This window comes from Glycine soja, chromosome 11 (genome assembly GCF_004193775.1).
Source record: "Glycine soja cultivar W05 chromosome 11, ASM419377v2, whole genome shotgun sequence".
Taxonomy (NCBI): domain Eukaryota; kingdom Viridiplantae; phylum Streptophyta; class Magnoliopsida; order Fabales; family Fabaceae; genus Glycine; species Glycine soja.
Genome location: NC_041012.1, coordinates 15552249 through 15611019, shown reverse-complemented (window position 1 = coordinate 15611019; position 58771 = coordinate 15552249). Strand labels below are relative to the sequence as shown.

Here is a 58771-nt window from a genome sequence, read left to right as displayed (position 1 = left end):
AGCAATTATCTCATCAGTCATTCTTGATTTCCTTGATTTGTGTAGCAGGGCAAGGACTTCATCTAGAGAATGTCCAAAAGTTGCATTCAACTGAATTGGACCTTTGGTATTAAATTCTGAATAGATGAAAAATATTTTTCTCACATCATCATATTCAACACAACTATCACCAACGTAGATTGGTTAACAGTAAAAAAAAGTTTATTAAAATTTTGCAAGCTTCATTGGCATTAAAAATTGTTTTCTTTAAAGCAGCAAGCGACATGTCCTCATTTATTGTGATGACTTTTGGATCAGTAGGATATTCAAATGTTATCCCTTCATATGATGAAATCATGTCACCAATGCAATACACAATAATGGATGCACTCTTCATGTTTCAAGCAATATGGTAAATATCAGACAAAGGTGTTGAGTTGCATCTAACCCTTACTACTATATATATTAGGTGATCAAGTGTTCTCTCGTGACTCATACCAACGACTGAGATCACACCGACAATATAAACAATTTAGATTGAGTTCGAGTGTTAATTAATTACGTTTGGTTTGTGCAATTTGAAAAAATAGTGTTCAGTCACATTGTCTTGAAACAAGCAATGTGAGGTCAAATCATATGGGAAAAAGCAATGGTTGGTCAAATCATCTAAAAAAATCAACGTTTAGTCAATTCGTATCAGAAAAATGCAGTGTTCATTGTTTTAAATGCATTGTTCAGTGTTCATTTAATTAACAAGGACAAACTAATAATCATCATAATAGGACATAATGAACAAGGGCAATTAATGTCGTTAGTGTTCATAGGCTCCACATCTGGGAGGTTGCCTGTTTCTTGTCGGTTGTCTACATACTCATACATGCTCTTATGGTTGAAGTTGTTCATTAGGAACAACAAGTTACACTTTCTAGACGAAGTCATTAGTGGAAGAATTGTTGGCAATAATTTGGTGAAAGGAAGCAAACAAAGCTATTTGAGTGTATGTGACAAACCATTAAAAATATATATATATAGTTTGCACTAAGGCAATATAATCCATTTCCTCAATCAGAAACCTTACTGCTAGCCTAAACCCTAACCCTAACCCTAACCCTTAAACCATGATTTCATCATCAGTCAACGCGATTGTGTATTACAATGGCTTCATCATCACAACTAAACATGGCTTAACGTCTGTAAGCGGTTCACCAAAGATCGTTCAACTTAATAATAAAATGTCACTTGATGCCTTGAAACAAGCTATTGGAAACAAGATTAGTATACAAAATGGTAAAGTGGTGAATGATATATATTTTCGATTACCTGTATTGATAACTGCTAAATATAAGCTATTTTTGATAATAAAAATATATTGAAATATCTTTAAAAATATTTATTTAGCAGTTATTTTTGGCTTAAATGATAGGAATTGATGTTTTTATTATTTATGGCTTGTAGATATGAAAAGGAAGGATTGAAAGAGAAAAAGATCAAGAAAATATCAAAAATATGAATAAGGAAGATTTTTAGCATCAGGCCTAAGTCCACTCCAACAAGTATAAAAAGGAAGTCAAGCTAACCAAAAAAGGGACCACCACGACACCACACACAACCCTGGAGACTCAGAGCTCTACAATGAATACATCTTAAGCTTGAGTATCTCTAGTAGGGGAAATCATTTACTCCCTTTCTTTCTTTCACCTCTCTTATTCTATCAGTTCTTATACCCCATCCATTGTAAAGCTGTCAATGGTCATGAGTGGCTAAACCTCTAGTTAGGGCCTGGCAGGCCTATAAAGGCAAAGTGATGTATGGTGTACTTCATATTTATCAATGCAACATGATTCTTTTCCAAGTTTTTCTATTCTATTATCTTTTTTGCTTTTATCTTACATTATTCATCTTTATATTCTTTTAGGGGTTAGACGCTCGGGAGAGGGTAACTTCTAAATAAGATTTAAAAAAATATGCATGCATTAGTTTTAGGGGTTAGACACTCGGAAAAGAGTAACTTCTAATAGAACAAAAAGAAAGGATTTCATAAGAAAGTCATTGCTAGACATAGAATGATTATTGTATGCCCATGCATTTTTGCAAACATCTAGAATTCATACTTCATGCATTTTATTTGTTGAGTCTTTGCAAAGGAATTTGGGAGATAGATAAATAAAATAGGTTTGTCATCATGAGAAATCAGGGGCAAGTAAATGAACAGATATAGGTAGAATAGAATCACCTAAATTGATAAAGAAAAATCATAAACTCATACATCCTAGGCAAACAAGACATGCTAGGTCCTAACATTCACATTCCATTAAATTTTCTCTTTAATTATTCTGCTTTTAATTCTTTTGCTTTTTATTATTTATAATTCACTATTATTGTCTCGTATTCTTTCTTCTACTCTTTTCTTTTATTATTTTTCCCTTATAAATTGAAAAGTATCCAAGATAAGTACAACACAAAATTCATGTGGAATCGACACTCGGACTTCCGAGACTTTATTACTTGGACATTTGGTACATTTGTCAAACACCTAACAAGTTTTTGGCGCCGTTGTCGGGGGCTTTGTTTTTCGTACTTGATTATTTGCATATTCCAATTTTAAAGCAATTAGTTTTCACTTTTTATTTTTTATTTTATTTTACTTTCTTTCTTTTCAAAAAAAACTTTTTCTTGTGAGTCTAAGCTTGCAGGGTGGAACCTGAGAAGAACTTGATCCATGAGAAATATTTCAAAGATGGAAGATATTTTTAAGAGATGGATTGAGTATCTTGACAGCACACGATCAAGGGTCAATCACTCATCACCGGTAAATTGTGATTTTTGTGGAGGAGAGCATTTCAATGACAATTGTCATCTCTACTCCATGAAAAATTCTTGGTGGGGACAGGAGTTACACCCTTACAATCAATATGAAAGAACTCCTAATCTTGAGAGTGTGTTTACAGAATTCACGACATGCCATCCTAGCTCTACAACTAATCAAAACTCAATGCAAAACCAGGAAATTCAGGTTGGCAAGAGCTACTCCATGGAAAATTATCAGTGAGAGCAAGAGTTACAACCCTACAATCAATATGAAGAAGAAATAAGTTCTGATCTGGATAATTTGTTGATGCAATTCAAGGAAGTCACTGAATCTACTCAACAAGCATTTAAAATTCTAGAAATTCAAGTTGGTAAGCTAGTAGAAGAAGTGACTAAATTTGTGGCCAGAAGAGAAGAAAACTCTGTAAAGGTTGAAGCTCATGAGGAAAGCCTTGTAGAAGAGCATGATTCAAAAGAAAAAAGATGAAAAGAAAAGTGAGGAGAAAGCACAATAATGGGAGAAGTACTCACAAGTAGAAATTCAACAAGAAAGTATTCTCCAAGTCAATATCATCCTCATCAAGTGATTGTCAAGGAAGAAAGGCATAGAGAACATACGGAAGTCTTAAGTGTCATTCTTTCATTGATCGCTACCACTTCTCTTGCAATAATGTGGAAGGTGCTTCCAAAAATATATGAGTTTCATGGCGTCTCTAGCTAAGAGGCGAAAATGCAAGGAAGATGTGTTCTATGTGACCTTCATGCCACCTTGAAGGTATTTGACTCGTCAAGCTAATGACATTAAAGAAGCACTTACTGGGAGGCAACCCATAATTTCTTTCCTTATCTCTCTTTTAGTTAATCGCATTGTGTTTTTTTAGGATAGTTGTGTTATTTCTTTTCTTTATTTTGATTTTGTGCATTTTAATTTCAACAATTTAATTTCAATAGTTTAAATTCAGTCATTGAATAAAAATTGCATGATATTTATGAAGTCATTGCCAAAGCTTTTTCTGAAGGACTCAAACACTTGAAATGGTGCATACCAATTTTTGAGAAAACGCTGGTTCCATGAAGGCAAGTATCAGTTCAAGTAGTGGAGTATGAATCACAACAAAGAAAGAAAAGGTTAGTCTGTCTGAAAGAAATCATGGTACGGTAAGCCAATAACTTTATCTTGTCCTGGTGAGCTGTGTGAACTTAATTATGAGAGAACGTTTGTTTTTAAGTTCCTAATTTTGCATCATTCTTAGACTGTTAGATCAATTACATAAGGTGGAAATGATCAAGGCCATGTTTCTTCTTATTTTCAGCCACTTAGCCAAAAAGCCAACCTTTGATGATAATTTACCCCTTGCACCTTATTTGAGCCAAAGATGATAATTATGTTTTTTTTTTGTAAAACCCCTAAGCCTAATTTAATTATCTCCTACCTTGTTTTAGGGTTTAAGAGAGCATAAGAATTTTAATCATGATATGCCCCTAATTTGGGGGAGGGTTAAGGTAAAAATATTGTCTCAGGAAGGTAAAACAACACACAATAAGGCACCCTTAAAAAAACTAGTAAGCCCAAAGTTTCTTTCCTAAAAAAAGGAGATAAATCCAAAAAAAGAAGAAAAAAAAAAGAGATAGAAAAGAATAATAAGTGTTGTTAGAACAATAAATTGAGGCTGAAAAATAAATAAGCCTAGGCAGAATAAGTGGAAGATTTTCTAGGATTAATGCTCTCTTATAACCCTAATTATTGAAATCCTAGAAAAATCATAATTTTTTTAGCGCAGGCCACATTACAAGCCAATAAAAGTCCTTAGTGATCCACAAGTGTAAGTAGAATAACTTTAACTAAGATGAAGTGCAAAATTGGGAACATTAATTGCAGGTCGTAGAATTTTAAACACTCACCCAAGACACTTGTGCGCAGAGAGAAACACTAAAGCCTTGTGAGGAAAAGTGAGGCAAACCGACCTGGTTGATTTCTGCTACTAACCAATTCTATCTCAATGTTTGTTTGTGCTTCCATTGCAAGATCATGGCAAATGCAAGAAGGTCCAACTAAGGGAATTTGAAAAATTGCAGTTATTGAAAGTGTTGGAGCACTCAGAGCCTGCTCTTATTTTTGTTTTTGCTTGAGGACAAGCAAAGTTTTTAATTTGGGGGATTTTGATAACTGCTAAATATGAGTTATTTTTTATAATAAAAATATATTGAAATATCTTTAAAAATATTTATTTAGCAGTTATTTTTTGCTTAAATGATAGGAATTGATATTTTTATTATTTATGACTTGTAGATATGAAAAGGAATGATTAAAAGAGAAAAAGATCGAGAAAATATCAAAAATATGAATAAAGAAGATTTTTAACATCAGACCCAAGTCCACTCCAACAAGTATAAAAAGGGAGTCAAGCCAAGAAGCAAAGGGACCACCACGACACCACACACACAACCCCGGAGACTCAGAACTCTACAATAAATACATGCTAAGCCTGAGTATCTCTAGTAGGGGAAATCATTTACTCCCTTTCTTTCTTTCATCCCTCTTATTCCATCAGTTCTTATACCCCATCCATTGTAAAGCCCTCAATGGCCATGAGTGGCTAAACCCCTAGTTATGGCCTGACAGGTCTAAAAGCCAATCGATGTATGATGTATTCACTATTTATCAATGCAATACCAGATTTTTTTTATCCTATTATCTTTTCTGTTTATCTTTTCATGCATTATTCATCTTTTCATTCTTTTAAGGGTTAGGCGCTCGGAAGAAGGTAACTTCTAAATAAGATTTAAAGAACGTATGCATGCATCAGTTTTATGAGTTAGATGCTCGGAAGAGGGTAACTTCTAATAGAACAAAAAAAAAAGATTTCATAAGAAAGTGATTGTTAGACATAGAATGATAATTTTATGCCCACGCATTTTTACTAACATCTAGAATTCAGACTTCGTGTTTTTTATTTGTTGAATATTTTCAAAGGGATTTGGGAGATAGATAAATAAAATAGGTTTGTCATCATGAGGAATCAGGGACAAGTAAATGAATAGATGTGAGTAGGATAAAATAACCTGAATTGATAAAAAAATCATAAAATCATATATCATAGGCAAAGAAGGCATGCTAGGTTCCAACAATATTATCACATCCTGATAACTTATCTTTCAATCATCTTATCTTATCTTTTTCTTATCTTATTTTTTTATCTTTATATTAATCTTTAATTTTCCTATCTTTTACTTTTTTATCCTATTTTTTTATCTTCTATTTTATTTAATCTTTATCATCTTTTAATTCAAATCTTTTATCTTTTTTTTTATCTTGTATTTTTATCTTTAAATCTTTTATCTTTTCTTTTTTAAATCTTTACCTTATCTTCTATCTTTCTTCATCTGTTATTTTACATTTCTTATCTCTTGCTTGTAAATTGAGTTTGCATTAATCTAAGTACAAATGAAGTCCTTGTGAATTCGACACTCGAACTTCTGAATACTTTACTACTTGTGACAATTTGGTACACTTGCCAACGAGTTAACATGTATCATTTGTTGGTGATTGTGACTAGTACAAGGCATGCATATTGTATGATGATGAGGACGTAATGACTATGTTTTGTATGTTCAAGAAACTCTTCAATCTCACATGCCTTGAGTTATATATTATCACTGTAGAGACACTCACACAAACATGTGCACATCTACCACCATATTTTGCAAGCTCTTTGAATTTGGAGGGTTTGGATGAATACCTCAATAAAAAAATGAACCTTGAATCAAGTTTTGAAGAAAACCCCCGAAATTATTTGATTTTTATTTTACTACTTAATGATTTGTAGTCATCATGTGTGTTTTTCATTGTTGTATTGTTGAGTTGTCGTGATGTTAATGCCAAAAGTTAGAAGTATGGATTGTTTATTTGTAGTTTTAGAAATTTTTTCTTGTTTTTGGCCACTTTGTTAATGCGTTTGAGGGTCGAATTGATGCCCAAAAGTTGTCTTAATGGCTTCATTGACATGAAAATGATGGAAATGAAACATTATTTTAACCAAAACAACTTAATTGACATGAAAATGATGGGAGTGAAACTTTATTTTAACCAAAATAGCTTATACAAATAACAGTCTAAGTTTTTGGTCACTTTGTTAATGCGTTTGAGGGTTGAATCGAGACTCAAATGTTGTCTTAATGACTTCATTGACATGAAAATTACAGGAATAAAACATTATTTTAACCAAAATAGCTTATACAAATAACAGTCTAAGTGTCAAAACTTACCATCATGGATTGAAATCTTTTGGTTTTAGTATTTTTTTTCCTTTTTTTTTGCCTTCATTCTCGACCTTGGTCCATATGTTTGTTGCACAAACCCTAACCCTAGTATATTAACTGAACCATGGACACTGACCATAATCATAACCCTAACCCTAACCCTAGGTCAGAGACAATTGCTTTACGCTAATGCGTCAAAGACATTTTTGCTTCTATTCCAAAGATATTTTTGCTTTACACTATGGAATCCAATGCTTCAAACCCTAACCCTAAGTTTTTAGCCCTTACTCTTAACCCCAAACCCTATACCTGCACCAAAAAACCTAACCCTAATAAAATAATTGAACCTTATTATTAAGAGGAGAAATAACTTATTTTCTCTGATCTTTCTTCTTTGAAATTATTTTAATGTAAAAAATTTGTTATATGAATAAACTATTCAATATTCACACAACAATCATCATCTAGCTAGAATTCACGACTTCTTTTCTTCTTTTTCTCTCACTCATGGGTTTACAACTTCACCCACATCAATTCATGTCAGGAAATCCAATGCTTCAAACTCTGACCCTAACCCTAGGTTGTAAATCACTAACCCTGACCCCTATATATAGAAGTCATATTCACCTTCGTTTAACACATTTGCACAACATTTTCTTTCTCTATTAATTTTTTCCAACTTTGTAGACAAAAACCATCTGTCATATTCTTTTTTTATTACATAACATGTCTTCCTCATCTATCAATTGATTAGTGCACTACAATGGTCAAATAATCAAAACAGATGAACGAGATATGTTTCAATGTCTATACTTGATGTTCTTTCAAACAAAGCGAGGCCTCACACTTGAAGCCTTGAAATGAAAAATCCATCAAAGACTCTAACTTCAACCACTAGACCAAGTATGCGATATTTCATTCTAATACCCACAGGTAGTAGGACGCTGAATGCTCAAGTTTACAGCAGTGCAACTTGTTGATGATGAAGACGTCAAAGATATGATTTTTGTTGTTTGCTAACATGAGATTCTTTCATGCATTGAATTGTATGCAAACATCTAGCTATATACACTTTCCACCCCAAACCATAACCAATATCTCATGAACCTCAATATTATCCTCGGTCCCATTATTCACACACATCTGATGCAACCCAAGACATTTTTGCTTTAATCTAACCACAACAAAATTTATTTGAACAAAACACATCTTCTTTTACTTAACTTTTTTTCACACCATTTTCCACCAATTTGTTAGACTCACAAACATTTGATGCTAATGAGGATCAACCTCACCCATATGTGAGTACCCCTACAATAGAGCCTACCTCATTAACCCAACCAAATGAACCCGAGTTTATAGCAAAGCTTGACTTACCTAACGAATCTAGGAAGATCATGAAAAAGAATCTGAGCTTGTTTCTCCCATAAAAACCATACCACCATATTACAAGGCACCACGCAACATAATTTTGAAGAATTGAACTTTGAAGATTCTGAATACGGTCATATGTTGGATCATGAAAAGGTCCAACATCCAATGGAGACTCTCTTTGAAAGGATGCATTTTCTAACAAAAGAAGAAGTACAACATGCTTTGTAGCAGTATCATGTGAGCAAAGGAGTTAACTACAAGATACAACTATTGAATCCAACAAAGCTAATTGTCATTTGTGATGACGATAGGTGTGCTTGGAGGTGCAGGGCAACCTACATCCTTGCAACTAATCAATAGGAAATAAGAAAGCTCTGTGAACCTCATACATGTTCAAATCCATCAATCTCATAAGATCATGCAAAGCTGTTGTATCTGTTCATCAGTAAAAGCATCCATACGTTGATTGAAAATGATTCATCAACTTTAGTGTCAGCCTTGATAACACACATCAAGAGCACTAAAAGATACACTATCACATGCCTAAAAGTATGGTTGGCCAAGCAAAAGGCCATTAGAAACATCTACGACAAATGAGGAAGATCATTCCACGATTTACCGAGATCGTTGCAAGCTATGCAACAATTTCTTCCTAGTATGGTTGTGGAGAAGGAAACACTGCCAATGCCAATACAAGGAAGTTAAACAGTGGAGGATTTCATGAAATTTAATCATCTTTTATGGAGTTTCAGATCGTATGTTGATGGGTTTCAATATTGCAAGCCCGTGATTCAGGTCGATGGAACATGATTGTACGGTAAGTACAACAAGGCCCTCCTTGTGGCAATTTCACGAGATGGGCAACAATAAAATCCTTCCAATAATCTTTACTGTTGTCGAGAGTGAAATAAAGGAAGCATGACTCTTCTTCCTCCAAAATTTAAAAAGGCATGTTATCCCACAACATGGTCTATGTTTGATTTTAGACAAGCACAAATCAATAAAAAGTGTCTACTCAAGAAGTGGTAGTGGGTGGATGACACAGAATCTTGTGCATCTGTTTTGCATTTGACACATTTCACAAAATTACATGAGGAGATACAAGATCAATGAAAAAAAAACTAATTATCAATATGGGTGAATGTCAGACTTCTTTCTCTTCATATTAAATATTACTTCATTTTGTATTATTCACAATATTGAAATTGTATGTTTATAACTACTCAACATATGCAAGGATAGAACCTACGTTCAATCACTATTATAACATTCTGAAGGAGGAAGCAGATGGTCATCAAGTAATTAATTGGCTCAACGAGATTCCACAAGAAAAATGGTTTCTTGCATGGGATGGTGGCCGACGATGGGGACACATGACCACCACTCTTGCTGAGTTGATTAATTTGGTACTCAAGAATTCAAGAAATTTATCAATAAGTGTGCTAGTAAAATCAACATATCTATGGTGTAATGCATTGTTCAACAAAAAAGGGAAATAAGTCATAGCAATGCTCATATCTGACCAAGTTTATATGCAATTACTAAACAAGGTCATCAAAGATGCACAGAGAAAGGCAAATGCTTACATTGTTCTTGAGTTCGATCGATGCGACACATAGTTCTTGGTCCAGGAGACAATAAACCCAAGAAAGATTCAACCCGCTAGAAATTTCAAGGTCGGGCTGGATGAAAGGTGGTGTGACTGTGGCAAATTCTAAAAATTGTACATGTCTTGTTCTCATGTTGTTGCTGCTTGTAAGCATGCTCACCATGAGTACATGAACTACATACATCATGTGTATACGTTGGAAAGTGTCACGAGCCAATGATCTGCACCGACCCAAACAAAAAAAGAAATTCTAAGGATCATCTTGTTTTCTCTTGTATGTATATTGAAATGGATATCTGAGAACTAGATCAACCAAAGCGATGTCCCATGCGTCGCATCCTAGGCTATTCAAAGAAAAATTGTCCCCACCGTGTAGGTTCAACTCAACAACGTTAACTTCATGTCATAATCTTTGTATTTAAAATTTTTTATTGTATATTGGTTACATATGTTTTTTTTTTTAATTTCAAATATGTATTTTAATAATCAAATAAAATAAAAATATAAATAAATAAAAACACTTTATATTTCTTCTTTTTTTGTTTTGCCATCGAAATATTCTATAGTTTTTATGCAAGTAATGAGACTACACTACACTACAGAGTCATGGTCAATCAATCAATTATTGCACCAGAAGAACTTTTAAACTAAGAAATAAAAATATAAAATATAAAAAAAAACAAAATTGGATATATACTTACAGTATATGAAATGCATGTTAGGGTGAGTTGTTGTTCAATCTTTTTTATTTTAAAAATGTAAAAGTAATTGAATACTAAATATTTTATTTTTAACTGAACAATTTTTAAATCAACTTTCTTTCATTTTAGTAAAATATTTTAAAATAAATCTATTTAATAATTGGAATATGAATTAGAAAATAAAACATATGAAGGAATGTGTTCAATAAAATGTGTGCAAGTGTTTCTAATAATTTACCTATTATTTTATATCCTTAATTATTATTTAAACTAAATAATCATAATATATTTTATATTTAATTTTATATAAAAATATTGTGTATGTGTGTGTGTTTTATTTTTTACCATATGCATATTATAACTTTAGTCACATTGTTTTATATAGAATGAATATAACAATGCAATTAATATTTGTAATTTACAAATTTTACACTTTTTTCCTTAAAAAAACTTGGTGAATGATGTTGCTTTAACTTTTACTTTTATTTCTATTGGTCTTTTGTGTCTAAATATGTCTATAATATTAAAATTAAATGAACATAAAAGTAATAAAAACACTAAGATAAAACAAATAAAAAAGAGAATTAATTAAAGAACTAGAGTGATCATTTGATCAAAGGGTTTACAAAGGGTACTTTTTTTCCAGTATTTATTCACACCAATAACAAATGCTACTACTATGGATGTTATCTTTAACAACTGTGACATTAATCCATCTCCAAAAGGAATTAATTGCTCTTTCGTTAACAACCTTAGCTTATAAACAACTTCGACTGAATAACAATTTGAGAAAGTTTGAACTCATTTTCGTATAGGACAAGAAAAATGATCACTAGGAATAATACTAACTCTCCCTTTTACTTTTGATATATCCCAAAAGCCAAAGGTTTTTTTAATTGCATTCTTAACTGTTGTTCTTTAGATAATGACACTCGTATCGATTATGTGATTTATTTATGAATTTTTTTGGAGTTACTTAGTAAAAATAAAAAGTGATTTGAATTATCCAAGGTAGTAAAATAACAATGTAGTATTAAGAAAAAAGTGTAAAAATTATACAAAATTTCATTTAACAATTTATGAAAGTTTTTTTTCTTCTATACTAGCATATAGACAATTAAAAAGGAAAAAACAATTAAAAAACAACAATTAAAATAAATAACACAAAAAAATCATGTTATGAAATCGGTTCATAACTAGTTCCAAAAAAAAGAACGTTTAAAAATTAATTTCCAGGAATCGATTTCTAGATGTGTACAAAATAGTACTTTTGACTTCTTTAAGTATTGTAAAAAAATATAACCAAAAAACATAAGTTAAAAAAAAATTCTTTTCCTCTCTTTGTTTCTTTCCAATTAAACATTATGTTTGGATAGATTAAAATATTTTTTTTATTCTTATAAAATAATTAAAGTTTAGATTTAATACATACAAATTCTGTACTGTTTTTTATCCTTATAAATTATAATATAAATTATAATATGTTATTTTTTAGTTTGAAGGGAGGATTGGGTGATTCCAAAAGGTAAGTGACATTTTTATAATTTAAATTTTTTGAAATATAATTTATGGGATTAAAAAAGGTGATCTTTGAGCCCTCTTCCCTCACTTTCTTCAGCGTGCTGCAGCGGTGGCTGCTTCACGGATATTTCGTGCGAGGAAACGTCCTCCGACACGTGGCCGAACGGGAACATGCCTAGCAAGAAACCTACAAAGAAGCTTGTTCGCGATTATGCAAATGCCAACAAAGAGGAATTAGTGACATTGTCAATGGCCTTTGATATGTTGTCTACGTATGAAATAAAAATAGAGATATCAATGATAAACGGAAACAACAACAGAGACCAAAAACAAAATGGAAAAGAAGGAGAAAAAACCCTAGTGAATTTTACGTGATAAGATTTGAATGTTTAGAGGTATTGATTGATGAAATTTGATGATTTGAATTATTATTATGATTATTATTGGTATCATGATTCATGGTGATGGCCACTGGCTTTTCTTGTTGTATGGCTCCTTCAAATATTTTTCAAGACCAATTTTTCCCTTCTTCTGAGTTTCCTTCACCGGAAGAAACTGTTGGCTTTTTGCATTAGGCTTGGAGTGGAAGTCAGTTAGCATTAACTATATGATATATGTTCTTTGTTGGGTTAATAGTATTAATTGATCGACTAACTAGTAACTTTATACAGAACCCAAGCTCCCCTCTTACAGGCCATTAATTTCAGAAAAAATGAAAAAAAAATATGGCAGTTTTCAACCCACATAAATTATATTTTTAAAAAATTACATTGGTTTGAATAGGTTTAGATTTATTCAAACTTAATTTTTTTTAAAAATAATACATTATAATTTTATTGGAAAAAATAGATAATTTTTTTTACTGAGACTAAATTTGAGCTATAACAATTTTACAAGACTAAAAATATTTTTTTTATTGAACTGATACATTTAGTTTTTTATTTTAAAAGAATTATACATTAAGGTTGAATTGCAAATTTTATTATTAAATTTTCATTATTTTATAATCCAACTTTCATAATTTTAAAGATTTTACCACTCAAAAAATTTTTCATAATTTTTTTTCATTCAACTTTCAACATTTCACAAATTTAACCATTTAATTTTTTATTTTTTTATAATTTACCATCACATTATAACAAAATGATATAAAACATCATTTTTCTAGATTTTTATACATCAATTATGAATATAATCAATCTATATTAGATATAATTACAACCAATATTAAAAATCAAAATCATTTGTCTTTAATAAAAAGTTTTCAAAATCACCTAACTTAGTATATAGTTTACAAAATCAGTTTGTTTGATAAAAAAAATCCCTCTATAGTGATGAAATATACAAAAGTTAAAAACTTTAATGATAAAATTTATAAAAATAAAACTTAAATGATAAAATTTAAAAAAGAACAAAAAATTAAATAATAAAATTTATAATTAAGCCCAACATTAAAAAAAAATGTTAAAAGACACTAGTTAGTTTGTAAGACCCGATATTTATCACACACATACGACACGAGTCATTTCTTAGATAATATTATATTTTATTTTATCTCTTACTAGTTACTACTATTATTTATCTTAGCCTACAAGAAATGAATTTTCTTACACACACGTGAATTCCATTCGGGCAAGGGTAGCATAAATAAGACAGACAGTGAGAGAGAAAGCTAAAGCGGCACGTGCCATCAAGTGTGCCTGAGTGGCCAGGTGTAAGGTGTTGAAGGAGGGCCCTTTGGTGTTGAGTTGAAACAAAAAACTCACCCACCGTTAAAACGTTTGCACACTTTTCTCCTTTCTCTATTCTTCTCTTCTCTCCTCTTCGCTTCCAAAACCCTAATCAATCAATCCTTCTTTTCTGGTCAGTCACTCAACCACTCCATCTCCATTCTGTCTTTTTGTCCTTTCTCAATTTTCAAAATCACAATATTAATCATAACCATAATTTACAATTACAATCATCACAATTTTCCGTTGTTTTTTCTTTGATCTTTTCGATCCACACACGATTTTTTTTTTTTTTATTTGGATGCGTGCGTGCGTGCAGGTTTGGGTTCGCGAAGGGTTTTGATTTTTCGGCGGCGGAAAATCTTGGTAAAAATTCGTCTTCTTAACCAAATAAAAAAGAAAGGTTTTCTTCTTTAAAGTTGGAGGGTTGGGTCTGATGAGAATTGTTAGGGGAATGCAGAGATCGCTTTGCGAGGAATACTACTGCTGCTGCAACAAAGATTCGTTCTTCCCAGGGGTTGGCATCACTGCGCCCAAAGCCAGAACCCGCGACAAACTAATCATCCAAACCCTCTGAAAATTCATCCAAAATTAGGGTTTGTGTTGCATTACGGTACGGTGTGAATTGAAATGACTCGCGTTTTGGTTCAGAGGGGTTCTTCCGGTGGTGGTTCGACTTCGTCCAACCCGAACCGGAGTGGTGGTGGGTCTTCTTCTAATTCCTCGGCGCGGGCGGAGCCGCAGGTTCCGGTTTTGCCGGTGAATAGCGACGAGGTTGTTGTTGGTGTTGTGTCGGATGAGGTTTTAGAGAGTGGTGATAAGGGAAAAAGTGACGAGAGTGTTCATTTTGAGCAGGGTGATGGATCGTGTGACGATGGCGTGGCTGCTGCTGTTGTTGTTGAGAGTGATGTTAGGGAGGAGATTGTGAAGGGGTTGAGTGGGCTTAGAGTTGGTGAAAGGGTTGTTTCGGAGAGTGAGGTTTCGAGTGGGGATTCTTCTTCCCTCCTTGTTGGTGGTGGTGGTTCGTGTCCCCCGCCGCCTCCTGTGCCGCCTCCCAAGCCTTCCGTGACGGGGAACTTGAATCCGAGGAGGAGTGTGTCCGGGAGTTTGAATTCCGGCAGTGTGGGATCCTCGAGGAGGGCGTGGCCGGTTGTTTCGGCTAGGACTTCGCCTGTTGGGTCTAGGCCGTCTTCTCCCAGGTCACATAATGAAAGTGAGGGGTACAACAGTGCTGATGAGCAGAAGCCTTGCCTGGTTTCATCTTATGATGATTTTGTAAGTTGATCACGTGTCTTGATGAATAACTGAATGTTGCCTGTGTTTTGGATTTCTATGTTGCTATGAGTCTTGGTATATGATTCTGTTTTTGGCAGTAATGTAGAGCTGGTTCTAAGGAGAGATTAGTAAGGAGTAAGGGACTAAGAAATGTGCTAAGATAAATTGGCCAATTCTTCTATGTTATAAGAGAATAACCATGTTAACTAAGAGACTATTTAAGTATCCCTTTAGCATTTTTTTCCTTGTTATGGATACATAGTTATTGAAATATCATGATGGCATATTTGTCGACTAGGTATTTATCTTTTTAGAATATTGATATAGTGGTATTTCGTCCTAGTTATTGATACAAAGTAATTGAAATATGATGGCATGCTTGTCAACTAGATTTTTATCTTTTTAGAATACAGACATGCTACTGTCTTGCAATTGGCTGATTATGTCACACAGGGATTGAGGGGATGTGTCTAATTTGTATAAAACTCTTTTCATTATTGATCATTTATACTTTACATTTCTTATGCTGGAAACCCTATGTTGTGTTGTATCTTGATGCTTGCTTATTCTAGTGCAATTTTGTCTGTTAAGTTTCTCCAAGTCAAAGGTCCACCTTGATAATGTAATTCTGTTGCATGACAGCCTTTACTGAGATCCCTTATGTCATATATATGTATATATATGTATGTATGTATGTATGTATTAAAAATTCAAACTGATATCGACATCTATCCCAGGAAAGGGAGCGGCAGTTTGAAATTGATATCAGAAGGGCAAAAGGTTATGAAGTCAAAAAAATGATGGAGGATGGAAATTGTCTTTTCCGAGCTGTTGCAGATCAGGTGTATGGGGACTCTGAAGTGTATGATTTGGTCAGACAGATGTGCATAGATTATATGGTATGATAATGTTGTATTAGTATTTATTTGTGGCAAATATCCATACTGTTTCTGCTTCTGCTTACAGTAGAAGGTAAATCTCTGATTAGCTTCACTGATTATTCATTTTATCAGAAGCTGATTTAATTTCTATGGGTTTCAGTGATCTTATCAAACAGTGTTGATTTTTTTAAAGGATTTAGTTCTCTTTAGCATTTGTATCTCTTAAAGAATTATTCATATTTAACATATTAGGAAAGATCCTACCATATATTTTTAAGGCTGTCAAAGTTTTAGAATATTGGATTTTAGGTTTCTTGTTTTAGGGTGTATGTACTAATGGTTGGTTAATGGATTCAAGAAAGTCCTGTGACTTTTTCTTTAAATTATTTATTTTGCAGTGGCTAACACATGCCTATTTGCACATACTGGTAGAACTTGCTTCAATTATTCTTCAATGTCCTGTTTTGTTGCTTTTAGATTTTTTTTTCTTGCTTTGTTTTTCATAAATATGTTGACTCTAATTCAATTGACAAATTGTTGGCTATTTGAATTAACTTCTTAATATGGTATGACATTTGTTATTTGTAATTCTTTTGGTGGTTCATCAGTATTTTGACTCTGCCTGGTGTTTTAAGTATGTTCATTTAGGTGAATGGTGATACTTCCTTGATGTTTCCCATGCACATACATTGTTGCAGTTTTCTTGAACTTCAGAGGATTAAGTATTTATGGTTTTATATTTTCAGGAGCGAGAGAGAGATCACTTTTCTCAGTTTATAACTGAAGGCTTCACATCTTACTGCAAGAGAAAAAGAAGAGATAAGGTATGTGACAGTATAGTTGGCAGAAGTTGTTTTTCTTGGTTCAAGGAAAAACCTACAGTTATTGGGATTTTAGGTTTGTGTTTTTGCTTTATTTCTCTCCCTTTTCATTTGCTATTGATTGTGCAGAACATTGTGGTGTAACTGGTCAGTTTTTATTTTTAACATATTTCTGGGTTTTAGCAAATTATTTCGAAAACAGTTTAGAATGTTATACCATTACAATCAAAGCTGCAAGCTTGTCATTGAAACTGGTTCGAATTAAGCAAAGAGCACACTATTAATAAACAGAATTGGAGAGATCCAGGACTCCTAGCCACAATACTAACTCCCGACTGAATAACTCCTCTCAGCCTCTCTTCCTATTTATAGGCAACATGCCTTATCTATTTCTTCTAACTCAGCTTAACTAAGGCTCTCAACTAACAGACCTATCAGTACTCCCCCCCTAAACATTCAACTTGTACTCAAGGTGATGGCTTGTGGATGTTGAAATAAAGTCCCTTTTGTGTTCTAGACTTCTAGTTATTTGAAACAGGATGTCCTAATAGAACCGTAATTTATTCAGTATTTTCCTCTGCTTCCCTTGACATAAATATGTCTGCAACGTCTCTTATGATGATGTCTTTCACATCAATGTTTCAGAGTTTCACAGATAAGAGTCATTTTGAAGTTTGAACGACTAAGTTATGCTATAAATATCCAATCTAGTACTTAATGTGTTGAGACATTATTTTTCATGTTAGATTGTGCAAAAATTCATTGCTTTATTCCCTTAGATATTCTTGCAAACCCTTATAACTTCAGACTTTCTTGTTCTTTCTGCATTGTCAATAATGTGGATGTGGATTTTCCTTATAAAGAAATTAGGGGGAAATTAAATCTGGCTCTTCCGGACAATATTTTCATAATTGATAATTAAAGGAATTCTATGAATCTTTATTAAGTCATTATTAAGGCAGTTGAATTAGTGCCATAGTGGGGTTTGAACATGCCTTGGTGTTCAATTTATGAGCTTAACAGCTTGTAATTTTCTGCACTTATTCCTAGAAAGTAAGCTTGTGTCCATTATAGAACTACGTTCGAATATGGATGTACTTAGAAAAAAGGTCAAGTGTATTAATAGTTTGGTTATATTGTCTTATTAGCATTTTCATTTGAAATAGTTCTTTTGACAAGTCCCTTTGATGTTTTGGTATTTCCATTTCTCATTTTGCAGAGTAAATTATGTATACCTATCTTTTTCTTACCCAGAAATTTTAGTTTTACATTAATTTTTTCTTGTTGATTAAGAGTAAAGCATAGCAGTAGTCTCTCTTGTAGAATTTATGATGTCAACAATCATAAAAGATGCTTAGAAATTGTAGCATTGGCTGATTTTTTGTTGGATGGATGGATGTATTAAAGGAAGCCTGTGTCATATTCTTGAAACATAGTTTGTTGTATTGAGTTGTGTCAGACTAGCAGACTAGCGGTAGTCTCTCAAGTGTAGCGTTCAATCAGTTCATACTTCATAGCAATGTTGTTAATGGCGGATGGCGGTTCATGGCGGAAAGCCAAAAATCCGCCATAAAAATATGGCGGATGGCATAGCGAAAAATGGTGGATGTCATGACGGACAAAAAAAATAAAATATACATATATATAAACTCATTGAAATTGAAAAAAACACAATGGATTGCATTCAAATAAACTAAAAAAGTTAAAAAAATTTCATGAGTTCATACAATAATCAAGTACCAACACCAAATAAACTCATTAAAGAGTTCAAAATAAGAAAATGATAAAAACATAATGCAAAGTGCAAAGTGAAGGTTGAGGCTCTAGTCATCTTCTCCAATCCCAACATAATCATCTTCGTTGTTATCATAAGGTAATGGAGCATCTCCCTCTCCCTCTTCTCCATCAGATGCCTCAAAATTGGCCTTGATTTCTTCTTCTTCTTCAGATTCAAGTTCAATATTTTCCTCAAAATCTAGATCCTCATCATTTTCTTGGACTGCTTTTTGCTTCCTTGATGAAGATCCTACAACCATTGCCTGTTTTTTAGAAGTTTGGGCAGCAGTAGCACTTGTTGTTTTTTGCTTTTTCCGCCTAGTATACATCCTACACTCTTCAACCCTCGAAGCCTCATACACAGTTGTCCAATTTAGAGCATCATCATCTTCAAATACCAAATCATTTCCAGCATCATTATCATCATCTTGATCCATCTCTCCCACGAGCCATTCATTGCACACATCAATATCATTAAGAGAAATTGGATCAATTTCATCTCTTGCATTATATCTTTGCTTCAATTGTTGGTTGTATTTGACAAACACCAAATCATGCAACCTCTTGTGCTCAAGCCTATTTCTGTTTTTGGAATGAATCTACAACATAACAAATAAATGTTGATTTCAATCTCAAATATACTCCAAATAATACTTGACCATCAAAATTAAATAAAATTAAAAAGTATAGTTAGAGTTTTGTCACAATTACTTGCTCAAATACACTCCAATTTCTTTCACATCCTGAAACACTGCAAGTCAAACTCAAAATTTTAATAGCTAGTTTTTGTAAATTTGGAGTTTGTGACCCAAACATTCGCCACCAATATGTTGCAATACCAATTACCAACCATGAGCATAACTTAGAATTCTGAATTATAACATTAATACATAAAAAAATAGTATAGTATTTGTATTTGTCATATGGTAAAAGTTTCTTACTAGGAGAATGGGTTTTCCTTTGAGCCATTGCAAAGTCAGAACCAAAGTGTTCAGCACCAATCTTGTAAAGATGCAACTCGGTTAGAATTTTCTGTTGCACTTCAAATTGTGGAATCAACTTCTTAATGCAATCAAACAAACCATTGGTGACCTCAAAATCAAACTCCAAATCAGTGTTGTCATAAAAGAACTCTGGATTTAAGAAGTGGGCAGCTGCATGCAATGGCCTATGAAGTTAACAATTTCATTTTTATCAATGATTGCAAACACATCTTTGTACTTGCTTTCATTGTTGTTGAAAGACTTGATAATTGTTTCTTTTGCCTTGTCCATTGCTTCATAAATATAGCCTATGGCTGGTTTCCATTCACCATCCACAAGACGAAGCACTTTCACAAGTGGAGTCATGACTTTAAGAGTGTAAACCACACTATTCCAAAAAGAAGGCATGAGCACTACCTTTTCAGCTTCTTTTCCCTTAGGATCCTTAGATAACTTGTTTAAGGTCCATTCATCAAAAGTAAACATCTTTCTAATATTGGCTTTCTCTTTGTGGAGCCTTTCCAAGGTTAGATAAGAAGTGGCAAATCTAGTAATAGCATATCTCACCAATTCACTCTTGTTTGTAAAATTTCTCAACAAACTTAAGGTACTAGAATGGGCATAGATAAACCTAACTAGATTAATTCCCCTTCTAATTTTCTTTCTTATTAAGGGAAGCTTCCCAATATCTTCAAGCATCAAATCAATACAATGAGTTGCACAAGGAGTCCAATAAATATGTTTTCTTTTCTCCTCCAACAACTTACCCGCTAAAATATAGTTGTTCCCATTATCGGTTACAACTTGAACAACATTCTCTTCTCCAACTTCCTCCACAATGGCATCAAGCAACTCAAAAAGCTTTTCACCTGTCTTTACAAAATCAGAGTCATCAACAGACTTCAAAAACATGGTACCAGCTTGAGAGTTTGTTAATCAAAAAATTAATGATGCATCTTTGTTTCTGATCAGTCCTTGCATCGGACATAATAGTACAACCATACTTGACCCATTGCTCCCTGTGTCCTTTCATCAAATTTTCAGTATACTTGACCCATTCCTTCTTCAGGAGGGGAGCTCTGATGTCATGATAGCTAGGAATGGGCAAATGTGGCCCATATTGATCAATGGCTGCAATCATATTCTCAAAGCTTTTCAATTTAATGAGGTTGAATGACAAACCTGCTTGGTACCAAAAGCGAGCAATATGTTGATGCATCTTCAATACTTCATTCTTATCCATTGACTCTATGTTCATTTGCCTCAACATCTCCATTTTTCTCTGATTGATTGCATTTTTTGGATTTTTACAAAAATTTGCCATTGGTCCTTTTTTAGTTCCACACTTTGTCTTTGCAGGAGCATTACAAGAGTCCACAAACTCATCATCTTCACTTCCATCACATCCAATTGGTTCACCAAATTTAAAATCTCTTATATTTGCCATATTACCATTGACAGAAGTACTGTAAGTGGTCCCACTTTTTTTGGTAGCCATATATTCCTTCAACTCTTCGACTACATTTGGTGGAGTTTTCTTGCAAGCTGCAATGTTACCCGACTTCCCAATCAAGTGTTGTTTGGCTCTGGTTATTCTTTCCTTTGTGATTTTTTCACAGAAATTACAAACAATTGTGTTTGTATCCCCTTCAACCAGTGAATGACAATATTTCCAGCCTGAGTCTGTCTTATTTTTCCTTGTTGCACTTGCAGTAGCAGCATCGGATGATGGTTCAGCCATTTAAAAGAGGATTGAATAGAGAAAAAATAAAAAATGTGGTGTCAAATAGAAAAAAAAATAAAAATGGAACTGTCAAAAATAAAAGAGGGTGTCAAATAGCAAAACGAAAAAAAAGTTGCAGACATATAAAAGGGGTGTCAAACAGCAAAGACAAAATTAAAAGCTAGTGCGCACCACTGAAAAACGCAAACGCTGCGACGTTCGCCGTCGTTCGTGCGGGTACGAGGTTGGTTCGGCGTCGCCTTTGCGGGGTCGTCTGCTGGTGCTCGTCGCCGCCGTGGGGTCTTGTGCCCGATGCTCGTCGCTGCTGGCTGCGTTTTGCGTGCGGGGGGTCGCGGTTGGATGCGGGGGTTCACGTGGGAGGGCTTTGTTCTGATTCAAGCTGCATGGGAGGGCTGCGCTTTTAAATAAATTACCGGGTAGGGTTGGATCGGGTCAGCCCAACTCCTACCGTGAAAAAAAACCAAAAAAATCCGCTATTTCCGCCATGCCATCATAACCGCCATGGCCGCCATTTGACAACACTGCTTCATAGCATTGGCAATCGTGGAATTTATTGTTGGATGGATGTATTAAAGGATGCATGGAAATAGCCTTTGTTATGCTAGGCTCTTGAAATATAGTTTTAGCTATGTTATATGGGGTTGTCTCAGAGACTGAAAACCTATATGCTCTGCCCAAATCTTAAGCCACCACCCTAAGCACTTAAGGAAAGGTAGTTGAAAGTTATAAGATTTTTGTCAGTTGAAATATGGGAAGATGAAATTGCATTTATTGTTTATGCACTGTCTGTGTAGCCTTCCTTTTTAACATTATTAGAAAATGCAGTTTTAATCTGATTGAATGTGTTTATAGCTGTTTTAAATTTCCAATTTAAGAAAAACTCATGTTCATTCTTCTTGGCAGGTCTATGGAAACAATGTTGAGATCCAAGCCATGTGTGAAATGTATAATCGTCCAATTCACATATACTCCTACACGACAGGTGAGCCTCTGAAATTTTGATGGCTGTGTGAATCTGTGATTGTTTATGTACTATTCAATAACATTAACTATTGATGCAGAACCTATCAATATCTTTCATGGAAGTTACAACACTGACACGCCACCAATACGATTGAGTTATCATCATGGGAATCATTACAACTCCCTTGTTGATCCACGGCGCTTGACAATTGGTGCTGGGCTTGGGTTCAGCAGTCTTCGTGGAGTAAGTACCATGCCTATTGTTGCATAATTTGCTCTCAATTCTCCTCCTGTGTTGTGATTTTAACATTTTATACTCTAATGAAACATTAAGAGTTTAGGTTTATCTGCCAAACTTAAGATTGCACTCTGCAATTAATATTTATAGGAAACCTCAACGATTTTAGGGCTCAGAACTATGGAAGTTGTCACGTTAACAAATTGGTTTGCTAATAGTTGATGTCCCATTTTCAATTTATGATGCAGACAAATGTTGACAAAGATAAAGTCAAGGCTGCTATTAAAGCTCAACAAGACCAACAGATCAATAATGTAAGTATTTTAAATTGTTATATAGTGAGAATGACAATTTTTTAATTTGATAATGACAATTTTTTAATTTGATGATGACTAATTTTTATCTTCTTGCTTTCAACAGGCCCTGTTAGCCGAGGGTCGGTTTTACTCTGATCTTGAGCTCACAGAAAAGGAAATTGAACGCATGGTGATCGAAGTTTCTCGAGCTGAGTACCTTGCAGATAGTGCATTTAAGCAACAGCTTGGCAATAGAGAATCCTCTACCTCAAATGCTGAACCATCATCTTCTGGAGCAAGTGAGTCTCTTTGACACTTTTATACAAGTTGTTCTATTTCCTCCCTAAAAATAGTATGTTACATCCCAAGGTTTAAACAGTGTTTTAGAACTGAATGTGTGAAATTAACTAAAACTTTATATATATATATATATATATATATATATATATATATATATATATATGTATGTAGCTAACTATTTGTGTGTTGATGAGAGCAGCAGGATCATCGGGCACTGATCGCAAGACGGAACATGGGAGAGAGCATGGTTCTGATCTTAGTAGCGGTATGCAGATGTTACTATCAATGGGATTCAGTTACATGCAAGCGATTGAGGCTTACAGCATATTTGGGGACGATGTTGATTCAATGGTTTGTTACCTGTTAGAAACCGGCAGTAGCAGCAGACGTAAAGGCAAGGCCACTGAATGACATGCCATCAAGTTAAATAAATATCTATATCTATAGTTTTTGAATTGCAACCAAATCAGTTAAATAAATAACCCTGTATCAAGCTACTTACTCTGTAGTTTAATTTGGTATCTGGCATATTTATGACGGATATAGAAAGAAAAAACTGAGCAATGATACAATTTTATTTGGCTAATGATTGCAGGTCATTTTATATTCAATCCATTTTTTTCCCTTGTGTTTTTATTCCAAGGCTAATCGCTGATGGATATTTAGACAAATTAATTCTCTTTAAAATTAAGTGCCCATGGCCATGTTATTCTTAAAACTGGATTTGTGTGTCCTGTTTCTTTAAAAATGATCTTTGTTAATGCCCGAAAGGGTTTTTATATGAAACATTTTTATTAATTTTTATTTGCATTGGAATTAAAGAGGTGTTACTTATGGAACAAATTATACAATTTTTTTTTCTCTATTTTCACTAAAACTTGTTTCTTATAAAAAAAGACCGAACGGGAGTAGTAACTAATGTTTGCGCTACTTTGATATCGAGGATTATTTTTTTTAGCTGCACTGATTTCAAATTTGACTCATTTCGTTACTATTTAATTTTTTTATTTGTATTTTCTATTGGATTTTGTCTTTGAACCTGGTGTGTTTTTTGTGATCACAAATATTTTTTTTTGTCTTCATCCATTATTATTATATTTTGCTTGTATCATGTGTGCATTTTTATTAGTTTATTGATATTAGATATTTAAATTTAAAAACTTGTGATAAGATATTTCTTATTTTTACTTTCAAGTTATATTCCTCTTGTTTTTTTAGTAAAATTGTAATATACTCAAGGCAAATGCACCTCCAAAAAAACATTTTAGTTTATTCATTTTTTTAGGGGTCACTTTTATGTTTTCTATCCGAATTCTACAATAATAAGCCACATTTTGTTTGTCCTCTTCAATTTCTGGTCCTTCTATATTATCCTATCCTTGTACATCATTAAAAAGCTTATAAAAATAATTCCTCCATCACTCTTTGATGTAATTTGTGACCAGAACTTCCCCTTTTGTATCCTTCATTGTCTTTTCTCTATTTTTCGCAAACTTATATATCTTAGTTCTTCATTTTTTTTTATCAATATATATTAGTTTGTTAATTTTTGTTGACGGGAGGATTCAAACTAATGACTTCTTCTTTCCTTCACCACTAAGTTAACTTTATATCTTTCTTTGTTCTTCATTCTTTATCGCAAGCTCTTTGTAAAACTCTTTAAATGACTATAGATTGTGCTTCACTCACTGGTTTTCTTGTCTCTCCTAGCATTTTGATACTTTGTCCAATTTTCAACATGATTGTTCATGCAAGACATTTAAGAAACATTTTTTTTCTTATCTTTAACATCTTTGTTACCAACAAGATTCTTTTTCTCAACTCAAAACCTATTGAAAAATTATTCGTGTTCTATTTAGGGTGCTACTAATGGCCCCAACTAAATTGTTCTTGGCCCCTACTAGCCAAGACCAATTACCAAACTACCCTTCCTCACATCCTTTCCTTTTTCATTCTTCTCTCCCTCTTTATATTTGACAAAATTTCAAAGCCACTTGGATGGGGAAATATGAATGATGGAAATTAATTTTTTACCAGTTTGACCTTTTGTATAGAGTTGAGTCCAATGATGAAAATGACGGTATAGGGTATAATTATGATGAAAATGTTGGTGAAGACATTGAGGGCCAAGAGCAACCTAGTTATCCTGACTTTTTTAGTTATTTCACGACTAATGAGGTATATATCATGAGACTTTTTTTATATTTGTTTGTGTTTTGAGTTTTGTTATTGAGTCATTTTTTTCAATTCTTTTAGGTTTTTCAAGAGTGCAATAATTTGTTGAATTGGGCTTGACGTGTGGGAAAGGAGCACGAGTTTGTGGTTGTCTCATAAGTCATAAGTAAGTAAAAAAATAAATAATATATTGGCTTGTGAAAAGGGGGGGTCCAAGGGAAAGTATAGATAGTACATAGACAAGTTAGTGCGCAAGTCCATTGGAACAAAAAAATGTGGGTGCCATTTTAAATTAAAAGGGAGGTTTGTCCGAACTATAGGGGAGAGACTTACTACGAAATGTGGTTTCCATCACCATAAAGTCATAGAAACATTGTCTGGTCATTCATATGCTAGTCATTTAAGTAGTGAAGAAAAAAAATTGTGATTAACCAATTGACCAAAAACATGGTGAAACCTGATCAAATTTTGTTAACAATCAAAGATTAAGATTAGACGAATCTCAACACCATTAAAACCATATACAATGCACATTAGAGATATTGTCTCCAAGAAAGGGGTTCAAGAATAGAAATACAACATCTGATGAAATTGATAAAACAAGACCAATATGTTTATTGGTTTAAACGAGTAGATACTGAAGATGTTGTTAGAGATATAATGTGGGTGCATCCAGATTCCATCACTTTTGAACTCATTTTCAGCACTGTTGATTTGTGATACTACTTACAAGACAACATCTTCCATTACTTCTAAATATGTAATTGAAATTTTTAGGAAATTTTATTTGATAATCTCATTGCTAAAGAAAACTACAAATTCTGGAAGAAAAAAAAATGCAAAACGGAAGTGTGCTTCCATTATGTGATTAGTTGAAATTTATTAAAAACCACTAATTTTAATAAGTTTTGCTTCTCAATTAATGTTTTTCTCCTGAATTTATTAAAAAATTGGTGATTTTTAATAAATTTCAATTAATCCCAGAGAAAGTATCCAAAAGAGAGTGAGACAAAATTACAGATTCTATTGTGCACAACTTTTGCTCACTCTTTGCAGTGGAAACACAATTACATTGTAAATTTGAGGGATTTGTAATTTGGGAATTTTGAGATGGTGGGAATGCTATTGGAGCTAATAGCAACTCTCTTCTATTAATCAACAAGTTTTACGTACCATCCTCCTTAACGCCGTTCTTGGGAGACCAGCTATGGAAAATAGGCGGAGCTTCATACTCAAGTCAGCTCCCATAATATTGTATCAAGTCCCCTAGTCCATTCACTGAGTTTGGGATTTTGGTAACAATTATAGATTAAAATTTTTTAATTAAAAAAAATGAACAGTTGACACGATCCGGACAAATTAATTTAGTATAATAGATCTTTCAATTGCAATCTTATGCAATGCCAATTTATTAAGCATCCAGCAAACTTATATTTGACAAATTAACCAATGGGATCCTTTATTGAGCCGAAACTAAGTAGCATGCAAACAAGCCTTGCCTATAACAACCCGGGTAACCTTGTGTTCACAAGGCATGAATTAGTAAGCATTTTTCTTCCACAACAAAAATGCGCCAAATGAAACGGGCAAAAAATATCAAAATTTTGGCGTCGTTAATTTCGCACAGCCAAAACAAAATATCTTGCTGTTTTTATCCACTAAAGCAACCAACTTCAGCAAAGGACGAAAAAAAATCCGATACAGAGCTTTTTCATTAGAAACTTCCATCCTAAGATACTATTTAAAACTTCAGAACTATGTTGGAAAATCCTGCTAGCCACTATGCAGTTTTCACTTTTCGAGAGGGAGGCCGCCGGAATAAACTGATTAGATCATCAAGACCCTGTCAAACAGCATCATTAAGATTGAGTGCATACAAATCGGATAACTAAAGTTTTGAAAATGATGTTAGATGATAAATAGATACCCTAGTGGTGATGACCAAGAAACTGAAGAGCACAATCAAATACGATCCCAATACTAGTAGCAACAGCAAGTCAAATGTGACACTAGCAACCTGCAAAACCATAAAACAATTACTCAGCAACATTTAATTATGAAGCCATAAGTAAAATGCTCAAAGCATGTTTCGATTAACATTTTGGAGCCTTAAAGAACCTTTTTGGACACTTCTAAGAGATTTTGAATAATTTTTTTTTCTAAGAATAGCTCAATCAAAATGCATTTATTTAAAAAATAATACAGATTTTGTTTGTTGTGAAAATTCCCTCCTTTTAACCAAGAAAGGACGTCCTTTAAAAAAGACAAGGGAAAAACAGGTCAGTCAAATAACCAAAAAAATGTTGCGCCCATTGAAAAACACTAGATTACAAACATGGTCAGGACTCAGAAATGAAGATCGTCCAATAAGCAAGACTCTATCAATGATCCATTAAGTTGATTCAGCCGCTAAAAATAGCTAACTTTTGTATACAGAACAAGATGCAAACAAAATAACTTCAAATACCTGATAAATGTTAAGCTTTGTGCTGGTTGAATCATAGAAAGTGACAATCCCATCAAGCACATCTCTATGCAGATTTACGTCATCAGTATGATCTTCTAATTCCTACATACATGTAAGACACTTGGGTAAGTACAGGAGTGGAACTCCAGGTATTGAGAATTGAGGAGTGAGCACCCTCAGCTTAACATGAATTCTTTCTTGCGATTGAAGATTTTTTTATATATATTTTACATTAATTTTAGATTAATTTTATGTTCTATTATAGTCATGCCGTGTCTTCATGATTTTTAAATTTGCCACATCTGTATCATATAGTATGTGTCTCTTGTATTTGTGCTTCCTAAGCTACAAAGATTCCCTTGGCTGATCCACAACCAGAACCATCTTATTGTGGGTAATCCTTTAACTTGAAACAAAAGTAAAATCCATGATAAGCAAAAGCAAAAATAATGCAATAATACCTTTTTCAGTGCCATGACAAAAGGATCACTTTTTGAGAAAAATGGAGCTACTCGAGGCGTTTGGGACAAAACATCTAACCATGATCGAACATAAGAAGGATTGACAGCCAAGTTACTGTTGTCTGCAAAGATCTGAATGTTCTTTCCTTGATGTCCATAGATATGCCTCTGTAGAAAGTAGATCGGAAGACTATTTAAAACAATGAAGTTGGCTTCTCATAAAAAATATATGAACTGATGACAGACGTTTCATCAAAAGATACTGGGAATCCAATATATCTCTAATGTAATTTTTATTTCCGGGCAATTCTTTAAAAACAGGATAATAACTAATCAACTAAGTTCATGAACTTCTACTCAATTTATACTACAGCCTCACTGATTAAGCCAGGTTGCAATAATCAATGAAGGTTGTGCTTGACCCCTTTTTTCAGCTTTTTTCTTAAAAGGAAAAAGTAGGTCAGACATTTTCTGAAAATCTCTTCAAAGATTAAGCAACTTAATTTTTATAAATGGTAGCTTTTAAGAAAAAGGATAGGTAAAGGAGAATTCATAAAAAAGAAAATTACTCTCCTCATTCTCTTTTCTCTCTCCCCACTCTCTGTTCTCTCTCGGGTCACCTCTTTTAAGTTAAAAAAAAATACTACTTAATGTTTAGAGCCAAGCAAATCAAGGATTATCTTCATTAAGCACCAAAAGTAAAGAGCCAAGCATAGCCAAAGAATAGGTTCACAAGAAATCAACGATTATCTTCATTAAGGCATATACCCAAAAAGTCAACGACATGAGCACTTCAAATTTCAAAAATCTTGTTATCATATTAAACACCATCAACCACAACTACAACTATGAGATTGTCACAATTCCTATAATTGAATCAAATCAGGTAACAATATAAAAATTGGCAAACATCATGTTTTTACTTAAATGATGGATAATGAAAAGATGAGGTGGAACACATGAATCCATGATGGAAGGAGAAAGGAAGCAAAATATGTGCCACGAGTAACCCGCTGTTTAAGTTTGAATGAATCAAACTACAGAGTGGAAACTTTGCATATTCAAGGAATCATCTTAGTGAAATCTCATCAACAACCCTTAACACAATGCTATTATATACAATAAACATCATGTCATTAATGAATTGGCATCATCCATATGCAGTGCTACACGGGCATTAATAATTAGCTAAACTTAGCGCCATTCAGGGGTATTTGTTGGATAAGACAAAGTAGAAGGAGCCACAGTGCCCACACAGGTAATAATCAAGTCAAATTATTCTGGCTACCTTAAAGTCAAACTAATTCTGGCTCAGTAGCCTTTTTCTTAACCATAATGGAGCAAACTAATGCCATGTATAAAGATAAATGCCCATAATAGAAGCATCAAAACATGCAAACCACCTGGTGCATATATTAAAAAGTATCTACCCAACAAACTCAAATATTATACACAAAATCACATAAGAGATAAGTTTTGACATTATTAGAAATACACACCAACAAAATATGGTGAATAAAATACTAGATTTTTCAAGCATAATTAAGAATCAGTGCCCAGAGCAAACAACAAAACACTCCTCATAACTCTTACGCCAAATTATGAGAAGGAAAAATAATTACGAAAACATCAAAAGGTTACATTCCTAATCTTTTGGGGTTTTCTTGTGTGTGCATTGACTTCTACTTTTTGAGGTAAAATTAATCTTACCGCAAGACTCTCAGCAATTAATTTCACACTTCTGACAATAGCCGCTTCATTGACAAAATGCCTGCAGAATGAAGCTCAGTATTAGAGTAGTACATTAGTTAGGTGACAGTTAGAAGTTAGTTAGCTGAAGTTCTGTCTATAAATACAGAAATGTACTCTCAAAGTCAGTTGGCTAATAAAATCACTTTTCCCTTTTATCTGATTTTCATTTTCTCTTTAGATTTCTATTATTCAGTCAGCAAAAATGTACAGAAATAATAAAATTCTTGCATTTAGGTCCAGAAATGAACCTTCCATCAACCAAGCCACCAGTCTTCTCTAGAAATTCAGGTGCTGTAGAGAGTTCAGAGAGGGTGGCCGCAGTAACTCTCAGCCTTGAAAACTGTTCATGCTCCCAAGCTACCTACAGCAGATGACCATCTTTAATAACTATTAGAGGTAGCATTTAGACAAAATGCAGGAAGCATGTGCTTGCTATCAGGAAATACTTTAATAAGACATGAAGCACAAGCTGAAATGATTAAGAACAGGAAGTGGAAACCAATAGGCAGCTGTAGAAATAAAATAAAATGGTTTGACATCAGATTAAAATAAAATTAGAAGAAAAGATGCATTGCAGTTTCCAAACCTTTTTTCTATAAACATGTAAACCATATATAAGGTGTTTGAACATGGTAATATTGTAATAAAATAATGGGACAATAGCATTTGTCTGAAAATACAACCACATTGAGATTGAGCAAAAGCTAAGTATAAATTACTAAAGAGCTAGGCAGGTGAAACAGAACACTGAGAATATATCACTTACTCGGGGATTGGAAATGTTAATTTTCTTATGCTTCAGATTCACTTTAAAGCCTAATTCTTCTGCAACACTTGAAAAATCCTACACCATATTTTCCATTGAAAGTCATGAAGATAGAACTGTTAGAAAATCCATTTAGTAAAGCCTGCATCACTTTGACTATTCACTTACTTCATGAATTTTCTTAATAAAGGCATTTTCTGGAGGCTTAGATACATGAATCCACAATTCATTTTCCCAAGAGCCAATACTATCCAAGCAAATAGCATAGTCAATGCTCTCACGCAGACGTTGATCAAAGCTCCTAAGCCACTGAAAAATGCAGAATTGTATGTAACCAAAACCATAACAAAAGGGAAGGTTGATTGCGCGTTACAGTTCTATCAGCAAATAAATGAACTTCCAAACAGGAAATATCACCTTATGGGTTCCATTGTAGTTATAAGGCCCACCAGACGTTAGCCCAAACAGCAGATTGTATTGTCCTCTTGTCTTTGGATTAGAATATAAGAGAGAAAACAACCTAGCTACTTCAAGAAGAGCCACAATGCCACTTCCATTACTATCGCTTCCCACTGATAATGCCTACAATTACATATATTTTAGCATAATCATACATTTCAAACAGTTTGGTTTTATAGGTAGAATTCATAAATAACATACAGGAGCAGCCCCAAAGGTGTCATATGAAGCAACTATTGCAATGGTGGGTAATTGATGAGCATCATCATCTGTCTTCAGTCCTGCCAACCATCCCTGCAATCATATAAAAGATGCATCCAACATCCATACAAGCTCTATTCAAAGAACAACAATTTTAAAAGACTTATGACATTGAAGATAGATTGTAAATATTTTCTGTGTAATACAGAAGCATATGTAGGAGCATAATCATTTGTACTTACATATCACAAGTTGTGATTACCATGATGTATGTGAAACATGTCTTTAAGTGTTCTATTTTATCAAGAAGAAGCTGTATTTTTCAATGCTTAAATATAAATCACAAGTGCACATTTTAATATCTATAATTAATCTGCAACTTGCATAAACTTTAGAAGATGATCATTCAAGCAATTAAAAAAAAATAGGCCTATAATGAATAAAGTGTTCTTGGAAAAAAGAAATGATCAAGAGGAAGAAAATAATAAAAGTCAAAAAACATTATCAAACACTTAATAATACAAGAAGAAACATACAAATCAAAATAAATTAATCCATCAGGAAGTAACTGACGAGTTCATAAGCGTATAGTTGATTATTAAGCAGGTTTCTATAAGTTTACAAAACATTATCAAACACTTAATAATAAAAGAAGGAACATATTCACCATCCTGGAAAAAGAATAAGACAAGAAGCAGATTATATTCATACAACATTAGTTTTATTTATCATTTCAACCACATTGAATTTTTCTAAAAAGAAGGTTGAACAAACACCTGAATATTTGTAATGGGAGGAGATACAACTTTCTTTGGTTCTGGGGCCGAAACAACAAATTTGTATCTGCAACATCTCAAAAAAAGGGAAAGAAATCATTGAAAATGTCACTTCCAAAAGAACATAAACTTGGTAATGCAATAACTCAACATACATGCAAATTGACTTACTACAGACAGAAACTCCAAGAAAGAGAATTAAATATAAGAAAAGCAGCAACTATGAAACAAATAGATAATTGAAACATAATCCAAACCAATATAACAGAAGGTATTCAATAAAACAAGATCTAATACCCAGAAGTTGGAAATATGCAAGGTAATCCCATATGTAAGATCCAATGGGTTCCTAAAGTTCTTTGATCATCTAGAAAATTTTACAAAATTTAGTTAAAGTAGTGAAAGCTTTATTCACTGATTTGAACTCACCCGCCAGTTGTTGCTGTAGCAGGCTGACCAGTGACATCATTCTTCTTGATATCAGTTAACACAGCATCAATGTTATCATCCTCGAATGCAAAATAAACAGGATACTGCAACAAGATGCAGCACCTAAGTTAAAATTCTCTCAAAATAATAAAAATAAAATGATAAGAGGTACATGATAATGTAATGGAAGTGGGGGAGGGGGGGCAAAAACTAATTGTAGGAAACATGCTACCTCATATTACACGGAAAAGGACGTCATGTCACACATACTACAGCAAAAAGCATTTATTATTTTTTCCTTAGATAAATGGGAAAAACATCAATTTATGGAAGAACAATTAAATTCAAAGAAGTGCGCCTTTCATTTCTCTCACACACATTCAAAATAATAATAGTAAGCAGCACACTGATATAGGTCTTCTAGATAATTGAGTAACCAAATTCAGCAGTTCATTACTTATGTTGCGCATTGACTATGAGACTTTTAAGAATGACTAGAAGTCCATGCTGTAAACTAGAAAATGGTGCTAGAGCAGAAGCTAGGTGGAAAGTAGAAGTTAAGAAAATTTACTCACAGGTAAGTTGGCATGTATAAGTATTTTTTCAAGTTCATCCAATACATTCTTCAGCAGTTCTTTACTCTCATCTTGATGATTACTTCCCATACCATCTTTGTTTTCAAAACTGAACATCCGGGGAAGCAAAAATATTAAACCCCCAAGAGGCTTGCTTTCAGCAATATACTCTGCCATATTGCAGTCACAAGATTTTAATCTTGTTAAATAATAAGTGAGACAAAATGACATTCTTCAAATAATGATCAACATAAAATGACAGGGACAAGAAATGTTAAGCATTCAACTAGAACAATATAGAACACGGTTCAAACTTTGAATAAAATGGATGATATCAGGGTTTGGGCAAAACACAGCAACCAACTTGTCAACTTTATTAACACAATAAAAATATAACCTTTCTTGCTTGCCTAGTGAACAAGAACCTCTTCAAACTTAATACCGACAGCATATAAGCTAATAAGGGTGCATTTGGAAGAATAACACAAGTAATTGTACAAGTGTTTAAGAGAGTTTATGAAAATGGCTTAAAATATGTTCAAAAGTTGTTTTCAACTTATTTCCATAAGCTCTCCAAGATAGCTTATAACATATGAAAAGAGTTTAACCCTATTTTCTCTTCAATTGTAGAAACAACTTATACATAAGTGTTTGCATGATAAACATAAACACTTATTCAATAAGTGCTTAATTAATTAGTTTAGCTAAACACCTCGTCACCTCTAACTCTAAGTCATTTTTACAGGTATACAAAGTAAAGTACTTCCCATAGACTATTATAAGTAACATCTTAACCAATTTAATATTTGTTATTCCCATACGGCCACTAGCACTTTCTTCCTCCTCTATATACTTCTCAGACAAGTATGACCTGTTTGGATAAGCTTCTCTAGAAGCACTTTTAGGAAAAGAAAATAAGAAAAAGAAACAAGATGAGCTTCTCTATAAGTTAAAATGAGCTCTCCATTAGCTGATTTGTAGATGTCCTCTCATCTTTCAGAGAAGTTACATGAGAAAGCTTCAACAAATTAACTAATGGAGAGCACATTTTTACTTATGAAAAAGTTCATTTCATTTTTTTTCTTGTCTTCTCTTTGCTTCAAAGAAGCTTACCCAAACAGGCCCAATATATAAATCCTTTTAAATATTATATGATGATTTCTTCCAAGAATTATGCAACTTCATCTTTTCCGTACGCAAGTGGAAAAAGATAAATCAAAATTATCAATACAAAAAAGAAAAAAAAAAGTATTGAAGCAAAGAAATTGTCACGGTGACACTGCAACAACTCTTCTGCAGTTTCGCAAACACCGCCCCTAACTCACGTAATTCTGAATTATGTTTACACATCTAATTCACGCACAACAAATATGTTTGGATGAGAGTTCACAAAATTGATTTTGAATAAAAATAATTTTTGGATAAAATTGATTTTGAAGTGATTTGATTTATATTTGAATTTTGTTATTTTGCTGATTGTTTGAATGTTTTTATTATAAATGTAAGTTTGTAGTAAAACTCTTATAAAACGTTTTATCTAAGGTAAAAGTTACTTAAACTTAAAATCAATTCTGGAACTATAATCAATTCCTCAACACAGAACCAAACATATGAAAAATTACTTCAAATCAAGTTAAGTGGTGTTTCAACGTGATTTTATCACAAAAAAATAATAACAACAACAATAATAATAAAACCTAAAATTAAAATTTCTTTAAAAAAAAGCATAAAGTAGAAGAAGAACCTTTGACAAAAGACATGTTGAGTTCACGAAGCGGTATGAGGAGGACGGTGCGAGAGAGATCGGCGTGCGGAGAGAAGTGGAGCGAGGCGGCGTGGTGGTTGAGGCTGGCGAGTCGAGATCCGAAGGGGACGCCGGACATGTCGTACTGGATGAGGCGGTAGACGTCGACGACGGTGGCGCCGTCGCAGAGGTCGACGCAGGCAACGAGGATGAAGACGAGCGCGATGACGGAGTCGAACAGCATTTCACGCTCGCGAGGTTTCCTTGGCGCCATAGCCACGAACGTGAGATCAGATCTGCTGCTGCTGCTAGCTAGGGTTTCCGAATTTGCGATTGACAAGTGGATACAACACTACACGACGATGCCGATCTACGCTTAAATATGTCAGTCTGTTTCCATCGATCAATATAATAATATTAATTATATTTATTTTTCATTTCAGAAGAAGGTAGGCACAAAATTATGCTAGAGAGAAAGTGACGCTGATTCAAGAGGGAGAAGATGAGGAAACCACTCAAACCAGGTTTAGTAGTAGCATAGCCACGGTTCACTATAGTGACTTAGTGAGAGTAGTAGTGGATTTTCTTTTTCTTTTTTTCCATTTTAAGATACTTTCTTTTCTTTTTAAGATTTTTCCTTCTCTTTCAAGTGAGTCTCGATGAAACTAAGGAAAAATATTAGGAATAAATCTTCTATTCATATACGTGGAACAAAATTTTGGGAGAAACAAAACACACACTTGGTGATCTTTATGTTTCGAGGAACTATACGTACTAGGATATCTTATTTTCAGAAGAAAAAAATACAACCACAATAACATTTTAAAGAAAAATTATTTTCACAACTTTTTTAACAACAATGAAAAAAGGGAAAACAATATAGAATGTGATAGAGAAAAAATATAGAATGTGATAGAGAAAAAAAACATTATTGAAATTATTTTATATATATATATATATATATATAACCCCAACTGTTTTTTAAATGTTCATATGTTTGGTTGGATGGCTCGGGACGTTTGAATTAAATTTCATTAAGTTATATATTTGTGAAACACTTTGATTAAGTTGTGTTTCAATAGTAATTTTGAGTTTTTTTTTTTAATATGATTTGAGTTAAAGTGAAAAGAAAATCAATGATCAAGAACTTGAAGTCTTGAATAATTTGCGTGTTATTAAATGTAATAAACATGATGCTGAAAGAAAGAAAGAAATATATTAGAGCAATCTGTTTAAATATTTATTTAAAAATGTTTTTTAATTAAAAATATGTTTATATAATTTTACGATAATTAAATAGTTTTAAAGCAACACAAATTCAAAAAATTAATTTTAGTATTTTTATTTTTTGAATGATTTTTTTAGCATTTTTCTTAAAATTTAAAAATACTCCTACACAAAATTTTTACAATAATGGAGGACACAAATATGGTAAAGTAACTTTCAAGATCAACTAACATGTATGGGCCGGAAACAAAAATTAAAGAGAAAACTCGATTGAGCTTGAGCATTTACTTATCTCGCAATTTGTTTCAAACTTGGCACCATGAAAGCTATCATTAGATTTTATTCGTAAAATATTTCAGTTAGTTTTGTTTTTTTTATTAGCTAAAAAGACTTTTTACTAAGTTAATCTTCTTAATAGTTTTTATCATTTCTTAAAATGATATTTAAAATAGTATTTTTTTTTTTAAATATTACTTTCTAGTTTTTATATTTATTTTCTTTTTATCTTTAAATATTTATTAGATTTCATTTTTAATTTTTTCTATTTAAGATTAAATTTTATTATTTTTATTCTTTATATAATTTTATATTTTTCAGCTACTTCAATATATAATTCTACCATATATTTATAATTCAATATGATGGTTTTTTTTAACTTTCAGCTAGGTTTGTGAAACATTAGTGTTTTGGTTTTGAAAAGAATACTTATTTATAGTAAAAGAGTTAAACGGTTTCCTCAAATATGATATTCCCTTTACGTGCATGGGTGAGGATTGAAGGTTAACGTTAGTACGTTACCATTGGGTATATACAGGCTAATTAAGATTTTTGGACTTTTGGCCATGAATCATGATTTGCACCGTAAATAACTAAATATTAATGAACCTTGTAATAAATGCTTTATTAGTAAAGCTAATGAAAATAACATCTGATGGTAGTTGCATAACAATAACATAGAGTCACATTGGGTTGTATTAATTGAAATAAACCATTGATTTTGACGAAGAGAAAGAAAAGAGTGAGGGCTGAGCAAGAGAAAAGATTAGTTTTTTTCTTCTAAACTATAGATATTTTTCACTTGAGACAATCATGTTTAAGTTAGATAAGATAGATAAGACCATGTGAAAAAAACAAATGTGACAGAGAGTAGTGATGACATGAAATTATGCAAGGGAAATATTGAGAATAACCAATAAATACTCCTACCATTTCCAAGATTAATTAACCTGATTGCTAACACCCATGCATGGTTCAGCCATGTCGTCAATGTCAACCTCCTGCCACAATTGAACAGAAACATTTTCCTAAAAATATAAGAAAATTTCTCCACACTGCATTGGACACCTGATAATTATCGAATACAACAAGGGACCATAAATGTATAACTACACGCAAGCATAACAACTAACTATCACTTTATATTTACATCTCAGTAGCCAGTGCAACAATATAGTTTGGAACTACACGTATATGGGGAATATTAACATTTAACAACCACTATTTACCATTTCAAATCGTCTTGTATTCTTTCAACATCAATTTCAATTTTTATGGGTACAAAATAAAAGTGGGACGGAGGCTAATGGCTATCCAATATGCATCCATTTATGTCATGTTTTGAATTCAGAGACATGATATTAATACACTTGAAATAGCATCATTCTAAAATTCAACAAGAAGATGAATGCGGTGAAGGGTTGTAACTTGTAATCAGTGCTCAGTTAAGGATGCAGCTCAGCATTTCCAATGTCCAAGGGTATAGTGAGTAGTGTACTCAGCTGCTGAGTGCTGAGCATAGCAAAATAAATATTTCAATAGCTTGATCCATCTTCATTTTCGGGAAATACAAACCGTAAACCTTCATTGTCTCTATAAGCTTGCACCAGAACAGCAGCCTTGTAGACAAACATTCCGAACATGGCTGGCACAAGCTAGGGTGAACAAGAGACAAATATAAATGAATGACCAATGTATTTAAGGAAAGTTGAATAGTAAGGCCATGATTGGATAAACTTCTCTCCATGCGTACATATGGGAGAAGAAATTATGAAGATAAAATGAATTGAGTTTCTCCTGTAAGCCTAAGTTAATTTACATACTTTGACTTTTAGAGAATTTAAATGAGATTGCTTTTATAGAAGTAAAGTGCATGAGTTGATTTTAACTCATAGGAGATGCTTAATTTATTTTATCTTCTTATTTTCTTCTTCTATAAGTGCTTATGAAGAAATTTATCCAAACAAGAAACCTTGGCGGCTCAAGAAAACATTTTTTGATATGCATGCTGCCAAGGATTACCTGGAAATCAAAAATGTCATTGGTAAAATACTGATGAAACAGAATCCAAAGCCCATATATTGTTGCTGGAATAACTAGCCTGGGAGATGAAAGAGATATACCGCTACCCTTGATTGTCCTCTCCAAGAAATCTTCAAGGTCTTCACTTCTTATACCAATTCTGGTTAAGAAATATTGTTTATCCAAAACAAGGGATAAGAGAATGTCAACAACAGAGAATGCTAACTAGCACAATTAGATCAAATTCAATGCACAAGTTTTCATTTGTACTTCTTCGACTTCTTTTTCTTGAATATTTGAGGAACGTCTTCACTGGATAGGTTGTCTGCATGTTGATACAAGAGTTGAAGGTACAAGCAACTGCATTGAAAATGATATATCAGTTAAGTATAATAATGAGCAATGGTAAGAACAGTTTAATCTTTTCTTTTCTCTCACACACAAAAAAAACAATGATGAACAATATCAATTTAGGCTCTAACTGTCTTACTAGTGGCCCTTAAGCTCATTTAACAAATAATTCAATATGACAGTATCAATATAATACAATGCAATAACAAACCTGAAAAGGACTCCAATCGCATAACTTATAGCAGCCTACACATTTAGGAGAATGGCACACATCAGTGAAGGAAATAATTTGAAACTTACACCATGGGGTAGTGTTTGAAGTTAAAGCATTATGGTAAGACATTGGCATCCATCCAAAGTTAGACTTATCATGAAGAAAGAGAACATAATTGAGTGGTAAGAAGCACAAAAATGATCTGGTTCTGAATTATAATAGCAAAATGATAAGACTTTTTTATTATTTTTTGAGACACAGCATGCAAATGTAAAGTTTACCTGTACGGAAAAAATAACCAAGCAATATCCACTACAAGCCAGTCCAATACCCACAGATAGAAGCAGTAATTCCCTCTTGAGCTACAATTAAGAATAAAAATGACAGAATAAGCAGCCAACAGCCTTACACAACATCTGAACAACTGTAATTAATCAAAACCTACATGCCTTGAGGTAAGAAAACACTGATGTCACTAAACTTGAGCAAAGAAAGAACAATAACGAGGTCAAGAGAGGTATTGTACAGATTCATATTTGAGCATGTTCAGTTTCATGCGTCTTGCACTGCTGTCCTGTAATGCCTGTTGATATATGAAATGAAGTTTCCAACATTATTGGATGACTGGGTTATTATTTATTTACCACAGAGAGAAGGTGAATTTGAAAAACATTTGACAAAATAAAATATGCATTGTAACACATCAATTTCATATCCAATTTCCCTGACAAGATAATAACATACAGAAGAAAATGAAAGTTGGGATGTAAAATGAAAACTACTCTAAAGCATACCTTAGCAGTCACCTTCTTGTTTATTGGTGGAGAATTGTCACCTGTTAGCCACTCTTGGGTTCTTGTAAGTTTCAAAAAACCACCATCACTGTCAGTCTCTATGATCTACAAATATTACAAAAAACACGTGAAATTGAATTATTTGACCAACGAATCAATATACAAAATTTGCAATGAATCAGTACAAGGCAACAAATTGCCAAAACTGACACACTTGATAGAATCTTTAAAATTGGATAGGAATAGTTCGAAATTAGATATAATGAGTCTGCTGCACCTGCTCTATTTGTTGAGAAGTGTTGTCGGTGAGCTCGCTAATATCATAATCACCAGAACTTCTGAAATCTCTTCTCCATAATAAATCGGAAGCTCTTGATATAAAATCCCCATTTAATTCTCTCTCCTTAAAAAATATTTGCAAGACATCCTCATCTGTATCACTCACTAAAAAATGAGTTTCAACCAATTAGCTTTCAGCAGAAACAAGGACTGAGTGAAAAGAAAAAAGATACTGTGCCAAGGATTAAGTATTACATATGCTGGGGCTAAAATGATAGAAATAACAGTGGCAGAACATGTAATTCAATAAATGTAGAAGCTAGAAGGATGAGGTATTCGTCAATGAACAATACAACTGATGAACATTTTTCAAACACCACCAATGCAAGAGCCTTTTTTCAGCTTGAAGAGTAGACAATGTTTATGCTTATGCTTAGCTACCTTGTACTGAAATTCAACAAATGACGAGGACTAAGGCTACCTTGTGCTCAAATTCAATTTTTATTTACATCTACTGATGTAAGAGTACTATTTTTGGCTTGAGGCTAGGACAATATATTGGAATTTTCTATTCCAATAATTAATGTGAGCTAATATTATAAGACAATTATATTAGCTATTTATCATTAATGGATTTTATTTTATGTGATCAAATTAAGTGAGTCCGTTAAACAACTAAATCAGAGGATATGGACTTAAATGAGCAAACGTCAATGTTGGCCTATTAGAGGATAATGGGAACCCTATTAAGTTAGGGTCCCCAACATACGGAGCCATCACATATAGTTTTTTTTCCTCCTCATCTGAAAAGTTAAGGAATAAAGAGGTTTCAGTTGAGGAAGAATCATGAAGTCACTGTTAGCCAGTTATTTTTTCCGTAACAGATCCTACTAAGAAGAGCACATAGATCAGATATCAAGTAATGTGTTCCTGATGGTTATATTGGTATTTTGTAAGGATACCTAAAATTACAACACAATATTTATGCATATTCTTATGCTTAGCTACCTTATACTGAAATTCAACAGATGACGAGGAACTCTTGTTTACTTGGTCAGAGAGACTCTAATACCATGTCAACAACCGATTCTCGCAAAAGCTTCAGCTATTAGGTTAAAGCTCATGAATGGTTTTTATATCTAACTATACATCAATGGAAAAAAGGCGATAGAAAAATAACGAAAATAGTGATAAGAATGTCAAACCATACTAGCTTTTAATCAAGAAGAGCTGGGTGAAAATTGCAACTCTATTATTAATCTAACATATTTTAACAGAATCGTAGTCGGAATAACAAATAAAAGAGAACTAAAATGAATAACAATAAGAAACATAAGAAAGGAAGCCATTAAATTCCCTAAAATAAAACAGAAACCTTTCTTTGACAACAGTTGTTTACTTATTTTGATGCACCCTCAACTTGAATGTATCAACAAACTACTCATCCAAGAAAAGTAACACTTCAAATGCCTCTTCTTTCTAATGGTCCAACCCATTCTCTTGCAATCCAAACACCAAAAAAGATGCATGTACTTAAAAGAGATGATGATTTTAGTCAAACATTAAACCTAGCTATCATGTTAACCTTGCAACAAAAAATTGGATATTTTTTTAAATAATCCAAGCACAATATTATATTTTCAAAGCTTTTCTGACAAAATATTCAGTTGAAACAATAATCTGGAGCTAGCCAGCCAGAATTACTTTCAAATAAATCCAAATTTTCCAAATTGCAAAAATATAGAGTGTGTGCAATTATTTTTTCCAATGCAGAGTCTAAGTTAACAAACTGTAATACAAAGTATCTCCAATTCAAATAGAAGATGCTGTTTCTCCAGCAGAGAGAAACATTCTTCAGAGTTCAGACGAAAATTATGTGCATACAATAAGAACTCAACCATGAGAATTATGCCTGTCACTGCGCATCTTTTCCATTCTGAGCTTGAAACATCATATTCAATTGTCTATTACCCATTTCCCCAAACCCCTTCCCCTTTCCAAAAATGCTAACTCACTAAAGGGATAAAAAAAACAATGGAACAAGTCCAATTGCGACGCAAGAAACAGAGTGAGTGGCTAACCTGAAGGAGGACCAGCTCTTACTCTTAGCACTGAAACCAGGGGAGTGGCTGTGGAAAAAGCATTTGGGAAACGAGATAATGCAGAGATTTTTGGGAACTGAAGACTGTAACAAGTGGGGAGGAATCTAATCCTTGAAAGGGTATCCATGACATAGATGGAATGAAAGCCCTGCAATAAACTCGAGCTACCTTACCCGCAACAGTACCACCTTTGGCAAAAAAAAGAATGGATTATAACAAAAGGGTACCAAGATTTAATCTATATTGTGATTTTGAACTTTAAATTTTATGCATATTGGACTTTGTTCCTTATTTTTAGTCTTTTAGGGTTGGCATGGGTCACAATTATTAGAGATATAATGTTATTCTAAAATGTACTGACATGATGAGAAATGATTAATTGGAAGATAAATAAGAAGTAACGTATACTTATAATTAAACCAAAAAAATGGTAATTGAAGTGATACATATCTGACGTGAAATTTGAGACCAATTTATCATATATGGGTAATTTTTTTTTTAATTTACTAATTGAGAATTGTTTTTAAATTATTACTTATTTGTGATAAGTCATAATAAGTATTATCATTTTTGAGTCAAAAGTCACATATATTATGACTTCATTTTTTTCTAATTAAAGTCCTAAATTTTTTTAGGATTTTAATTAATTATTTTTAATTTATGACTTTTAAGTTGTTTTTTTTTTTTTACGACTTTAAAGTCATAAAGTGCTTTTTTTTACGATTTTAAAGTCTAAATTTGTAAATATTTTTTTTATTTTACAACTTTAAAGTTGTTAGTGTTTTATTTTTTTATTTAGAAGTCATATATTTATTTATGAGTTCTAATTTTTTTGTTTTATGTTAAAAAAATTTAAAAATTATAAATAGTTTTTTAAATTTAATTATCTAATAAATATTTTTTTTACTTGTTTTAGTTTTATTTAATATTTTGTATATACTTTTTATGTGATTTTATGTAATATTTTTATATTTTTAAAATTATTTTATTTAATATATTTTCTATATTTAATATTTTATATATTTTTTTACTAATGTTAAGAAATTTGATTTGTTTTGTAAATGAAAAAACAATAATGCAAAATACTTAAATTTAAATAAAAATTACATCTTCTTTTAGCAAAAATATTAATAGTGAGATGATGTCCTACAATGAGTTCTCCTAGATATGCGTTAAGGTCTCTCATCTTGTTGCATTGAATTTGTAGGTGGTTGTTGTCCTCTAGTGCTACAATAGTTTCCTCCTCTTGTTTTAGGATGATCACATGTACTTGTTTATTGTTGTTGAGAAACATGATCACCACCATTGTCATGATCATCATCATTATCATCATTTTTGTTGGTATTGTTATTATCATCATCTTCTTCCTACTTGTGTCATGCATTTGAGTAGGTAATGATGGACAATAACAAGAGCTCGATGGTGGTGTGTTATAAGCATATGGCATAGTGTTGAAAGTGGTACCAAACCTTTATGAGAGTCCATCAACAACATTTGAGGTAGAAGGAACTTGAGATGAGTATTGAGGCATATATGATAAGAACCCTAATGGTTGAAAACTTTGTTCACATCCTTGAGGCATGTATCCAAAGAAACCAGATGATTGATAAATAGATTGTGCATGTGATTGATGATGTTGGGACATATATCCAGAAACATGCGATGAAGGTACACTGGGTTCAACATGTGATTGATGGTGGTGATGGTCAGGATAATACTATGAATTAAGATTTACGAAGTTAGAAATAATAACGAATAATAATAGCAATAGTTTATTAAAAATTCTAAAGTAAACTTACAACCTCAGTAGATAGTGTTCCCTCGCGCGATATATATCGTCTAGTTCGACATATATACCATTACATGTATTCTGAATTTTCATGGAAAATACATTGGTCCATTCCACCTTAAACAATATAATTATTCTAATGATTCCATTTAGTAATCTAGTGACAATGACGGTGAGGCCAAAAAATATATGTTCCCCCTCTCATATCTATGTTGTGGAGTTGATTTAGGTTTGGCGGGTCATCTGGAATATTTTATCGCAGTCCAAATTGTCTCATGACCCTGTCTACTGCATGTCATTCCACAACTGTAAAACATATGAGTGGTAATTTTGCACGAACAACCATTGATACCTTAACATTATTAATTAATGACCTTATTTACATATATTTTTATTGTCACATATTTATTAACGAATAGGAAACACGTAGAAATACTTAACATGAAAATTAAGAAATGAACTTCATTTGTATCTAGAGCTCGAAAAAGGGATGCTAATGCTGCTACCCCCAACTATAATGAGCTGCCTCAGTCAAATTTGATAACAAAAGGAGATACATAAAATGAACTCTTGCTCCTGATGTATCTGGCATCAAACATCCGCATGTGAGCATCATGATATGAACTCTAGCATGTTGTGCAATGACAACATCATCAACATCAAGTGAAAGTTGCTGAAAATTTTGCCGGAACTAGGTTAGATAAATCATTTTTCCCTTTATATACCTATCAGGTGGAGTGTCCCCAAGTAAGGCCTGACAAGCAACACGTACATCACCGATAATGGCACCAGTTACTGATAGTTCGTCAATCTTAAAGTCCAACTACAGTACCACATCTTATAAAGTTATGGTTGTCTTCCCATGTGGAAAATGAAATGTGTGAGTTTCGGTTCCCCAACGTTCAACCAACACATTAACCAAATGGTGGTTAATATCAATCTTTCCGACATTTATAACATGACCAAAACCAGCTTCATTTATTAGGTTTTTGACATGATTATATATACGATCCAAGTGCTAAAAGCCCTGACAGAATTACACCTTGGACGAATCATTCTCTTAGCCTTTCCACACTTGATTCGAAACATGATTGTCTTGTAAGCGCAACAACAAGCCATCAGTAGGTCCAGGTTGTGCATGTGCCATTGGTTCACAATAAAGGAAACAGAAGATTAAAACAAGGATGAAAAAAGTGGGATGTGAGAAACAAAAATAAGTTTCATAAGGGAACTTAGGTTGGATGAAAATAAGAGTGGAGAAGAATGAAACTGCAAGTGGATAAAGGCACGCTATATGAGATAAGTTGGCTTTGGATAAGTTAACACTATATGAAAGTATAATTTGTATAAAGCCATTGAGTTTACGTGGAATGCATCACACACAACCATAAACTATTCATGGCTTTTTTGTTTCACAAGGCATGCATTTGTCTTTAGCCAACTTTGAGAATCTCATGCCTATGTACTTGATTGGACTTCACATAATGGTTTAAGTTCACGTGATTGAAATGTCATGCATTTTAGTTCATGTTGAACGTGGTAGAATAGAATCTCATGCCTATGTAGCTTTGGACTTTGTTGAAGATGTAGCCTTGGTGTCTTCAAGTTATCATTCACCAGCTTTAAAACAAGAGTCTGCACTTTCAACCAGCTAAGATTCTTCATCATTCACGAGCATTATAGTTTAAATTTTGTATGGTCATTTCCATACTTCATTTCATGTAAGCTATATGCGGTAGCCTAACTTGCACTAGCTTGATGCATTTCCTTATTTCCATTACAGATTCACGAGATTGTTGCATTATTCATTCACTAGTTGCTACAAAATACTATTAATGCATGTGCAGTTCATTCACAAGTTTGTTGTAATTTTCATTTAGCAATTGTTCACCACTTGTTACTGGAAAACATTCCAAGCACGTGCAGTGTAGAAGTCGTGTAATTGGCCACGACTTTAAAGTCGTATGAATAGCCACGACTTCATCAAATAGCAATGGATGGTGGGGATTCATTGGAGGATGGAATGGATGGTAGAGGTCGCGAGATGTTGCATGACTTTAAAGTCATGAATAGTGCCACAACTTTAAAGTCGTGTGACCTTTTTTTAATGATATATGTCAGGGGTTTTTTAAATGATATATTTAATACATATTTAGTTATTTAGGATTTTACTTAATTAAAGATTTTATGTTATAAGAAAATATGTTGTTAGGGTTTTAGTTAATTAAAAGTTATTAGTTAATATTATTTTAGGGTTTTAGATATTTCAATAAGTTATAAGTTATTGACTAATATTATTTTAGGGTTTTAGTCTTTTATTACGTTATAAATTATTAGTTAATATTATTTTAGGGTTTTACATATTTAAATAAGTTATAAGCTATTAGTTAATATTATTTTAGGGTTTTAGTATTTTAATAAGTTATAAGTTTTAAGATATTATTTTAGGGTTTTAGTCTTTTATCAAGTTATAAGTTATTAGTTAATATTATTTTAGGGTTATTATTATTTATACAAAAATGTTATAAGTTAATTAAATGGACTCTAAAAGATTGTATATGAAATGAATAGTTATATCAGCTAAAATACTATTCATTATTCATGGAAAAGTACGCTTTCATCTTCAGTCATGTTCATTATAAAGGGGGCACTCAGGGTAACAAGGTTACGATCTTTCATATTTCACAAAAAATAAAGAGGTCTTTCATCTTTACATTTTTCATATGGTATTCCCAATATGTTTTTTATTTAACACCAGATACTCTAAATTATTTACATTTTCACTAATAAGTTACATTTTTATTTGTTTAGAGATGACTAGTGAAGAACCCATAATGATAGATAATGTTAGTGACTTCAGTGGCAAGGAGCAAGGGCACAATGTTTATGAACATGGAGAACCAAGAAATTAAAGTCAAAGTGAGTCATCTTCATATTTTGAAACTATTGATAGTCAACTTTCAAAAGATCAATAATACTTAGAGATGACTAGTGAAGAACCCATAATAATAGATAATGTTAGTGACTTTAGTGACAAGGAGCAAGGGCTCAATGTTCATGAACATGGAGAACCAAGAAATTAAAGTCAAAGTGAGTTATCTTCATATTTTGAAACTATTGATAGTCAACTTTCAAAAGATCAATAATACTCAAATCCTTATCAGAACACAGGGAGTGACAATACGAATGATCTTTACAAAGACATGATATTTGAATCAAAACAAGCAGTTGTGAATGCCATTAAGCAATTCATTTTCTACATTCATTTAATTTTGATGTTGTAGAGAACAAGAGTGACAAGTATGTTGTTTAGTGCAATCAATATGGTAATAGATGTTATTGGAGGACAAGAGCATCCTTCAGCAAAATACGCAGAAGGTGGGAGTTGAAGCAAATAAATGGTATTCGCACTTGGACAACTTCTCTCATATCACAATGTCATATTAGGTTAGACTCATTTGTAATTGCTGATAATATTGTTCATTTAGTGAAAACAAATCCTGGTATCAAAATCAAAATCTTGATTGTAGACATGCTACAATGCTTTAGTTATATTGTTTCATACAAAAAAGCATGGACAGGTAAACAAAAAGCACATGAAATTGCATTTGGAAGTTGGGAAGAATCATACAGTTATCTGCCTGTATGGATGACAACTGCTCAACACTTTGTACCAGGTACAATTGTTAGATACAAAACATTCACTTTAATGGAGGATAGTGAGGATGAGTCTTCTAAGATGATTCTTAATCGTATATTTTGGGCTTTTAAGTCATGCATTGAAGGCTTTTGATATTGCAAGTCAATTGTGCAAGTAGATGAGACATTTTTAATTGGAAAACATCATGGTACTTTGTTGACTGTCATTGGACAAGATGGTAGTAGAAACAATTTTCCACTTGCTTTTGCAATTGTTAAGAGCGAGAGCAAATAAGCTTGGATGTGGTTCTTGCATTATTTCAAGAGATATGTTATCTCAACCAAATTTGTGTATTATATCAGACAAGGGAACCGATTTGCTAGTGGCTTTGCAATCAGGACGAGTTGGATGGACTAGACCAGATATATCTTATGTATATTGCATTCATCACATTACATCAAATTTTAACAAACAATTTAAAAATGTTGACTTAAAAAAACAAGTCATCAATATGGGTAAGCTTCTAACCATTTCATGCATCAAATTCTTGATTTATTACGTGTTTACCATATTTATTACTCATTCTTTTGTCTTTTGCCATAGGATATGAGATAAGGAAACCGTGATTTGAGACAAAGGTACTCGCAATGCAAGCAGTGTTTCCATGAGCAACGGATTGGTTGGACCAAATTCCCAAGAGTAAATGGACTCAAGCCTGTGGTGAAGGAAAACAGTATGACCATATGACTATCAACATTGCCAAATGTATGAATTCTATTTTGAAAGGAGCTCAAACATTTCCTATTACTACCTTAGTTAATGAAACATTTAATAAAATAAATGATTTATTTGCTACTAATGACATGAAAATCATGAATATGATAAAGACAGGACATAGGTACTCTGAAGAGGTATATGTGATGATGCAAGAAAATCGACACATTGCTTACGTTGCATTATGTTCGCATGTACGTGTAGCAATGACATGCACAGTCAAATTGAATGAATGATCGTGTGATTGTAAAGAATTTCAAGCACTTTGAATTCCTTGCTCGCATGCAATTGCAACGTGTGCTTCTTGCAATTTAAATTATGATAACTTTGTTGATCTTAAATACAAGTTGGAAAATATTTACAAAGTGTATCAACATCATTTTCATTCCCTTGGAAGTGAAGATAAATGACCTCAATATTTAGGTCCATATTTTATACTTGATCCTTCAAAACGACGAGAGACATCAGGAAGATAAGCCATTACTCATATACATAATGAGATGGGCGAAGCAATTCCAAATCGAGAAGGTCAACCATTACTTGTAGTAATTGTCTAAACAAGCAAGTAGACGACTAATATTGTTCTACATTATATGTTTCTCTTTAATGTGTATTGTTTATTTTATATTAATGTATTATGTTATTTTTACTTTAACAACTACTTTTATTACTAAATTATTATCTGTTGTTAATATTAAATTCATTTATACAATAAAATTAATATTAAATGATAAATTATAAGTTAATATTAGTATCAAAACATTTTAATATTTTCATTTAAATTTTAGTCTTCTTAAATTTAAGCACTTTGTATTATTTTTTCATTTACAAAATAAATCAAATTCATTAACATTAGAAAAAAAATATAAAATATTAAATAAAGAAAATATATTAAATAAAATAATATTCAAAAACATATAATATATATTAAATACAAAAATATTCAAAAAATATATAAAATATTAAATAAAATCATATAAAAATATATACAAAATATTAAATAAAACTAAAAACAAGTAAAAAATATTTATTAAATAATTAAATTAAAAAAATTATTTACAATTTTTAAAAAAATTTAACGTAAAACAAAAAATTAGAAGTCGTAAATAAATATACAACTTCTAAATAAATAAAATAAAACACTAACTACGTTAAAGTCGTAAAATAAAAAAAAACATTTATTACTTTAAAGTTGTAAGAAAAAACACTTTACAACTTTAAAGTCATAACAACAAAAAGAAAAAAAATATATATACGACTTAAAAGTTGTAAACTAAAAAAATTTTACGGAAGTAGTAAAAATTTTACGACTTCCGTTAAAAAAGAAAAAAAATCATAATGAATGTTACAACTTCCAATTCAAAAGTTGTAACACTCCTTATGACTTACATCAAAATGGATAATAATTCAAAAACGATCCCAAATTAGTAAATTTGAAAAAAAAAATTACACTCATATGGTCAATTGGCCCAAAGTTGGTCATCTTCAATTATGACATTTGGTATCGTAGTTTACATTATTAGACTATTTCTTTTCTTAAAATTTTATGCAATATATTAGCATGCTATTCTTTAAAAATGTTAATTTTTCGTAAGTTGAATCATGATATTTTACTATTTAAATAATTAGCTTATAGTTAAAATTATTAATTTTCATGCCTTTAATTAATATCTATTTTTAATGTGTTAATTTGCAAATTTCATGTGTTTAATTTAACTTATTTTAGAACAATATTTTTATAAACTTTTTAAGAGAACTTGCATTGTCCAAGGTCCGTAAAATACACGTGTCATGTTACATGGTATTTCGAGGCAGACGTCAACCTTCCATGTCAGCCCTGACATAAGAGCATGAACACCCAACCCTTAACAGTCGAGCTTTCCAACAACAGGTTATCTCTAACATCTTATTATTTAAATATAATGTCATCTCTTTATCTCTTGGCAGATATTCAATTATCTGCAAGGCTACACATTATTTGTAAGTAATAATTATTTACTAGCTTTTATCTCTAAGCTATACATTATCTCTAACATTATCTATAAGCTACTTTTATCTACTAACTATTATCTACAAGCTAGTAATTATTAGCAAAGATTGTTATGTCAGCGTAAAAGCCCTATCAACAAGGACCCACAACTCCCTTTTCACACTATAAGTATCAGATTCCCTCTACTCTCTCAACATGCCTGCGCTTGAGATGAACACCTTCACTTGAGATGAACACCTTCACACCTGTTCATATACTTATTCTCTCACATTCTCCTAATTCACACACTTATTTATTTTTTTCATTATTTTCTCCGAAGAGATGCAGAAGGGCAGTGGTGGAGGAGCCTCGGCGACGGCGACGGTGGATGTGAACGGATCCATTTTAAAGGAGCCTCGGTACTGGGGCATGAGGAAGAGACTGTGGGGGAGATTCACGGTAGAGATTAGAGACCTGTTGAAGAAAGCCAGGGTTTGGTTGGGAACCTTCGATTCTGCTGAGGATGCTGCTCGTGCCTACGACATTGCCGCTCAAACTCTCCGAGCAGAAGAAGAAGAAGAAGAGAAGGTGGTACCGCCTTCAATTCTCTTTTTCTCTCTCCATTTCTCATCCTCATCATCTTATTATTCCTTTTCCATCTCCATTCTCCATAACACCCAACACACCACTTGTGAAAAACCCCATTAATATCACACACACTGACATGTATCTCTGAGCTCCAATCCAATCCAAGACCACACCTTGTCGTGTCGGAGCGTCAAAGTTCTTTGTTTTGCAGGTTCCCCTTTTTTATCCTCCTAACAAATGTCACTCTCAGCCCGGCGTGCAAAGTCCAGGAGTCCACCTTAGCCATGTCTGCCATGATGTGTGTCAGCTCCGAATTTTGGTAAGTACATTTGGCGCCTACCGTGGGATCGCGGTAAAACATACCCCGTGATCTTTCTTTCTTTCTCTTTCTCTCTCTCTTTCACACTCATGGTTAGCACTCGGTCTGGCCTCAGACACGAGACCCCTTTTGAAGGCTCCAATCCTCTTGCAGTAGCGATGCCAAATACTGATACTCTCCAACAACTCCAAAACCGCATTGCGGAGACGGAGTGACGCCCTGAGGAGGAGCTAAGAAAGCTAAAGGTTGACCACGATCAGTTGAAGGCTCATTTCAAATGCCCCTAGGTCGATGAACACTCTGCTCATACATTGCCTGAGCGCACTCAAGAGGAATCACACCCCTCGACACATAGTCAACACTCAAGATGACCCAAGTCTCTCTCACACCCACCATCCTGTAGTAGGATGACTGCTCATTGCCACCCTTTAATTGATCGCATCATGGAAGCTAACATACCCCTAGGTTGGAAAACACTCAACCTAGAGTAGTATGATGAGACCATCGATCCAGATGAACATTTGGATTCTTTCCTCACCCAGGAAAATCTGTACACCAATGACAATGCAATCTTGTGTTGTGTCTTCTCCACATCCCTCAAAGGGGCGACATTGACCTAGTATGGTGGACTTTCTCCAAGGTCCATCGACATTTTTGATACTCTTGTCAAATGCTTCAGTGCGTAATATGCGACCAACCGGTCACATCGTATGACATTTGCCGTACTGGCTAGCCTGTGACAAGCAGATGATGAATCTCTTCGAAAATTCATGGATTGGTTTGGACACATTGTTGTTCAGATTCGAAATCTCAACCTAGAGGTAACATTACATCGTTATTCTCATCTATCATCTCAGTTACTGCACTTTTTAATTTTATGTCTATTATATAAGAAAGATGCATTAATTATTTATTCACTATTTTTTAATTTGTTTTAATATTATTAAATAATTTTCTCATTTGTTAATTAACATTTATAACAAAACAAAACCATCAACGACACATAAATTTAGCTAAAAAATACATACATTGTAACTAATAAATTATATAATAATTTTCTCCAATTTTATCATTTTCCTTTATTTATATATATTTCTAAAAAAATAAAATAAAAATCATGTTGAGAATTCGGGTTTAACACAAAATTGAATTTTTTTTAAAAAATCAAAGTGTAAATTTAGATCTCACCCAAATTTATATCGTGAATAGTAAAATTGTATACTGAGATCAATAATGGAAGGGGTTGTATATTTTGGTAATTTTTTTTTTGGTATATTCTGGAAAAAAAATTCAATTGTAGAATTCGATAATTACATTCTAAATAATAAGATTCTAATAACTATATTCTACAACTTATTTGGAATATAAAAGTATGAAGTTGCTGAGTAACATATGATTCATACCTGACTTTGCTGCCTCGAATAACTACATGCTCAAGTTAGGATGTTTTTCCATCCTGGCATCCTGCAGAGGATTTGAAAAATATCAGCAACAGAATTTGACAAATATGAGCAACAAAATGAATTATACTGTGCATTTTAACAAAGATGTTTGAAATTGGAGATATTAAGGTGATGTGTGATGGGCAACATTACAAATTGAAATACAGATAGCACACAAGTGAAGAGATGTTGGTAGAGAGGAATATCAGAGTGTTATTAAATTTAAAAATACAAACTTTCTCCATAATTAGAACCTAGAAACAGTGTAGACACCGTTCTATATCATACACTCACTCCATCAACACCTATTATCTAGGATTTGGTGTCTACAAATAATGTTTCTTTTCCATTGACAAGGAAACGAATTTCTAGAACGCGAATATTCAAAAAGTAAAATCTAAAAAAGAAAAATGGAACCTTGGCAGTGTAAGTAATGCTTTCGAGTTGACAGTTCCAGTTGTCCTCGCACTCAATCATGCTTCCTCAGTAGACTTTTGAGCTCAACCGTCACCACGTGACCCGATGCCTCGTGGAGTAAGTTCACCGCTATTCCCAAGCTCCTGCTCATCTTGCACCCAAACCCTACCCACCACAACACACACACACACCCTCCTTCCACACTCTCAAACCAAACGAAGCTAATTAAATTACTTCTAACAATTTCAAGTTTTTTTTTATCCGTAGTTTAATAATGGAGCGTTCGGACTGGGGAGAAGCTTTTTATGCCCCAAATCACGATTCACGCAAATCATTTCTTCCAGGAACGAATAAAATTGTTTGCTCTGTCATGGAAAACTTTCTAAGGATGGAAGAGTTATTTAATATTTTTATCAGTTATTTTAACTATTTATTATATTAATAAAAATAACATAATCTTTTTATTATAATAAAAGAAATAAAATTTGAGAAAATAAAATTCTCATATATTGTTTTTTATGAAAAAATATGTGTCAAAAACTTATGATTTTTATTTTTTTAGTCTTTATAGTTTTAAACTGATTTTTTTAATTTCTATATTTTATATTTTAATTATATTTTAGTTCTTACTATAAAAAAATATATAAAAATAATTAGCTATAAATTAATTATAAATTATTAAATATTTTTTTATTATAAATTATCTTACGATAAATTAATTATGAATTACTTGTTAATATTTTTGTAGTTAATTGTAATTTTGATGATAAAGACTAAAATAAAATTAAAATATAAAATATAGGGACTAAAAATATTATTTTCAAATTATAGGAACTAAAAGAGAATTAAAATAAAAATTATAAGGATTAAAAAAATTATTTTCAAAATCATAAGGACTAAAAAAGAATTAAAATATAAACTATAAGGATTAAATGAGTAATTTAACGAAACAAACTTAACTAAAAATTCAAAACTTCTTCTTTACCTCCTAAATCATGCACTAAGCTCAAGCATCTGAGTGACTTACACTCGTCGGCAAACAATTTGAAGTTAATAGTACAGCCTCTTTCTCTGGCTCCATAGATCTTAATATATATGAATTTTATTAAAAAAAATATACCAATAATAATATATAAAAAAATTATACTATCGTGTAATTTTTCATTTTTTTTAGAACGGACTGGGCAAAGAACACCCAAGCACCAAGAGTATAATTATTACTTATCATATGGGTTATAATTGTTATTTCTTAATAATTATTTAAAAAATTTAATTATACTAATATAACAAAATGTAAAGTATTATTTAATTATAAACTATATTGTACGTAAAATTATTGATTTTTATAATAATTATTTTAAAAATTATATATAAAATAATTCTTAACTGGTTTATAGTGTGTAAAAACATGTATACTTACCCAATAAAACTAATCTCGATTATAGTTATTTCAAAAGTAATAGATAGAAAGTAATAGGTTTAAAGTAATAGTAGTCATTTTAATTTTCTCACTCAAATGCAAACAAAATTAGTAAATTAATGTTTTCCCTCTTGTATCATAAATTAATATTATTATTTTTGTTTTATAATAAATGCTAACAAATGTATTTTCTTTTAAGAAATTATGATGAATTTTTTTTAGTAAATTATGATGAATGTTGGAAAGTTAACTATTTGTAACATTCTAATTAATTACCTAAAATAATTCAGGTAATCATTTTCTGACCCAAATCAATGTTAAATAAACTTAAACACTGGTTTGCTCTAAGTATCCATCCCATATTCTATCATATTATAAGTTTGGGTAAATAGTCACTTTTGTTCCTGAATGTGTAATTTGCTGATAAATATGTCCCTAAAAGATTATAAAAGAGTAAAAAAAATACGATAAATATATCTGACCGTTAACTTCCATTCGTCAATGTTAATAAAATAGCTTATTTGACACATATGGATAAATTTGTCATTAAAATAATTGCCAACGTGACCCTATCAAATTGTCAACCTAGAGGCATATTTGTGATATAATATTTTTTTACTTTTCTTTTTTTCGTCTTCTTCTCACTTCGCTGACAAATGTGTCCCTGGAAGATGAAAATACAAAATTTAGTCCTTAAAGGTGTAAAAAGTGTGAAAAATATATCTGGACGTTAATAATAAATTGTGACTAATTATTAGAATTTGAAAAAATTTATACTGATTGCGACAAGTTTTTTTTAACAAATTCGTAAATTAAATTGAGTCTAAAAGAAAAAAGAATACTAGTTTTATAAACTTGTAAATAACTTTTTTATATTCCCATGCTTGATGAAAGGTTTAAGTAAAAAAAATGTTTATTGTAAAGCATTATAGTTAAATTAAATCCATGAATAATTTTTAGGAAAAATTACAATTACAATGACATTTTTAATTTGTAAAAAATGCTCATCTCCTTGGAATGATTTTTTTAAGGTTATGATTTTTTAAATGATTAGTCAATAAAAAATAATTGTGTATGATATAAAAAAATTAATTTAAAAATCAACAAATTTTTATTATAATTTATAATTTGATGTCATTGCATATACTAATAGACATTCATATTTTATTATGAAAAATTTATCAAAAAAACAATTAAATAAATAGTGTTTGATTAAACAAAAACAATGATTTTCTTATCGTTTTACAGTAAAAGTTTTCCTTCTTTTTTCTGTGTTGATAGTATTTATTCAAAAGTTAACAATCGAAAGATTGATTTTTTTTTGTAGTTGAAGAAAAGTAAGAAGATCGAATTCGCCACTGTAATAAAAATTCACTTCCATTGATAATATTTTGTTGCAATCATTATAAATTTTTTAAAATGATAATAATTAGTTACGATCTATTATTAACATCCCGACATGTTTGTCGCATTTTTTATACTTTTCGAGACTAAATTTCGTATTTTCATCTTTCAAGAACGTATTTGTCACTGAAGTAGAAGACGAAAAGTAAAAAAAATATTATATGACAAATATACCTTTATGTTGGCAATTAAAGACGACTACGTTGACAATGTGATAAATTTGTCTCTTTATACCATATATAGTATTTTATATATTTATCGTAATTTTTATATTTTTGGGAATTAAATTTTATATTTTTATTTTTCAGAAATGCATTAAGTAAATTATACCTTTATGAACAAAGTAACTATTTTTTTTTAAGGGCGATCATATTATAAGTTATTTGATAGAAAAACAAATATGAGGTGTATCCTTCCAAGCAAGGATATCAGGTTGGCTTTCTAAAAAGAGGAGAGATTATCCCCCTAATTTGGTTTGTGATATGGCTAGGGAGTTATTCCTGGAACTTTTGATGATCCCAACACCTATGCATATCCACATAATTTGCCACAGTCATATTTGAATTTGTAACTAGAGCATTCACCTCAATATTAATATAAGAATCACTCCCAAGAACTCATCTGTCATGCCAAAATCTTATACGAATTCCATCCCATATTCTCCAAATTGCGCTTTGGCAGAAAAGATCTCAAGTAGAACATAAACCCCGTCCCAAACTTCTTTTTATCAATAACAAGAATTACAACATCCCTACACCCATACTTCGTATAAACCAAATTGGCAGATTTTGGTCACAGAATCTCCAACTGGCACATAGCATAAAAGCTTTATTTAAGTCACGCATTTTCCTCAAGCCCAAACCTCATTTAACCTTAGGCAAACAGATAGTGTCCCAATCAACCAGATGCATTTTTCCGTGTATCTGAATCATGACCCCGCACGAAATTTCTACAAGCCTTGTCCACATCATCACAAATAGACTTAGGCAACAAAGTGGACTGCATAACATAGGTAGGAAGAGCTTGGAGAACAGGCTTAGCTAGAGTAATCCTACCTTAGAAAGACAAGGTCCTAGCTTTCCAAGCTGAGAAACGCTGATGAACTTTATCCAAGATAAATTGAAAGGTATTTATGGAAGTTCTTTTGTGAAAAATGGGGACGCCTAAATATTTTCCCAAATCCTTTGTGAACTGAATTCCCAACTCCTCACTCAGATGCTTTCGCTGGTCTTGGCCAATATTATTAGAGAAATAAACACAAGATTTTTCTAAATAGTCATAGCCATCCAGCCTTTGCCCCTTCTTCTCCCCTTTCTTTCTCATGGAGTGAAAGATCTCTTGAGCCATGATGATATTATCCCCGCTTTGACAATTAAGCACAAAGCTGGACTGAAAAGGACCCACTAAGTGACTCATAAAAACCTGATCATTTGAGTGAGAATCTTAGTAATCACTTTATATACCACATTGCAGAGACTGATAGGTCTAAAGTCTTTGATGAAACAGACCTCATCCTTCTTTGGAATGAGAGTAATAAAAGTCTAGTTTATCTCCTTCACATTCTCTGGACACTGAAAAATATCCTGAATTAACTCACACACATCATTGCCAATCACCCTCCAATTCTTTTGGAAGAAAACAGCTTGATACCCGTCTGGCCCTGGAGATTTCAAACTACCCATTAATTTAATAGTTTGAAAATTTTATTCAGGAGAGGCCATCATTCTCTGGAGATCCTTCACCTCCCATTGCGGAAAAGCACCAGCCACCACAAATGGAATATACAAGTCATCATCAAAATACAAAGCTTTATAAAAACATGTAATCATTACGTCAAGCTGTGTATGATCAGAAATCCAGTTATCATTGGCATCCTTTAGCATATGATACTTATTTCTTTTGCGCCTAATAATCATCACTCCATGGAAGTATTTCGTGTTGCGATCTTCCATGAATAACCACTTGACCCTTGACTTTTGATACCAATGTATTTCTTCTTCTGCAAGAACTTGTTGATACTCCTTCTAAGTACTTTTATATTATGTATCTACCCTTGGGTTAAATGAAACACCTATTTTACCATCCAGCCAATCAAGCTTGATCTTGAGAGAAACTTTTTTCTTCCAAATGCACCCAAAAGTATCTCTATTCCAGCGCTTGAGCTTTTGAGTGAAACCATCAATATTGCAAGACGACGAACTTGCACTCTGCTCCCAATTTGAAGCCACAAAGGAATAGAAATTTTGGTGAGTTTCCCATGCAGCTTCAAATCTAAAGGGACGTCGATGATTGTTCTTTCTGGTAGACCCCTTCATTCGCAACAATAACGGCTTATGATCGGACTTCATCCATCCAAGGACCAAGGTGGACAATAATAGCATTTGAAAATCTAAATCTCCATTCGAGGTTAATTAAACATTGATCCAACCTCACCCTGATTCGACCATTCTTCCAAGTCATAGCTTTACCTTGGAAGCCCATATCCATCAAGTTGCCTTCGTCCAAGAAATTCCAAAAGGTACTAGAATCTATGTGACTATTCGAAGAGCCTCTAGTTCTTTCGCTAGAGGATAACGTATTGTTGAAGTCACTGATGGCTACCCATTCACCTTGCCTTTCCCATGGAATTTTAACAAGTTCAAACTTTCATCATAGAATTGTTTCTCTTTCCTTTTCGAGT

The 58771-nt window shown here is 32.5% G+C and overlaps 3 protein-coding genes across 6 annotated transcripts; 1 reads left to right on the top strand and 2 right to left on the bottom strand.

The window, feature by feature from the left end:
* Window positions 1-13959: 13959 nt before the first annotated feature.
* On the top strand, window positions 13960-23870 carry LOC114375827 (OTU domain-containing protein 5-like). Of its 3 annotated transcripts, none has more exons than XM_028333689.1 (10): window positions 13961-14115; window positions 14302-14348; window positions 14443-15257; window positions 15995-16156; window positions 16885-16962; window positions 22366-22444; window positions 22524-22669; window positions 22912-22977; window positions 23084-23258; window positions 23459-23863. In XM_028333689.1, exons 3-10 carry the CDS (start codon window positions 14613-14615, stop codon window positions 23668-23670), a joined length of 1563 nt encoding a protein of 520 aa, XP_028189490.1. In that variant the 5' UTR covers window positions 13961-14115; window positions 14302-14348; window positions 14443-14612; the 3' UTR covers window positions 23671-23863. The 3 variants fall into 3 exon arrangements, with proteins under 3 accessions (XP_028189492.1, XP_028189490.1, XP_028189491.1); XM_028333690.1 differs by having other exon boundaries at window positions 14433-15257; XM_028333691.1 differs by having other exon boundaries at window positions 13960-14115; window positions 14302-15257; window positions 23462-23870.
* Window positions 23871-26865: 2995 nt separating this feature from the next.
* Window positions 26866-35663, bottom strand: LOC114376345 (nicalin-1-like). The gene is made up of 14 exons (XM_028334433.1): window positions 35065-35663; window positions 33321-33490; window positions 32746-32849; window positions 32317-32383; window positions 31541-31633; window positions 31298-31462; window positions 31049-31189; window positions 30881-30958; window positions 30363-30475; window positions 30073-30133; window positions 28363-28530; window positions 27902-28003; window positions 27362-27451; window positions 26866-27277 (listed from the first exon to the last, which is right to left on the bottom strand). The coding sequence occupies exons 1-14, from the start codon at window positions 35336-35338 to the stop codon at window positions 27215-27217; spliced, it is 1689 nt and encodes a 562-aa protein (XP_028190234.1). The 5' UTR covers window positions 35339-35663; the 3' UTR covers window positions 26866-27214.
* A 2026-nt stretch (window positions 35664-37689) lies between these two features.
* On the bottom strand, window positions 37690-42544 carry LOC114374446. Of its 2 annotated transcripts, none has more exons than XM_028332083.1 (9): window positions 42309-42544; window positions 40226-40392; window positions 39949-40053; window positions 39681-39737; window positions 39436-39516; window positions 39152-39186; window positions 38860-38949; window positions 38691-38749; window positions 37690-38222 (listed from the first exon to the last, which is right to left on the bottom strand). In XM_028332083.1, the coding sequence occupies exons 1-9, from the start codon at window positions 42454-42456 to the stop codon at window positions 38161-38163; spliced, it is 804 nt and encodes a 267-aa protein (XP_028187884.1). In that variant the 5' UTR covers window positions 42457-42544; the 3' UTR covers window positions 37690-38160. The 2 variants fall into 2 exon arrangements, with proteins under 2 accessions (XP_028187884.1, XP_028187883.1); XM_028332082.1 differs by having other exon boundaries at window positions 38590-38749; window positions 42309-42541.
* Between the last annotated feature and the right edge of the window lie 16227 nt (window positions 42545-58771).

Coding starts and splice junctions, on each gene's coding strand:
- LOC114375827 (XM_028333689.1), top strand. CDS start 14,613: ATGACTCGCGTTTTGGTTCAGAGGGGTTCTTCCGGTGGTGGTTCGACT. Junction 16,963..22,365: donor AGAGAAAAAGAAGAGATAAG/GTATGTGACAGT, acceptor TCTTCTTGGCAG/GTCTATGGAAACAATGTTGA. Junction 22,445..22,523: donor CATATACTCCTACACGACAG/GTGAGCCTCTGA, acceptor CTATTGATGCAG/AACCTATCAATATCTTTCAT.
- LOC114376345 (XM_028334433.1), bottom strand. CDS start 35,338: ATGGCGCCAAGGAAACCTCGCGAGCGTGAAATGCTGTTCGACTCCGTC. Junction 33,491..35,064: donor CAACATGTCTTTTGTCAAAG/GTTCTTCTTCTA, acceptor GCAATATGGCAG/AGTATATTGCTGAAAGCAAG. Junction 30,134..30,362: donor GGTGGCTTGGTTGATGGAAG/GTTCATTTCTGG, acceptor TTCATTCTGCAG/GCATTTTGTCAATGAAGCGG.
- LOC114374446 (XM_028332082.1), bottom strand. CDS start 42,456: ATGGATACCCTTTCAAGGATTAGATTCCTCCCCACTTGTTACAGTCTT. Junction 39,187..39,435: donor TGGTTATTTTTTCCGTACAG/GTAAACTTTACA, acceptor CTAAATGTGTAG/GCTGCTATAAGTTATGCGAT. Junction 38,223..38,589: donor ATGACATTTTTGATTTCCAG/GTAATCCTTGGC, acceptor TGTTCACCCTAG/CTTGTGCCAGCCATGTTCGG.